The 72,089-nt window shown below is 42.4% G+C and overlaps 2 protein-coding genes across 4 annotated transcripts in view; one reads left to right on the forward strand and one right to left on the reverse strand.

The window, feature by feature from the left end:
• Positions 1-16,596, reverse strand: part of arvcfb (ARVCF delta catenin family member b) — a 242,226-nt gene extending 225,630 nt beyond the window's left edge. Inside the window, exon 1 of the mRNA XM_080766507.1 lies at positions 16,438-16,596. The gene's annotated coding sequence lies outside the window, so the exon portion shown is untranslated. The remainder of the gene's footprint in view (positions 1-16,437) is intronic.
• Positions 16,597-30,699: 14,103 nt separating this feature from the next.
• Positions 30,700-59,071, forward strand: tango2 (transport and golgi organization 2 homolog; the record flags this gene model as incomplete). 3 transcript variants are annotated; one of them, XM_080766472.1, is made up of 9 exons in its annotated part: positions 30,700-30,819; positions 31,418-31,543; positions 39,796-39,884; positions 43,435-43,554; positions 44,838-44,955; positions 53,177-53,244; positions 53,648-53,801; positions 57,361-57,468; positions 57,685-59,069. In XM_080766472.1, the coding sequence occupies 8 exons, from the start codon at positions 31,488-31,490 to the stop codon at positions 57,803-57,805; spliced, it is 834 nt and encodes a 277-aa protein (XP_080622598.1). In that variant the 3' UTR covers positions 57,806-59,069. The 3 variants fall into 3 exon arrangements, with proteins under 3 accessions (XP_080622598.1, XP_080622599.1, XP_080622600.1); XM_080766473.1 differs by having other exon boundaries at positions 53,651-53,801; XM_080766474.1 differs by lacking the exon at positions 30,700-30,819 and having other exon boundaries at positions 31,488-31,543; positions 57,685-59,071.
• Positions 59,072-72,089: the final 13,018 nt, after the last annotated feature.

Raw genomic sequence — 72,089 nt, forward strand, 5'->3', positions numbered from 1 at the left:
TGTTTCAGAATGATCAACCATTCATTTTAGATTAATTATGTGATTCCAGGTGCTGACTGAGCTCCAGTCAACCAGTATCTAGGCTATATTATATATATATTTGCTGTATTTACAAATGTGTGTTCATTAATATATCCCTAGCCCCCATTTAAGATGTTCCCTGTGTTGTGCATAATATATGTCTTATATGTGCATCTCCATGCCTGTATGTGTGTTGGTGCAGCATATCTGGTTTCATGGTTTAAGCATTCTTCTAGACACTGCAGCACTGCCCTCTGTGCTGCATAGCTCTGCAGCAGCCCAGTTGATTTCATCACAACACTAACACTTGGACAGCACACACAGACCCTGATTTCCACCGGGTTGCCCGGATACCACATACACAGAGCCTTGTCACATGACAAAGGTACACTTCATATACAGAATAGGCAGAGGGAGCTACAATATTAGAAGACGTAAATGTAATTGTAATTGAATAATAAGCAACTCCCTCCCCCCAAAATGAGAGAGCTTCCCCATTAAGCTGTTAAATTGAATCACTGGTGACAATCGACAGACCCGTCTCCAGACGACATAATATGCCACGCTTCAGTACTTTTCTTCTCCAAACCATGGATGCGTATTCTGGTATATGCAGGAGGGCAGGCAGGCAGGAAGACAACTTGCATCCACAATTATTCAGGCACAGCTGGTCAAAGCCTCTCGCTTTCACTCTCCACAGCGGACCTTTGCAGCCCAAGAACCCCTATTCCCCACCCCCACCCAAAGACACATCAAAAACTCTACCACACATAAAGCTGAGCATTGATGAATACGCTGGCAACTCCTCTGCCACATTCACGTTCTGACAGTGTCCCTTTATATTTGCTGCCAACCGCTTAAGTAAGGGAGAAAAACATTTTCCTGCTTTTATTTGACAAGCTTCTTCATGAGGCCATCTCGCATGACCCCACATAAATCAGCTGTCACTTGGCTTGGCCACTATACTAAACACTGTGTTGGACCCCAGGATATATGTGCAGGAGTTAAAGTAATACTTATCACACAGGACTACGTCCATTTATCAAAAGAATGGGTACAATGCTTTTTGTTTTTGTGAAAACATGTATAGGCTATGTGCTGGTTTGAGCATTGGCAGTGAACTGTTATTCTAAGGACGAGTAAAGATTATTCACCGATAATAATAATATTGATTGGTACTTGAACCTCTTCTAGAGAAGATCTTCTTGTAGAGGTCAACAAATTGCAATCTCTTTTCTAATGTTCCACCACTGTGCAAGTGCTCAAGTGTTTCTTAAAACATACTCAATACTTTTACTGAAATGTATTAAAAAACACAGTAGGCCTATTCTAATCCCCGTTAATCCAATTGTGACAGTGGAGGCCTCTCCGATGAGCACAGAGGGAACGCAATGCGGCCCCACAAATGTAGCCTTGGGCTTCCTGTGTATGCTAATAATGCCTTTCAGAACCATTTTGGAAATAACATCCACACACTGAGGGAATAAAGGCAATTTTAGAATAATGAAAGGTGAACTTGTGGCTCAGCCAGTTCTATGTTTACTAAACCAAACAGAACAACTATCTCATAAATCTGTAATACAATAGGACAGCGACCCATTAATATGAGTCGCTCGCTGTCCAACGATGAGTCTATCTGTGATTTTGACCTTCAACCAGATACTACTAAAATACCTGATGGAAAACATGGCAAACACCAGATTACATCACATGAATTAAAGGTTTGTATCATATTACATGACAAAAAAGCAACATAAGTCATTATTATAATTATTATTATAATTATTATTCAAAACGAGGTCAATTTTTCACAGCAAATAAAAGCATGAACCTGTATGAAGGAGGCATCACCAACGTAATAGTTTGATGTGAAACTTTGGCGGACACATTCTTTTTCTTTGGGTCGTTCAAGGACCTTTGGCTTTGATACACTTTTTAATCACAAACCACAATGGTTATAAATATTAAAATGTTTGCTTCCACTCTCTGTTTGAATAATACTTCAAGGTAAAAATTTGGAATTCCCATGAGAAAACAGTTGCTATGTGGTTGCTAACCTGTCATTCAACCATCTGATTGGTCGGAAACTGAGTGGCCAAATGTTGCCGTTTCTATATTTGTCGTTCCTCCAGCATTTCCTCCAGCATTTCAGACACTTTGTCTAATACATAGAAAATGGTTGAGGATAACAATATTTTAACAAATGAACTGCTCGTGATGGAACGTTCCGTCAATTAGAATCAAACCGGCAACTGCTATTGGCGGAACATTACGTCAGATACGCTTTATTATTGATATCAAACCGGATTTTCTTTTGGTGTCCTTCTTTAGTGATCCTAGTGCTGCAAGTGCACGGGTTCGTGCATCCGCAGTGCCGTTCACTTCTTGTATACAGCCGGACTAAAAAGATGAATAACTCTAAATCTACGGAGCTCTCCATGGTTTTGATAAAACGCGCGATGTTCGGAGGTCTTTGCTGATTTTCTGGTGATACCGATTGGAACATTGGCGCGTTCTAGTGCAAGGGCATTCACGCAAATTATTTAGCATCTAAGATGGCCGCCCAAGCCGGACCTGTATCAGTGTGCAACACACTAAAACGAAGTAGTTCCGGGTCGGCAGTCTAGCGTTTGCTCGTTGGCACCAGGTGGCAGTCAATTTGTTAACATTTAATAACATAATATTTTCCATTCCTGTACAGCCATATACTGTGCAAGATTTTGACCTAGGCTTTTTTTCTCATCATGAATATGTCCTTTTCAGTGGATCAGCAATCAAGCTGTTCGCCACAGGAATGGGCTGCCACTCAGCAGTAAAGTTCAATAGGACGGGCATTTCCCATCGACCATCTCACACTCCTACAGAGTGCAGGGATACAACAAGGTGAGGCAAGTAAAAGGAAAACATCCCTAAGCTCCCTCTGACCTTTCTCCATCAAAAAACAAACAAATTACAGTTACTGTTAGGGTGCCTTATTTCTCCTTGAACCATCTAATGATGTGCCAAACCTCATTTCACACTCTCAAGCACCACTGCTGCTGACAAATAGGAGAAATGCCATGATGTACAGATGAGAATGGCTGCTGTATTATGTATCAACTTTCTCACAGAAACCTAATCATAGTTGAGTAGAATTCTTAATTTACCATTATCGAGGCAATAGAGCGTCTCAGTCCCGCCCCCTCGAGATACCCGGAAAATAAATCCCTGTTCATTTTCCTCAGACTTTTCAGAAAGTACTTATTTATTTATTTACGCCGTGGACAAAGCCAACTCTTGTCGTGACAAATCATGACAACAAACAAAAAATTTCGGGCCAAACGAAGAATTAGAAAGTAGAAAAAACGGCAGGTTTTAACACTTTTTTTGTTGTTTTTCTTCTTTGTAATTATTTGTTGGTATGTGTGTTGTCATGATTTGTCACGACAAGAGTTGGCTTCGTACGACGCTTAAAAGGTCTTTAAATAAATACTTTTTGAAAGACCTATGGGGAAAATACATTGAGATTAATTTCCTGCAGGACTGCGATGCTCTATAGCATGGAACAGAATCAATAGTGACCTAATGCTAATGTCATTACATTGCCATTATGTTACTGAACTAAATTAATATTGCCCCAAACTAATAGCTTATAACTTGATTGTTACTTTCTTTTCATCTCTTTGGATTGCCTTTGGTTTAGCAAATAAAGACTGGACAATAACTGTGCAAATAAAAACAAACCAATGAAAAAGGCACAAAGCTCTATTTAGTGCATGAGGAAAAACTCCTATAGCCCTGTGAAATAAGAGACATATAGATGTCAATATACTGTATGTAGATGTACTCCTATAGCCCTGTGAAATAATAGAGACGTATAGATGTCAATATACTGTATGTAGATGTACTCCTATAGCCCTGTGAAATAAGAGAGACATATAGATGTCAATATACTGTATGTAGATGTACTCCTATAGCCCTGTGAAATAATAGAGACGTATAGATGTCAATATACTGTATGTAGATGTACTCCTATAGCCCTGTGAAATAATAGAGACATATAGATGTCAATATACTGTATGTAGATGTACTCCTATAGCCCTGTGAAATAAGAGACATACAGATGTCAATATACTGTATGTAGATGTACTCCTATAGCCCTGTGAAATAAGAGACATAGAGATGTCAATATACTGTATGTAGATGTACTCCTATAGCCCTGTGAAATAAGAGACATAGAGATGTCAATATACTGTATGTAGATGTACTCCTATAGCCCTGTGAAATAATAGAGACGTATAGATGTCAATATACTGTATGTAGATGTACTCCTATAGCCCTGTGAAATAATAGAGACATATAGATGTCAATATACTGTATGTAGATGTACTCCTATAGCCCTGTGAAATAAGAGACATATAGATGTCAATATACTGTATGTAGATGTACTCCTATAGCCCTGTGAAATAAGAGACATAGAGATGTCAATATACTGTATGTAGATGTACTCCTATAGCCCTGTGAAATAATAGAGACGTATAGATGTCAATATACTGTATGTAGATGTACTCCTATAGCCCTGTGAAATAATAGAGACGTATAGATGTCAATATACTGTATGTAGATGTACTCCTATAGCCCTGTGAAATAATAGAGACGTATAGATGTCAATATACTGTATGTAGATGTACTCCTATAGCCCTGTGAAATAATAGAGACGTATAGATGTCAATATACTGTATGTAGATGTACTCCTATAGCCCTGTGAAATAAGAGACATATAGATGTCAATATACTGTATGTAGATGTACTCCTATAGCCCTGTGAAATAATAGAGACATATAGATGTCAATATACTGTATGTAGATGTACTCCTATAGCCCTGTGAAATAAGAGACATAGAGATGTCAATATACTGTATGTAGATGTACTCCTATAGCCCTGTGAAATAATAGAGACGTATAGATGTCAATATACTGTATGTAGATGTACTCCTATAGCCCTGTGAAATAATAGAGACGTATAGATGTCAATATACTGTATGTAGATGTACTCCTATAGCCCTGTGAAATAATAGAGACGTATAGAGATGTCAATATACTGTATGTAGATGCTGGTTTGGTTCCATCCCCCAAGAGCAATACAAATATAGTTCATAAAATGCAGGTTATAGGTAATTGAAAGGTAGGAATGGTCTAGGGGCAATATAGTTTTGTTTTAGTGTACATAATTTGCCACAATGAAGAGACTACAAGGGATTACTTCCACTGTAGATAGGACTTCTGGCAGCCTGGAGATATCAATGTGGTATAATTAATTACTTGAGCAAGCAGAGCGCGCAAGTAATATTTTCGCCCGGTCCGTATGCACCGTCCCAGCCAACCCACCACTTTTGATGCGTATGCAAATAAAACAGAAAATTTGTGCCTGATTTGCTGGGACCAGATTACATACATGACCATATTTCTTACGTCATCATTGAGAGCTAGTCATACATATACTATATATATAATCTGTAAAATAAAATAGCAAATTGTGCCTGATTTGCTGGGACCAGAGTACATGGTCTGTATATGTATGACTAGCTCTCAATGATGAAGTAAGAAATATGCTCAAGTATGTAATCTGGTCCCAGCAAATCAGGCACAAATTTGCCGTTTTATTTGCATACGCATCAAATGTGGCGGGTTGGCTGGGACGTTTTTTGGCGCAAAGTAACCACAGTATACCGCTAATCAACTTACAAATTATATATATAGTATATGTATGACTAGCTCTCAATGATGACGTAAGAAATATGGTCATGTATGTAATCTGGTCCCAGCAAATCAGGCACAAATTTGCTGTTTTATTTGCATATACGCATCAAAAGTGGCGGGTTGGCTGGGACGGTTTTTGGCGCAAAGTAACCACAGTATACCGCTAATCAACTTACAAATTACATATACATAGTATGTATAACTAGCTCTCAATGATGCCATAAGAAATATGTGGATTAAAGGACCCAATGTCAGAATGTATTTGGTTTTCGATGGTGACGTAATGACGATATGTTTTAGTGTTGGGAGGATTAAAGGTAATGCTCCTGTGTATACATGTATGTAATCTGGCACCACTGCCGTATCAGGCACAATTTGCAGGGACGGTGCAAACGCATCAAAAGTGACAGTTTATAACGGTCTAAAGTACTTGCGCGCTCTGCTTGCGCACTAGTTGGCCATTTATGGCCTACTAGTGTGCAAGTGTACTAGTGTGCAAGTATGCACTCGACAGAGGGCAGTTCTAGTTATACATGCTTTTAGTGTCTGAGCTTTGTGTGTTGACCATACAGTATATACATGGCAGACATTTTGTTCTAATGTCATACTCAGGAAAGAGAGTTGTATTCATGTCCCACACGTATTCAAATCCCTGTATTTACATTATCCGCCAGGACAGTAGTAAGCAGCTCTTATCAGACATGGTCTAGGGATAGGTCACAGGTTAGCGGCCAGCACTAATCTGCATGTGACACAGTGACCCATACTGGGGTGAGGCTATAGAACAGACAGACAGTCAGATGCACAGTCTGACCGTGTGGGTAACACTTTATATTAAGGTTGGGTTATAAGGCACTATTATAACACTAGAAATGTTTAAATGTATGCATAACAACTTATTGCGAACGCAGTGAGACCTAGCAGATCATGTCTGTCTGTGTGTGTGTCTGTCTGTCTGTCTGTCTGTCTGTCTGTCTGTCTGTCTGTCCCGCTATACGTCCAAATATGGAGTGTGTTGCATCATCAGCTCCATATATGGGCACAAAAGGGGCCAGGTCCACATATACAGTAACAGCGGGACAGACATACAGACAGACAGACAGACAGACATGATCTGCAGGGTCTCAGCTGCGTTCGCTTCCCGCGTTTGCGCGTCTTACTGGTAACAAGGTTTATGATGTATTCTATTAATATAATTTATAAGTGCTCGTCATAATGCATTATAAACTCTGTGGGACAGCACATACAGTAAATACCGGTAACACTTTGCTTTAAGGTCAGGTCTATAATGCATGCGTGTCATTGTATAGGCATGGGGACCAGCACATCCATACTCTGTTGACAATACAATGAACTGTTTAATACCTAAAGGTTTGTTCATATATGTATGAATGTACACAGGTTATTATTATGAGGAAAAACATGCTAAAAAAAAGAAACAAAGAAAATATATTTTATATATTTTTTAAATAAAAAGTCTGTGGGTGTTTTCAAGCTATTTTCTTCCAGATATAAGCACGGACAAATGGAATAAATGAAGAACTGATGGCACTGCTATGCTTTGGGGAGTATCTTACAGACAGGGATTCAATAAAAGCACTGCATATTAATGCAGAACCTTGCTCTTTGGAAACGAAACGAAGATGGTAGCGGTGGAAAAAGAGAGATGATGATTATGAGTTAGTCAGCACATTTAATATTCTAATATTATGTACCCGCCACCAGGTTCCATATAAGAGCATGGGTTATCATCAAAGTAGTGAGCTTAAGTGCAGCAGAAGTGCTGCAAGTGCACCAAGCATTCATTAAAGTAAAACAAGAACGTTTCTAGTTTCTACAAATGGCTTCATCTGTACAGATCAAATCTTTCTAAGAACAATACGCCCAGGTCTCCCAACAACTGGCTGGAGAATGAATGCTGCCAAAATCTGATTAGAAACTAATTTGGACCCTGAAGACATTTTATGTCTGTATGGCATTGGATACAGAAGATGTGCCTGAGGAATGATTTAAGTGAGAATCAGAGAGTAACTAATTCAGGGTGGAAACTGGCAGTGGTTCAGTGGTCTCAGCAAGGCAGATGGCTTCTTGGTTAGAATGGGTGACAATATTATCACACGAAAAGATGAAATTACCTACCTAGGTTCCATCCTGGATGCCAATCTTTCCGGTGATAAAATGGCCACCAACGTAATCAAAAAATTCAATCAAAGAACAAGATTCCTTTACAGGATCTCCTCACTGGTCAACAAAAACACCTTGAAGACCTTAACAGGAGCCCTCGTACAAGGTTTCTTTGACTATGCATGCACCTCTTGGTACCACAGCACCTCAAAGGCCCTTAAAACAAGGCTCCAGACCTCCCAAAACAAACTGGTCAGGCTCCTACTTGGCCTCACCCCCCGAACCCACCTCACCCCTGCCCACTTTGACAGGCTGGGATGGCTTAGGGTCGACGACAGAGTACAGCATCTTGCAATGGGTCTGGTCGACAAGATTCGATACACCACCAAGATACCCATGTACCTGTCTAGATACTTAATGTAAATAAAGTCCACACCCACAACACCAGAGGGAGTGCAACAAACCATGTACAACCCAGATTCGGCACAAACAAGGGACTAAATTATTTTCGCTCCTATGCCACCAAAATGTGGAACGCCCTACCAACAGTCATTAAGACAAATGAATCCCTTGACTCCTTCAAAACCGCTCTCAAAGGGCACCTACGGACGGCTGCAATTCGAAACTGGCTCCTGTAAAATCTGAATCCCCCCCCACCGCCCTTTTCCCCTCACTGTATACGTTTCTTCTCCCTTTATGATGAATTCCTGTTCTGTTCTTTAACTATATAGAAGTGTCTATTTGTACGTCTCTAAATGTTTTGATGAATTGAACAAGGTGGACCCTGTTGTAAACAAGTGTAATGCTTAATTGGGTCGTCCACTCACAGTTAACAGTCTTTGTATTGAGTTTGTGTTTGAAATGTACTGTAATTCTGCAAACTGTTAATAAATATTTCAATCAATCAAAGTCAGCATTGTGGCACACAGTATTAATGTTCAGGGTTCAGTCTCAGTCTAGCCCTGTCAATGTAGAGTTCACATGATCTCCACCAACATTTAAGGCTGCAAATAGATTATTTCCTTAGTGAGTAGCCTATTATATCAATTACTTGTATCAAAAATAAGTTTCTTTGTCTCCACCAGCCGAAGGCATGGGGAGAGTATGTTTTGCGCTCTGTCCATGTGTGTGTGTGTGTGTGTGTGTGTGCCCGTCAGACTCTGTCTGTGTACAACTAATCTCCGTCACAGTTGGACCGGTAGATGCCAAACTGCACACATACTCCGTGGATGCCAACAACAAAACTCTGTCCCAATTTTTTCCACAGCGGCCTGTTATAGCACCACCATGAGGTCGATTTTGGCATAACACATTTCTATAGATTACTAGATTACACATTTTAACCATACATCACTCAATTCGGTATACACTATCTCCATAGTAATGTGATCAACACGGATCCGCCCGCTTTCCTATATTCCATCCCCATTGGCTTCCAAAGTTTGCAGGATGGGATCCATTTTGAACAAAATACCTCAAATCATGAACACAGCGTGCGATTTCCATGCAATTATGCATGCACATTCCCACTAGGCAGAGGAAGAAATGCCACTTAAAATAATTCACATCAGCCTCATGGTGGTGCTATAACAGGTCAATTCATGTTCTTACCTATAACTGCACCGATCTAACTTTGTAGGTGCACTCCCTAAAGGCCAATATAAATCCTTTGCCCTGCATTTTTCCCATTTGTCGGTTATTGCGCCACGATGAGGCAGATTTAGGCAAAACACATTTCTGTACACTGTCTCTATAGTCAACACAGATCTGTTAGATTTTTCATATACCATCCTGATTGGCTACGATTGACATCTAAAGTTTGTACGACTGGCCCACTTAGAACAAAATGCCGCAAATCATGAATGAAGCATCCGATTGCAGTGAAACTATGTATGTACACACATTCCCACTAGTTTTATATTACTTCTTCACATTTTAGCCAAATTAAATCACACGCAAATCGGTACACATGATCTCTATAGTCATGTGATCAAGACGGGTCCGTTTGATTTCTCATATTCCATCCTGATTTGCTAAGATTGCCTTCCAAAGTTTCCAGGAGTAGCCCGTTTTGTACAAAATGCCGCAAATCACAACGTCCGATTGAGGTGAAACTAACGGTGCACGCATATTCCCACTAGGCTGAGGAAGAAATGCCACTTGACATTTTTCCAAAGATGCTCCTATACTGGTGGAGACCTGTGCTTTTTATTTCATGTCAAATGCAACGTTTCGGTCTTTCGACCTTCCTCAGGCATGAGTGCTCCTGCCACTAAAATGTGGAATGCCCCACCAACAGCCATTAAGACATGTGAATCCCTTGACTCTTTCAAAACTGCTCTCAAAGAGCACCTATATGGACGGCTTCAATTTGAAACTGGCCCCTGTAAATTAACTCCCCTCCACCCCTTTCTCACCATACTGTACATGTTTTCTCCCTTTGTTACTTTCTTTATATGATTATTTCCTGTAGGTCTCTAAATGTTCAGATGAATTGAAAATGGTGGACGCTGTTGTAAATAAGTGTAATCAATGCTTTATCATGGATAGTCCACAAAGTAACTAAGAAGTAAAAACTCCAATCAATCAAAAACCAGTGACGACTAGGTCGTTACTTTGATGACGCTTATATTTCATGAGCCTTCATGACAAAAAAAAGCCAGTGACACCCCTGAACCACTGTGCCAAATCTATTCCAATATTGTTCAAGGATATGCTCATTATGCCGAGGTTATCTATTATTACATTTCTTAAGTTGGTCACGTGGGCAAAGATGTGCGCAAAAGATGTGCGGCCCAGCCATTGAAAACCTGTGCGGAAAGATGGCTGCCCCCGGCTCACACGTCAATCAGTCACCAGCTCTCAGCCCAACACAGCCATCTTGCTTTTTATTTATATGGGCGAGTGGAAATGTAATGCACATCAATTAACTATAGGTCCAGCAAGCAAATCATGATGGTCTGTTTGTGCTCAATAGGTCACAATAACATTCCGATTTTAGGTGTTGTGTTTTTTATGACATTTTGGCCAGTAGTTCTCACACGTCAATAGCTCCCAATCTGCAGCGTTCTCTCTGTCCTCGCAGGACAAGACACAAACAAGGAAGGGGACGAATTGGATTTAGCTTATTCCTTCTAAATGTCTGTATATAAACTATATCTCTCTCAGCGATCGTGTTACTTACATCAACATTGTTGTTTGTCAATAGTTGTTTTTTGCCGAAGTGAAAGAATTACACTGTTTGCTACTTGACATTGGCTTCTCATTGCATGCACACACACACACACACGCATGCCTGTAACTCCACCACGGCTGTTCGCATTGCATGCACACACACACACACACACACACACACACACACACACACACACACACACACACACACACACACACACACACACACACACACACACACACACACACACACACACACACACACACACACACACACACACACACACACACACACACACACACACACACACACACACACACACACACACACACACACACACACACACACACACACACACACACACACAGTCCCGGCTCCCGAAGAAACACCACACACGATTAGAACTTATAGATGCGCGATTATAACAGCTGTGCGTCATTATAGCCACACACATTTATAACTTGCGGTCACAGTCGTGATACTTTTCAGTTGTGTGGTACTTTTATATTGATTTAACTGTAACAGAAAGTTCTATCCAGACTAGACAGTCCCATCTCCCAGTCACGGAGCTGGGACTGACAGTACAGAGACGAGTCGAGGAGCAGAGCAGGCGCAGCAGCACATATCCAGCTAGCGAGCTAGAAGCCAGAGGTGTTGCCACTATAACTCTATGGTAGAAACAAGCCACCTAGGTCTATACAAAATAAGACAAAAAAAAGCAACACTGGTCGTTTCTGGCCAGTGTTGCCAAATAAGCGATTAGTAAGTAATGTAATTTAATTTATAAGCGATTTTGGGATTATTTTTGTAGATTGACAAAATATTGGGGGTCCTTTCTCTTGGCATGACAATGTTTGAGAACCACTGCTCTAAAACAATATTAGACAAAGTTTGAGCCACAAACACATTGCTCTCTCTCTCTCTCTTCTCCTTTTGTATAAATTAAATAGGCCTATTCATGATTCTGCTTATAGAGAAGTAGCCTATGTTAGTTTGTTTTATGGACTTGAGAGCTACTTTCAAAACGACCAGCTCAACATACCCACCAAATAAAACTATCATCCCATTGCTGAAAATAGTTACAAAATGTAATTGAGGGGCCTTTCATATAGGCTACATATAAGACAAACGTACATGGAATGGGAAATAGAGGGGGAAAAATGCAAATCGTAGGCTTTTATTTTTGTTGGTATTTGACTTTGCTACTGATGATTGTAAGCAACAACAAGTATTGCATTGTGTGTTTGAGCTGACAGGCCCTTTTTGATGTCAATCAATCAAGTCATCTCAGGTCATCTAAAGCGACAGATGCAAAAATCGTTTTTTATATTAAAATTATATATTTTTTTAGTGCCATGTCATGTGATCTACCTGCAAAGCCTTTGTAGATCGTGATCTACCATTTGGCCACCACTTAACGTCAGATCAGGGGTTTTTGTCGGCGAGCGCCAAAAATGCTCCCCGAAAGCATAATCGCAGCAAATACCGGGCAGTGTGTACGAGCCTTAACATGTTGACTACACTACACTACACATAATAACTAATAACCCATCCGTTACTACATGTGGAGTCAACTCCCGCAATTTCCTTCTTCCCATAGTGCATGGCGAAGTAACTCTGGGATTGAGTTCCCGCGAAGCGGGCACAAAATTCTAGTCATATACAACTGAGAACTCACAGAACACTCATTGCTCCTCCTTTGATCGTCCACACTATATGCTCTCACAATAACACTAATGCCTTGGGGCTAATTTACACTTTGTTGCTTCACAAAAATAACTCACTAAAAAATTATATATATATGTTTTTCAGTTACATATGAGTGACGCAAGTATAAATTAGCTCCTTAGTCTACTTGTCTTACAATTAAGTGGTTGGAAGGAAACGGGTATGCTCAAGCCTAATTTATAGTTGCATCATTGCGCGTCAGTGCTGTGCACCGAAAACAACAGATCTATAGATCTTTAATATTCGGTGCGCAGCACTGACAAGCAAAGTATGTAAGGCAGGTTATTTCTGCAAGCGACAGTGGTATAAATCAGGCTTGACCTTATGAGTGGGGCTCTTATTGATGATGTGCTGATTGCCATTTTGTACTGTAACAACCTGATTAAGAGGACCAATGGTGCACACCTGACAGTCCTTAATTTGCATTTTTCTCATTACTGTGGTGGACTTATGCGATGAATAATAATTAATATTAAGGTTGTCCCGATCGGAACGGGTGATCGGTCATTTATACATTATCGTTATCAGATCGGGAGCCAAGAAACGTGATCGGGACATCCCTATAGTATCAATATTATATCCATATCATTATAATATGGTCTGTGGTTTGGGATATTGCACTATTTTGGCATGAACATGTGATATGGCATAAGCATGTTCTACGTTTTTTTGCTCCGATCCCGATCATTTGTTTTTGAGTATCTGCCGATAACGATTGTTACAGATCCGATATAATTATCGGATCTGTAACAATCTTTATCGGCAGATACTCAAAAACAAATGATCGGAGCAAAACAACGTGATCGGGACATTCCTAAATAATATTGATCATCAATAGCCTTTTCTTAACATACTCAAGGCATATTTTAATGACGAGGCTCATCCTAATTAGCCCAATTAAGGCATAAGGTTTGGTCCTTGGAATTCAAGGTCTGACAGTCGAGTTTAGCCTATAGTCTCATATGGGACCAATAGGCCTATTTCACAGCCATTCCCCGCCCCCTTTCCAGACCTAGTGGTGTTGACATGACGTGTCTGGTCCATAGCCTTACTCATGGACCAGAGCTACATCCCTACCTGCTTTCTCTGCACCATTTAAGGCCATTTCCAAATGTTAAAATGTAAAAGACAAATATTATTATGAAGAAAACAAGATGGTAATTGGTAAGAAAGCTAAAACAAATAGAATAAAGTTTACCTTCAGAAAAAGCATTGTTTATGGCTTCTGAATGTAGGTATTTTAAGATGTAGGGCTGTATTTTGCGTACCAGGTCTTATTACTTAACTTGCTCTTTGGCCACTCAGAATAGCCAAATGGCATTGATCACGCCTCCAGGTCTTAAGTTAAGTAATAAGACCTGGTACTTAAGACACGCAAAATACAGCCCTATGGAGTGACATCACGTCAACACCATTAGCTCAGAAAAGGGGGCGGGGAAAGGGCTGTGAGATAGGCCTATTGACTAGAACTGGACAATGGGAAAAAGTTATTTCTAATACTAAACTAGCAGCAGTCTGTGTCCCTGAGAACCAATATCTCATATCCTGAAATGACAGAGAAAAACTAATAACCAGATTTAATCAGTTATAATTTGTTGCTCGGCGATGATGAGCAACAAATACATTCTTGGATGGCCTTCCTCTGTGACAGTCAACACGCCTTTATGGCAGTGTCTAATTATCATTATGATGAGATTACAATTTAACCACTTCTCAACAAACAGGACACCAATCAGAAAGTCCAGACACCAACCAACAACTCCCAAACAGCAAATTCAGCCTGGTACACTATAACATCTTGTGTTAGTTAATGGAACCAAATGCACTATATTTTTATTTATGTCAATTTGTTTTTACTGTGCAAATTCTACACAGTCACTTCTGTGCTGCAATGGGTTGTATAGAGGAATCCACAGAGTCACTGAATCACTGTTAATGGCAAAAAAAGAAGAAAAAAAAGAAATTCCATGCACTTATTTTCCACATCATCTCTAGAACAAATGGAAACAAAAAATAATAAATATTTCGCGATTGAAGAACAGATCTAGCGAAAGGCCCGCACGGAGGGTAAATCCAAGAAATCGGTATGGAACGCTCTGAATGGACTTTTATAGGGCCTTAGTCCTCCTCCTCCCAGCCCAAATCACACCTTGGAAAGCATGAGTGCATGTCTATTTCAAACAAAGTGTTTTTTGACTGGGGGTGGGGGGTCATATTTTGACAGCACGAATTGCCTGTCATAATTTAAGCCTAAATTGAAAAAAACTAGCCTTGACCACAGAACTAACTAAATTTGAGGTTATCGTCAAAGGTGACACCAAGGCTCTTAACTTGTCACTTAACTGTCATCTGGGAATATCATGTGGGTCCCAAAGGTTGCGAGCCATGGTATAGGCATGTAGACAAACTGCTCTCTCACTGCAGGACTCAGGTTCATGTTCCCTGCTGCTGTCTGTGCTGCTGAAATGTCTTTTAATAAGAGCTCAGCTATATGAATCAAGAAGCTCCAAGGGGTGTCTTCGTTCTGTGACTGAACCTGCACTCTAACCCCTGCATAGAGAATGATGAGTGAGGAGGGAATTTGCCTTTAGGGATCAATAGTAAACTGAAAAGGTGAGCTGGCTAATGAGTGTATTCTTTTACAGCTATATGCCAAGTCTTGAGTTGCAGTGGGTTCGATGAGAAAGACCAATGCCTTTTTGATCACAAGGTATATTTGATCTGGAGGCCAGATCACAAAACATTTACCTATATAGTAAAATAATCATTGATAATTTAAATCAAATGGGCCAAATGAGAGAGAGAGAGAGAGAGAGAGAGAGAGAGAGAGAGAGAGAGAATGAATGAAAGAGAATGAAAGAAAGAAAGGGGGGGGGGGGGTCTGCAGAAGTGCAGAGTAAGAATTAATGTGTTCTGACTGAACACACTAAATAAATGAAAATTCTAACATTGTAACATTTGAATTGTGCTGTAGCAGCTTGTCAATTAAGGCATGACCTTTTAACGGACTTACTAGGCCTACTGTTTATTCTAATCTACCGTACATGCATCTTTTCTTTCTCGTACAGGCGCACAGTTGGAGCTGTATACGCACAGCATTGCATCAACTCCATATTCACTCACTGAGACAATCTGTGCTGATGATTAAAACAAAGGCAACAAGGGAATGAAAGTCAGGTAGCCTATGGCAATACGCAATATGTGAGAGTATAGACAGTTTACCCACCACGGCACCACCAGTGCCAGGCCCACAAATCATTCTAGCAACTCGCAACTGCCCCCTGCTCCATTCCAGGTAATTGCATTTAGGTCTGTCTGTGCGCACTGACGGTAACAAACATTTCGCAGAATGTTTATTTTGTTATAGCCTAATTAAAGCCGACGTTTACAATGAAGTCGCTAGGCTATTATTCCCCCTGTTGCACAGACGCACACACATTAACACTAACAGCATCTGTTGAAACGACTGTTTTTGTTTAGCAAAAACCACGAATAAATAATAGCCTATACAACACGCTAAAACACAGGGCCGTCGTAAATCAAAATGCCCACATTATCTCAATATCAATTCAACATTAAATAAGCTATAACTCATCATCAGTTTCTTCATGGGATTATTCATCAAGGAAACAAAATATTATGGTACCTTACCTGCTTATCTTGACTTATAGCGTAGTCGTGCAGCACGCGCTCCTCGCACGCAGTGCAGCCTAAACTTGGCGATGTCGGACTCGGAAGTCTCGGATAATCACCCGATGGATTTGTACAACATGTATTCTCGTCCGTGGTCCGTATGATAATGCAACGAACGACCCACGTCACCCACCTATTCCGATATGTAGGCTACGTTAATTCATCATCATCCTAATTCCAAATGTCAAACGATGCGACTTCATACGTTAGTCCAAACACCGGTTCTAGCGGTAGTGCACGCACGCACGCAGTGGCCAAGTTACTGACTGTAGCCGTACAGTTACAGCTGTAGCCTACCCAGCTAACATGTCCATGTGGGCACCATATGGGGTGTATGTGTGTTTATGGGTACCAAGTGGGCATGGGCTAGAACTGGGCAATTATACTGGGTTCCAGGTAGGTTCTATGTGGGCTAAGTGGGCATGGGCTTGAACTGGGCAAATATTGTGGGTTCGATATGGGTTACAAATGGGCCAAGTGGGCATGGGTTAGAACTGGTCAACATGTATGGGTCCCTTGTGGGATATATATGGGCTAAGCGGGCATGGGTTAGAACTGGGCACGCATGTCTGTGTCCCATATGGGTTACGTATGGGCTAAGTGGGCATGGGTTAGAACTGGTCACCCATGTCTGGGTCCTATATAGGTTATGTATGGGCTAAGTGGGCATGGGTTAGAACTGGTCACCCATGTCTGGGTCCTATATATGTTATGTATGGGCTAAGTGGGCATGGGTTAGAACTGGTCACCCATGTCTGGGTCCTATATAGGTTATGTATGGGCTAAGTGTGCATGGGTAAGAACTGGGCATCCACACCTGGGTCCCTTGTGGGTTATTCATGGGCTCAGTGGGCATGGGTTAGAACTGGTCACCAACACCTGGGCCCCTTATGGGTTTATATGGGCTAAGTGGGCATGGGTTAGCACTGGTCACCCATGTATGGGTCCTATATAGGTTATGTATGGGCTAAGTGGGCATGGGTTAGAACTGGTCACCCATGTCTGGGTCCTATATATGTTATGTATGGGCTAAGTGGGCATGGGTTAGAACTGGTCACCCATGTCTGGGTCCTATATAGGTTATGTATGGGCTAAGTGTGCATGGGTAAGAACTGGGCATCCACACCTGGGTCCCTTGTGGGTTATTCATGGGCTAAGTGGGCATGGGTTAGAACAGGTCACCAACACCTGGGTCCCTTATGGGTGTATATGGGCTAAGTGGGCATGGGTTAGCACTGGTCACCCATGTATGGGTCCTATATAGGTTATTTATGGGCTTAGTGGGCAAGGGTTAGAACTGGTCACCCATGTATGGGTCCCTTGTGGGATATATATGGGCTAAGTGGGCATGGGTTAGAACTGGTCATCCATATATGGGCCTCTTGTGGGATATATATGGGCTAAGTGTGCATGGGTTAGAACTGGTCACCCATTTCTGGGTCCTATATATGTTATTTATGGGGTTAGTGGGCATGGGTTAGAACTGGTCACCCATGTCTGGGTCCTATATAGGTTATGTATGGGCTAAGTGTGCATGGGTAAGAACTGGGCATCCACACCTGGGTCCCTTGTGGGTTATTCATGGGCTCAGTGGGCATGGGTTAGAACTGGTCACCAACACCTGGGCCCCTTATGGGTTTATATGGGCTAAGTGGGCATGGGTTAGCACTGGTCACCCATGTATGGGTCCTATATAGGTTATGTATGGGCTAAGTGGGCATGGGTTAGAACTGGTCACCCATGTCTGGGTCCTATATATGTTATGTATGGGCTAAGTGGGCATGGGTTAGAACTGGTCACCCATGTCTGGGTCCTATATAGGTTATGTATGGGCTAAGTGTGCATGGGTAAGAACTGGGCATCCACACCTGGGTCCCTTGTGGGTTATTCATGGGCTAAGTGGGCATGGGTTAGAACAGGTCACCAACACCTGGGTCCCTTATGGGTGTATATGGGCTAAGTGGGCATGGGTTAGCACTGGTCACCCATGTATGGGTCCTATATAGGTTATTTATGGGCTTAGTGGGCAAGGGTTAGAACTGGTCACCCATGTATGGGTCCCTTGTGGGATATATATGGGCTAAGTGGGCATGGGTTAGAACTGGTCATCCATATATGGGCCTCTTGTGGGATATATATGGGCTAAGTGTGCATGGGTTAGAACTGGTCACCCATTTCTGGGTCCTATATATGTTATTTATGGGGTTAGTGGGCATGGGTTAGAACTGGTCACCCATGTCTGGGTCCTATATAGGTTATGTATGGGCTAAGTGTGCATGGGTAAGAACTGGGCATCCACACCTGGGTCCCTTGTGGGTTATTCATTGGCTAAGTGGGCATGGGTTAGAACAGGTCACCAACACCTGGGTCCCTTATGGGTGTATATGGGCTAAGTGGGCATGGGTTAGCACTGGTCACCCATGTATGGGTCCTATATAGGTTATTTATGGGCTTAGTGGGCAAGGGTTAGAACTGGTCACCCATGTATGGGTCCCTTGTGGGATATATATGGGCTAAGTGGGCATGGGTTAGAACTGGTCATCCATATATGGGCCTCTTGTGGGATATATATGGGCTAAGTGTGCATGGGTTAGAACTGGTCACCCATTTCTGGGTCCTATATATGTTATTTATGGGGTTAGTGGGCATGGGTTAGAACTGGTCACCCATGTCTGGGTCCTATATAGGTTATGTATGGGCTAAGTGTGCATGGGTAAGAACTGGGCATCCACACCTGGGTCCCTTGTGGGATATATATGGGCTAAGTGTGCGTGGGTTAGAACTGGTCACCCATGTCTGGGTCCTATATAGGTTATTTATGGGCTTAGTGGGCAAGGGTTAGAACTGGTCACCCATTTCTGGGTCCTATATATGTTATTTATGGGCTTAGTGGACATGGGTTAGAACTGGTCACCCATGTATGGGTCCCTTGTGGGATATATATGGGCTAAGTGGGCGTGGGTTGGAACTGGTCATCCATATATGGGCGTCTTGTGGGATATATATGGGCTAAGTGTGCGTGGGTTAGAACTGGTCACCCATGTCTGGGTCCTATATAGGTTATGTATGGGCTAAGTGTGCATGGGTAAGAACTGGGCATCCACACCTGGGTCCCTTGTGGGGAAAGTGGTGAAAAAGGGCGCCAAAGTTTGTAAAAATGTCACCTTTGCATCCAAAAACAACATATTTCCTGTGATTTTTTCTAATGAAGGGGCATGTATTCCCACTTACTTTTTTGCCCCGATTCCAACTGTGGTGGTCTTATCTCTCTACGACGTCAGGAAGTGGGTGTAAACGCCAACTTCCTGTCCCCAGCCCCCCGAAATGTTGTGAAAAAAACCGAGACCATTTTCGGACTCAGCACGACGAGCTGAAGTCGCTGATATCTGTTTCCCAGCACAGGGACTTACGGTTCTCTTAATTGGCTAACCCTAGGGTTAGTTTTCAACGCGCGATAGCTCGAGAACGATACGTCCGTCAGCCAAGTAATTGACATGGGCGTGTTCAGTTTTCCGAGATCTACGCTCCGATATGTCCGCCATTGTCGTGCGACCCCCGTAGCCCGTAACCCTAACCCTAGGTAACCCTAGTGTTACCTGTCTGGAAGCCTTATAGACATAATGAACCAAAGAGTGTGTTTATGGTTGAAATGCTAAATTTCAACAACATTTCAACACATTTCAAACACATATCAGGGCGTTCGTCTTATCGATAGCTACGCGTGGATGCAACTAACTTTTATTTACGACCTTTGTGGGAGGAGCTATCGCGCTTCAAAGTGTAACCCTAAGCTCCTAAAGCACACGACCATGTGTGGCGAACCACATATCAGATTGTTCGTCCCGACAAGCTATATAACATACTAAAAGATGGGCCCGTAATATCGAACGGTTTTTGACTTATAAGCGTTAAAGAGGTTAGACAAATAACGAAACATTTACGAAACCTGGGTCCCTTATGGGTTTAAATGGGCTAAGTGGGCATGGGTTAGCACTGGTCACCCATGTATTATTAGCCCATACATAACCTATATAGGACCCAGACATGAGTGACCAGTTCTAACCCATGCCCACTTAGCCCATACATAACCTATATAGGACCCAGACATGAGTGACCAGTTCTAACCCATGCCCACTTAGCCCATACATAACCTATATAGGACCCAGACATGAGTGACCAGTTCTAACCCATGCCCATTTAGCCCATACATAACCTATATAGGACCCAGACATGAGTGACCAGTTCTAACCCATGCCCACTTAGCCCATACATAACCTATATAGGACCCAGACATGAGTGACCAGTTCTAACCCAGGCCCACTTAGCCCATACAGAACCCATACAGGACCCAGACAAGGGTGGCCAGTTTTGCCTTGCCAAAAATAACAGAACGTATAAAAGTTTAAGCATGGGATAAGTCGGCCACACACACACACACACACACACACACACACACACACACACACACACACACACACACACACACACACACACACACACACACACACACACACACACAATTCTCTCTAATTAATTAGGAAAATCTGCTGCAGGCAAACGTTGAACAAAATAACACATTCTTCTACATTCTCTAATTGTGTAAATATTTTGTTTAAATGCAATGTTAATTTATAATGGTACTCCTGAGAGTGTAACATGAAAGAGTTAAAGCTCTAGTATGGCCTAAATGTATATAGCCACAGTTTAATATTCAAACTTGTCATTATCATGTGCAAGTTAAAACCACATATGGTTAGGCTACCAGGTTTGAATAAATAAAAAAATCTCCCCCCCCATTAAGCCTATGTACTAAAATACTTTGAAATGGCAGGTGGTTTGGCAACCCAGTAAAACACCCAGAGTGCATTGCAAGTCCCGCTTGGATGTGATTGGCTGTGTGGTCATACTATGACTGACTGTGTGACGTTGGTTGCAGTGATTGGCTCCTGAGTCAACAGGCAACTATCTCGAAGTTAGCCCGCTCTTTCTTTCTTTCACTGCCCGGCTGTCACTGACATGGAAGAAGCGCGGCTTTGTTGATCAACCGGCGCGGCTATATATAATATAGGCTACTATACACTATACTGTATATACCAGCGTTATGGACGAGGAAAGGGGCCGTGCCCGCAAAAAGACAAAGAAGACGTCGACCAGGGCTCAGGTCAGGTCTCGCAGCAGAAGCAGCAGCAGAGAAGGGATCAATGGCCGACAAAACCAGGAGACGCTGGTGCGTGTCCATGCAATGTAGCCTACAGGCAGCTACTGCTACAGGACATGTAGGTAAGAGCTAGCATGCCTATTCATTTGACTATCATTATTTTTGCGATGAGTACATCTACATTTAACTTCTGTTATCTGCTGTGCATTTTGATTCAATAACTAAAATGAGTTAGCTGCTGGCATTTGGAAGTGGCTATACAGTGCTTGGGTAAGCTTAGCTAACAACAGTAGTAATGTGTCCATGCATGCATGTGTGTCGGTCCCGAAACACAAATGATTGATAGTACCACCAAATTATAATAATAATACGGGTAGTAAAACGTTTTTAAAACAGTGTGGTCGTTAAGCAGCTCAACCCTGAAACACAGCACATAAGATGAACTGATATATTTACATATCAGTTAATCTATATCTATATATTTACAGGTCTGTTTCCAGTGCCCAGCCAGCACGCCAACATGGGTCCCATGTGGTTTAGAGGTGGGCTCACCTGGCTCCTATGTGGGAGCCAGGTGGGATAACCATATGGTTCTCAAAGTGGGGTCCTACTGTATTGAGGGAGTTCCAGGGGGTCCCCAGCTAAATGATTGATAGTACAGGAACCAAATAGACCCTTATAAGGTCTGTAACTGTCTGAGAGTGTAACACATGGAACCAAATGGACCCTGACAGGTCTTTAACTCTGAGTGTACAAATCTGTACACTCAGAGGGGTGGTACAGTGTAGGGCTGACCTTCGATCACGGTTTTGGAGATCGACGCTTCGACAAAAAAATTGATTTGATTGATCATAAAGTTAATGTGACTGTGAGTGTGCGTATACGCAGGCATGGGAAAAAGCAATGCGATTTCATATAGTTAAGTTACCTCATAGTTATGCTGCATGCGCTGTTGGTCGATGAAGAATTATAATCCAAGGTTTGTCAATCATATTATGGTTTGTGGTTGAAAGTAAACCATAATAAGTCAACTTTAAGAAGAGATCTGCAGTTATTGTGCTGCAGACAGTGCAGAGTGAGAGCAGCGCCGCTCTGCTAATTGATCTGACTGGCATTACAGTAATTAGTTATTTGCCAGCACCTGCTCCAATATAGGCCTAAATCAAATCAAACTTTATTTATATAGCACATTTAAAACAATAGAAGCTGACCAAAGTGCTGTAGGCCTACAGCATTTTGCATTTATCGAACGAACGTCGATTAATCAATGTTTTTGTTTTTATGTGTTTGGTTCATTCTTCTCTTCTCTTTGTCTATTTGTTTAAGTAAATTGGAAATGAAGATGTCCAGTGATCCAGTCCACAAATTACTAGCTGTGTTCTGTGTCCATGTCTGGACATAACAAGAAGTTCCAAAACCTGTTTCTTTTTCATGGTGCATAAGGTAAAATTTAGTTTTTAAAATGTACATTTCTACATGAGACCACATTCTACAAAATGTCTTAAGTCCTGCCAGTTTTTTGAAAACCCTATCAGTGGTGCTTGAATGTTTTCATGTCCCTCTGGACCCTAAGCTGAAAATATTTTGTTTCAGCGACCGACCAGAAGCAAATATTTGAGTTAAAATCGTTTGCTGTGAAAGAATATATATTCAAAGACTTACATTTTCTTCCAAAAATAGCAAATCTATAAGCTTGCATATCTGCTATTTTTCATTAGCTAAAGTATGTAGAGAAAAGTCCTTGCGCACACCTACAAGGACAGAGCTGGCAAAAAAAATTCAAATAATGAGAGGAAAGATGTCCCGCACACTGTATTCATTTATAGAGCCGCAGTTTATTTCAGCTTTAGACTGAAACGTTGTCACTCAGCTTTCCTCTCATTAGCTAAAGTATAAAATAATTGTTAATGTGGTTAAACACTAAAGTGACGGATCTTAATGGATTAACCCATTTTGGTCTGAGGCCGATTAAAAAAAATCCTTGTAAATCCTGACCCAGGATTTTAATACTGTACATAGTGTAGAGAAACACAAAAGGGGTTCCTGACCAGAAGGGTAGCGTTACAAAAAGGGGTTCCCGCCTAGAATGAGTTAATGATGTAATTTTGCAAAACATTTGATGTACACTAGTAAAAGCATGCCACAGCATACAGCTGCTATGTAACTGGTGGAATAGGGTGTGCGACAGATCTGTAAATAGGCCACCGTTAGCGTTTCACATAGTTTTTTAATATTGTCATCATAAACCCAACTTGTTACTTTTGACAAGTTTCCCACCAGTAGCTTTTAAGCTTTTACAAGGTGTAATACAACACGTGTGTAAGTAAGTAGGCAATGAGAGGCTATATGATAGGCGTATGATAGCCCTATGCTATTCAAAGGTTCGGCATAATATTGCTTTAACTTTAATGTCTCTTTCCCCTGTTTTTGTGATCTTTCTTTTTAAGACACATGCGTCAGAAGCAGAGACTCCATCTGATGTACAGACTGATGTTGAAACGACTGAGGAGGTAACAATGGCTGTTTTAGGGCAGTGGTTCTAATAATATTTTGTGGCAATATAGGGCCGTGGGGGTCATCGCACCCCACTTTGAGAACCCCTGCATTAGAATATGGACCACCATAATTATCTGAGAGTGTACAGTTATGGTGGTCAAACAAAATGGATTTGGTTCTCGGAGTTGCAGCAACATTAGGGTCCATTCGGATCGCAACTATCCATAATTTATGTAGAGACCCCTGGAATCCCCTCAAGGACCCCTGGGGATCCCCAGACCCCACTTTAAAAACCACTGTGTTGGGGTGCTTGCCAAGTACATTGGCACACAACCTGGAATTTCCCTTCTATTATTAGACGCATAAGTCCCACCTCGATCTGAGCAAGGAAGTGAGGATTAAATGTGAGTCCGCATGAATCAAGTAGGTTGGACTGACAGGCTGCCACATTCCAATTCCGCACACTCCTGCTCGCTCACTCCTCCACATGTCATGTGATGTGATGCTGTATTTCTCCTGAGCTGTTTGACATTGTGGCCCACACCATGCTACTGCTTAAAGTTAGTTTTTTATGTTTGCTAAAATGTACGTTTTCTTTATTGAATGTACTGTAGGCCATCGCAAAGACATGTGACCTACACCTCCCTGTGGAATGAACAGCGTTGGACTGACTACTGTGTCCCAGAGAGACTACTGTGTCCGCCACTTTAGTATGACCAGCAGCCCCAGTGTGTGTCCTGGAGGTTCTCATGCAAGTATGTAAACTATGGAATTAGATTTATTTCATTTAAAAAAAACATAAACATACTGAGAATTTGACATCTTGAATGTAGGAACCCTGGGTTACAGTGGAATTGCTGCCCAACTGAAACCCTGATCAGCTGCTGGAACCCTGCATGTGAGCACCTGAATGTGGGACACAGAGCCGCCCTACTGGAACCAGTTGTAAGTTGAAATATATTAACTTCAAAATGTAGTTTCGAATCACAATCACATGCATAGTCGATAGAATCTGGCCCTTTGATTGCATGCACATAATGGTTGCTCCACTGTAAATTTATCTTGAACTTTCCTCTTGTCATTCTAACTTGAAATGGTGTTTGGCAAAACATTTGATGTTTGATGTACACAAGTAGAAGCATGCCACAGTATTACAGCTGTAGCTGCTGAAAAGGGATCACAATTCTGAACAGAGGCCACCGAAAACAAATTTGCCACCATGTATTTCACATAGAAAACAAATTTGCCACCATAGCTCAAGACATTTAAAATTACAGTTTTTTGGTTTGTTTTTAATCTTCTGTTCAGAAAATAATCCTCAATATGCAGCAAAAATATCTTTACAGACCATAGCTATTATTGATGTATAATTAATCATGTAATTTATTGTAGCACTTGCCGTGTGATTAGATTGTAGTACAACTTTCATGATAAATTCTTAAGCGTTATTCAGTCTGATTTATTGGTGGTGAGGTGACCCCGCACCTACAACATGACGTCACAGAGCCGCAGTGAAGAGCCCTTCTTGCTGTTTTTACTCACCACCGTTCTGCGTTATTACAGCTCTGGTGGTCACCTCACCACTGAAAATCCAGACTATGAATAGGCCTTTAATAAGATGGTTGTGGTGGCCAATCCATTAGTCCCTAATCACACTCTATTATATATATTTTTTTTAAATATACACATGTCTTATGATGTTTCATAATGTAAGAATCAAGCCAGCATTACTAAGTCAGCTTCTTGTTATTTATTTTTAGGGACACTAAAGAAGAACACAGTGGCAGTCACACAGGACATTCAGCAGAAGGAGGGAGAGGGAGCACTTGAGAACACATAGGACAATGGGGCACAGCCCCAATAGAAAAAACACCATCTGACAGTCTTGGTAACACACACACACACACACACACACACACACACACACACACACACACACACGCACGCAAACAACTACCTCCTCATAAGAACCCTCTTATTTTAGTTCAAGTTGAGAGTTCAAGTTTAATCTTTCTCTTTCTCCAGTTGGCTTTTTTGTGTTCAATTTTAAATGATTGTCAAGTCGTGATTGTGTCAGGTTCCTCTTACTTTTTGTGTTCAGAATATTTATGTTCCTCATGTAGTTTGCCAATTTATACACTATTCTAAAATTATTGTTTACAATAGTTATGGGGAGTTTCATTTCAAACATGTTTGGGCTCAATTTAACGCCTACACAGGCTTCTGTGAACGCCCCATACAGTTTAAATTGCTTTCACTCACTCATCCCATGGCCTAGGGGGTTGTACAGGTGTCATGGTGGATGCTTGGGCACTCTCCAGTGCTTTTCGATCTTCTGTTGTGCATATCAGGGTTTTAAAGCTGCAGCCAGTCCACTCCTTGATGTTGTCCACTCGGGACTTAATCTGCCTGTCTGCCTCTTCTCCACTTTCCCTCTACTGTCCCCTGTACTATTGTCTTTGACAGGGAGGGTATGTCTTGTGACATGACCATGAGAGTAGAGGCTCCTGTTCTCCAGCATGGGTGGTAGCTAAACTGTCTTAACATAATCATTTGACTGGTCTTCTTATACGATATATGTAGCATTCTTCTGTCACACTTGCTTTAAAATGACTGTAGGCTATCCTGTGCTCGGTGTCCGCTGTAAGTGTCCAGCTTTCAGAGCCAATGGAATAGGGTGGAGATTACAAGTGACTTGTAATCTCAGCTTCACTGAGAAGCTGATTTATTATTTGTTATGTTTCCAAATACTGTATAGTCTAGTCATAGCTGATGTTGCTATCCCAATTATTGCTTTTATCTTTTGTGGAGCTGCCATCTTCACTCACAAAGGACCCAAGCCCTTTACTTCCTTCAGGCAAGTGGCCTGTTCCTTGGTGATATATGTACTGTATGGCTGTGGCTGGTGACCAGGTTATTACTTTTCTCTTCATCTCCATGCCATAAGTTTGATGTCATTGGAGATGGTAGGGTCTTCCTCTGATGGATATGGTGGTGTGATATTCTATGAGTGCTTCCGCCATGATGTTGTTTATAAGAACTGCACTGCTTGGGTATAGTGCTTGGATTACCTGTTGTGGTACAGGTTGTGCTGGTGCTAAAGGTGCTTCTCAATCAGTATTCTGACTTTGAATATCTCCTTTTTCAAGATCCTTCTCGGTTAGTAGAGTCATGCTTGTCTTCTATTATTGTGGCTGTATGTTGTTGTGTCCTCCTCAGTTTATTTTGTGTTTTCTAGGCTGCTTTATTGTTGCCCTGTCTTCTCCCTGCATCTATGCTTCCACACATGGATTATGTGATCCACTTTACTGCCTCCCGGTAGATCTAGGATGTTATCAGTGGCCCATGGTTTGTTTTTCTTCCAGTCCTGCCCTAGTACTTCAGTTGGGGTTTCTATAAGTGCTTCCTCCATATTGTCTGTCAATGTATCTATGTCTTGCAGTAGGTTAAGTGTTGTTTTCAATTAATCTAACATGATTAAAATGGATTTTAACGTTACCATAGGTTTACATAGGAAGGAGGCGTGTCTGATAATATGAATATCAAATATTTAAATACTGAATCAAGCAACTTAACTGGGTGCTCACAAGTTAGTGAACGCCCCTGGTTGTCCCTGGAACGATGCTAGGCCAGCGATGTGTCAAAGTGTGTCCCTGAGAAAAATTCGTAACCCCTAATTGCTGCCTGAGCGCCAGCTCCCAGAGATAATGGCTGCTCCTTACTCCTAGTTGTTAAAGGATGGGTACAGTGACAAAAAACACCACAATGTTAGAATGACCCCAAACATGTTTGAGAGTTAAATATCCTTTAATTTAACCCGATCTTCACTTGATGGTTCAAGTTCTTGAAAATGATCAACATTGCCCAATAAGCTTGCAATAGTGTTTTATTTATTTATTTTGAGGGGTGCTAGCCCGTCCTATGCCCAGGTTTGTGTGTTCCACATAACTATTATTTGATTGGCGTAACAATGTGTGTACCCCATTGCGACAATTTGATTGGCTGAACAATGTGTACGATGATTTGATTGGCTGAGCACGGAATGTGATGTATGATATGATCGCCCATCACTTCACACAAGTGTTATTTACACAATTTGTGAATAATTTGTTTTTCATATGTTTCATTTATGACAGTTATGTTAAAACATTAACAGAAAATTGGTCTGAAAGAACAAAGCTTGTTTTTATATTGCAACCAATAGATTCCATGTGACCATGTTTTCAATAAACTTTGTCAAAAGATATATTCTCTGATATAGCTTTTTCACTCTGGTAAAATTTAAATTGGCTAAACCTTAGGCACTTTTTACATCTTGTGTCAATGTGTTTGCAGTTGTTAAACAGGGTTCATGTCAATATACTGCTAAATTCTTCCATTTAAATCCCTTCAGGACCAACTTGAAACCCATTTTGGCAAAGTTCCCGGGTGTTACCCACTTGTGCTGCTGGAAGTGGGATCTACATCGGTCTCAAAGTGCCCAGTTGGACTCCACTAAAGGCCCATTCAGATCCCACTTCAAGCCTATATAGGTAAACACAGGTGAGGCCTACATGGGTTTGAGATACAATTGCCAATTTGGACCCCACCTAAAACCCACAGCTGGGCCCTGAGTGTATACTGGGTGAAAACCCACTTGGAGCCCTTAATGGGCAGATACAAGTCTGGCCTACATGGGTCGCATTTAATTCGCCCAGCTGGAACCCACATTCAGATCCCGGTTCAAACCCATATAGGCAAACACAGGTGACGCACACATGGTTCTGACATCAAATGGCCCATTTGGACACCACCTAAGACCCAGCTAGAAACCCACGTAAGCCCATATGGGCTAACACAGGTGGGTGCTTTGTGAAAAGTGGGTGCACGGCCCACTTGGAGCCCTTAATGGGAGGACACAAGTCTGGCCTACATGGGTCGCATATAATTTGCCCAGCTGGAACCCACTTAAGGCCCATTCAGTTCCCGGTTCAAACCCATATAGGCAAACACAGGTGGCGCACACATGGTTCTGACATCAAATGGCCCATTTGGATACCACCTAAGACCCAGTTAGAAACCCACGTAAGCCCATATGGGCTAACACAGGTGGGTGCTTTGTGAAAAGTGGGTGCACGGCCCACTTGGAGCCCTTAATGGGCGGACACAAGTCTGGCCTACATGGGTCGCATATAATTTGCCCAGCTGGAACCCACTTAAGGCCCATTCAGTTCCCGGTTCAAACCCATATAGGCAAACACAGGTGGCGCATACATGGTTCTGACATCAAATAGCCCATTTGGATACCACCTAAGACCCAGTTAGAAACCCACGTAAGCCCATATGGGCTAACACAGGTGGGTGCTTTGTGAAAAGTGGGTGCACGGCCCACTTGGAGCCCTTAATGGGCGGACACAAGTGTGGCCTACATGGGTCAAATATAATTCACCCAGCTGGTACCCACTTAAGGCCCAGTCAGATCCCAGTTCAAACCCATAAAGGCAAACACAGGTGGCGCACACATGGTTCTGACATCAAATGGCCCATTTGGATACCACCTAAGACCCAGTTAGAAACCCACGTAAGCCCATATGGGCTAACACAGGTGGGTGCTGTGCAAAAAGTGGGTGCACGGCCCAGGTAAAACCCATAGCCCATAGCCCATATCAAAACCCAAGTGGGGCCCATATGGACATGTTAGCTGGGTACAGTGTATAGGCTATACATCCTCGACAACGCTATTTGTTGTTTGTCCCCCTCCACAAAACAAAACAAGAATAGTAGGCTAGTATTTAAACAAGCAGTTTAAATAAGCAGTGGTAATTTATTATTTTCTTTTATTTTCTTTCTCTTTAAATTAGTGAGTAGGCCTAGTGCTGCTGCTGTGCTGATTGTGACAAAAAGGACAAAGTCGGTGGCGCTGTAGACTAAACTCAACTGTCAGACCTTGATGTCTCCGCCCTTCATCACTTGCGCAGCTGTCAAGGTTGAACCGTTAATTGCTTCAGTTGTAGTATTACAGATTATATCGTTTTAGTTGACCGAATGATTCTTCTCGTCATTGGTTGGTCACCACCACAAAAACAGAAAAACAAACAACAAAAACATTGCACCATTATCTATTTCCACGAATAAATAAATAAACACATGAATCAATCAATCAATTGAGTGAGTCATAAGTCATTACTAGTTTGGTGTAAATTAGCCATGGTTCATTCACATGACGCTCGTACTTCACGAGTCATGATTCTGACAGTCATGTTTCAGGTCTAGGTGTAAATATCCTTATTACTCGTCTCTATCATGGACCATGGTAAATATGAGTTGTCTTGTTTTCACTGAAGGGTGTCGCTTGCCAAAAAAGAACAGATCTACAAGTTATCGACGCGTAGCTATGAGTGCGACGCGACGTGTTGTTATCTTGTAGATCAGTCGAGGGAGACTTCTTCCGGCAGCGTACCACATGCTAGCCAATCAACGTGAGCGTTGGAACACTGTGGGGAGGTGCATTCGACATTAACTTTTACAGTGTCCGAATGGGCGGAAAACATACCGGACTCGACCGAACTGGCTTCAACCATTGAGGGCAACAAACGGGTGCGGACGACCGAAGTTTCAAATCGAGCCAACCCAATTCCGAGGGGACTGAGTGATCTAAAGTCTACAACACATTTAGTCGCGATTTTGATAACAGCAAGTGGGAGACAGTGAGTACTCTTTGACAGTCGGTTGACATAAATGTGCAAGACCACCCGCAAACTGAAATGACTAAAGACAACTTACCAAAAGTGATTTGCGACATAAAGTGTTGCAAAAGCTAAGCAAGCTAGTATTATTTGCCAGAGCCAGTGGTGTTGTGGCATTGGTTAGCTGAGGTTAGATATTGCTTGCTAGCTAGCTCTGTTCTTAATACATACAGCCAAATGTGTGCCAGTGTGATGGATAGCATATCGGATTCAGATGGCATGGTTTTGTTATTGAACTATAACGTTATGTCATCTGCAGTGATATAACTAACGCAGTTCTATTTCAGTTGCATAGTAACGTTAGCATTGAAACCAGCTTATTGTAATTGTCTATCTAGCTTGGCTTGGATCAATACTGATACTATTGTATTTTATCGAGTCTGACATTTACTTTCATATACGTATTTAAGTAAGTAGCTGTCTTCCCTGCGTGGGTCTGAATGATAACGCTGGATAGGATGGGATAATAATAGCAACTGCAGACAACCTTGATGAGTATTAAGGTAACAACTGTATATGATATGAAACGAACTGATATGTTATATTCATTTTCCTTCAGACATTTTCAGAATGACCATCCTTTGAAAGTGGACTGAGTGAGACCCTGTCTTCAATCCCTCAAAACCCCCATGTGTATCATCTTCTTCAAGTTTGACCCTCGGCCGGCATCCAAAAATGCCTACAGGTAACATGATCAACCCCTTTATCCTAACCTCAGGTGTGTTATGTTGGAAAGCAATTTTGCTGGAGTTCCAGCCAAAAATCGAATACCAACAAACTCCTCAAAACAATGTCGCCCCACTCGCCCTGGGCATAGAAATAAGTTAGTCATATACGCCGTATATGACTAACTCTAAACTTACTTCTAACCGTATTCTCAGTAAAACGGATACAAAAATACAAGAACAGCTCCACTGAGAGGTCTAAAACGAGGGCGAGTGTGTTTTAAGACTAGCATTCCGGATACCCAACAATCTAGTACATTACTCAGTCAGAGTTCAGGCCATGGGACCTGGGAAAATCAACAAAACCTTGAATAACATTGGCAGAGTACATCTTTTGAATATCTGTACTTTAGTATTAGTTTCACTTTCATATGACGTTCACTCCACAAATAATGTGCTTTTGACTCCACTACAAGGTCTAGGAAGGGACCCGGCAATATAATGTTCCATTACTACCTCGCGCTAATAAGTCTGATCTCTCTTTATAAGTTTGCAAATACATCGGAGATGCAAATATAATCAATTTTGAATGGATGAAGCCTTGGCCTGGAAGAGAGGTCATCAGTTGGTCTCCAACCTTCTTAGATTGTTTCAACCCTCAACCACTACACTCCAGTTGGCGGGTCAGCAGTGCCAAGTCATTGCCCCTCTCCTCCAGGCTTCCAGCTACAGATGAATCCACGGAGGTGCGCCCTGGCGCAGCCACCACTGAGGTGCAACCAGCACCGTGGGGAGGGCCACACCTGGCCAGCAGGGAAGGAAGTGACCTGCCGGCCAGGTGCAGCAAACCAGTGCTGACCACACCCCAACGACCACCGCGCCCAGGGCACCCCCCTGCTGACCAGCCCATTGTCCTTTCTCTCATGCCAGAACTAACAGGAGGCTCTCTCTGCCTTGTGTATTCTTGGGGGATAGCAGGCACTGAGAGGTCTCTCATTAATATTCCAAACGAGATGCTTAGTTAAGTCAGAAATCAGGACAGGCCTGGTCCGGCCGAGCGGTCCAGGCACCTAGGCTGGTAATCCAGCCTGACAGCGTGTCGTGGGTTCGAGTCCCGATCCCGACGTCCTTTGCTGCACGTCCCCCCAATCTCTCCCCCCTTACTGTCAAACTACTGTTAATCTGACGAAGGCAAAAAGCCCCAAAAATATCTATATATATAAAAAATAAAAAGGACAAAACATCGGCGTTATGATCAAAACCATGGAGAGCGGCGTAGATTCAGAGATAATAGCAAGTTTTGTCGGCCCATAAACAAGGAAGTGAATGGCTGCGTGCATGTGCAAAACATGTCTGGGAGCTCTGAGCAAGGCGTTGCCTAGCAACGCTGCTGTCAAGAAATGGATTTTAGCGATCCGGTTTTATACCATTAAAAAGGACCTCAGGGGGACTGCATGTAATTCAGACAGGGCATTAGTCCGACATGCGTCTGCTCCCGTGCTTGAGGTTATGGTTACGTTAGGAGATGAGGTGGGTTGTCATTTGTCAGACCAATGACTAGTAGTCTGACCAACGTCTTGGGCCTTCTATGGGTGAAGACGTGTGGGGACGTCCTGTGCACAATAGGTGTTAAAAAGAAAATGTACTTTTTTGTCATTTTGTATTTTTAACAGCAAGTACTCCAGTACTTTAACTCAAATACAAATTTGACTGAGCAACTTGACTCGCAAATAGTCGAGTAATATTTGACCAGGAATATCTTTACTTTTACTCTTTTACTACTGGAGTTGAGTACTTGTCTTGAGTACCACTGGTCATTGGTCATTATTTTTAAGCACTTTTGTTTAAGTATTTATGAAAATAGCTATTTCCATCGAGGGGTAGACTGTCACCACACTAGGTGATATTCACACAACACAAGAAGGATCCAGCTTGTGCTTCATCAACACTCATTATGAGGATTAATTGTTTGGAAATACATAGTGTATGGAGCTATTGCTTGCCCAATTACACATTCTTGTTCTTGTTCTGGCACTAAATGATTGAATATATGAGTGTTCTTCATTTACATGATCTGCCATTGTCCTAAAATAATTGGTCAGACAGAGGGAACGGAGATGATGCAACCCTTTCTATCTCAATGGCTATGGTATGCACACTTTGGGCTGTATTTTGCATGTCTTAAGTACCAGGTCTTATTCCCTAACTTGAGTAAACTAAAGAACTGGAGGCGTGATCAATGCCATTTGGCTGTTCTGAGTGGCCAAAGAGCATTGATCACGCCTCCAGGTCTTTAGTTTACTCAAGTTAGGGAATAAGACCTGGTACTTAAGACACGAAAAATGCAGCCCTTTGTATCCATAGCTAAAGATTGGACAGGAAGGTCACGCTGTTATTAAACTATTGTTGCATTTAATCATTCAGCGGGTTCCAGGTATTGCTCAAGAACACGTTAACAGGAAACAGGCTTGTTTCCTGTCAAACAGGCATTACAGGATAATTCACATCACACATACTAATTCTGTTATTAGACCGGTGATTGTTTTCCTGCTATAGTTACCTTACATTAGGCCTGTTCAGGATTCAGGAGTTATAGATAATTTGATATTGTGGTACTGAGCTTTAGCTTTGGTCAAGGGCAGATCATTTGATTGCCATCAGACTGGGTGAATATCCCCAAAGACTTCTATTGTTACTGTATTCACTCATTCACCACATCAATGCTGAACAAACTATAGTGGAAAGAATTCTCCACCCATTTTTAAAGCATTTCATGGACATTGCATGTGACCTTCCTCGCAGTGAATGCCACTTTCTTTCAGTGGGCAGGCAGCAGTGCAGACCTGTGGCCTAAGAGATGTCAATGTGACTTAGGGTGTGATGTCAACCTCGGCTTATTATAATCCCCCCTGGGCTTGGGAATGAGTGTTCTACCTGGCCTTAGTCCATCTACGAATATGTTGTTCCATTTTGCTAGCCTGGGCCAGCAAAAGGAGATCACAGGAGTATTTTGCACACTGACTCAGTCGGACCTAGAGGTGAACACAACTGCTGTACCCTTACACTGTTGCAAAGATGTTAAATCTGACCTCTGTCCCTCACAGAACAGTTCCCTTGTGCTGCAATAAATGTTAACATCCAAAAGGATAGACTAAACGGGTTGAAGATGGGACAAGAGACTTGTGAAAAGGGGGATCTAGTCAAATCTACAGTCCTTTGGGTGTGACTCAGTCACATTTGGAATTAACTTTGAATTCATTTCTAGACATCAGCCAAATGTTGGTCTATTTTAGTAGTAGCCAGTTGGATTTTCAACTATACTGGACAATGTAATAGCCTATAACTGCAGTGTATTAAATATATTGACACAAATTTGACTGGTGTAAACCATAGGTTCCCAATCTCAACCACTACTTGAGCCCCCCTCTAGTGGTACACAGAGGAGTCGACAAAAGTGGAATGAAATATTTATATTACTACAGTCGGGTAGTTCTTCTGACTAAGCAATTGGTTGAAATAGGCTCCAGCCGTGCTGAAATGGGCATGACCGCACACCTAGCTGTTAATAGAAGATTAACGGATTAATCACATTAGCTGTTGTGCTGATTAGTGATTTGATTGAGTTTTGTCAGAGCAATTTCTTAGGTGGTACCTTATACAGTATAAAAAGGTTGGGAACCAATAGTGTAAACCACTGAGATTCATTGAAAAATAATTGGATTATGTTAGAGTTCTAAGTGACAGCATCGTGAATAACAGCGATAGCTCAGCATCGCATTTAGAATGACAATGGCTTTACTCAAATCTCTTGCAGGACATCCTTATGTTATATAATGTTCTATCAGTCACCAAACATTCTGTACATTGTTGGATGCTGTAACCTAAAGTGTTGTAGTGCATGAAGGTACTAGCGTGACATACGGTACTATAGTCCAGGAAAGTAGAAAGACATACGGTACATAGTAGTCTGAACCACATACTCAACTGACCAGGCTAAAGTGGGTAAGAAATACACAAAATAATTATATGTATACCGTTTAGACTATACGAGTAGTCACATGTTACGGGTAACTAAAAATAAATGTTTGGTTCTTCCCAACCTATTATACAATACAATCCTCATAAGTACTGTAACAAATGTTTCCAGCTTTGATTTGTGCACATTAATGAAATGGAGAAAATGCAAAACCTCACATTCAAGTATTGTTTTCTCCGAAACTGTAAAGGCTAAAAACCAGAAGAGAATAACAAGCTATTCAAAAGTGTAACCAAGTTAGATATTGTAAATCAGATAATGTAGTTCGGAATAATCAAGACATGGCAAAGAAATTACATACAGAAGCAAGGTGTACATTTGTCAATAACGCATGGCAGGCTGGAGCTGTTGACTACTGTAAGTGAGGGCTGTGGAGTGTGAGGGTTGTGAACTGGGTGAGGGTTTATATAGGGACACACCTGGACTGTCATTGGTTAATGTGTCAAGGGGTGATGGCAAGCAACTGTCTGTCATTGACAATAAGTTGTGAGCTGTCCATCAGCCCTGCCAATGAGACAGCATGGTGAAAATTCACATGTGGATGTGAGGGTGCCTGCACTAACAATGATGGCCAGATGATCATATTTGTGAGGTAGTGGCCTAGGGAAACTCCTGTTATAGCGCCACCATGAGGCCAGCTGATGTAATTATTTTTTATTTATTTTAATATTATCCCACGATTTTGTAACCCAGTTTTCTTTTCACCCAGTGCCAATTATCTAATGTAATCCTGGGCGCTACACTTCCTCTGCCAACCTGGGGTGGCAGCGGACTGACCGCATGCCTCCTTCTATGCATGAGGAGTTCAAGCTGCTTCTTTTCACCTGACAGAGGGGAATTTCCCCGGCCGGACGTAGCGCGTGCCGCGTGGAAGGGACACGTTATTCCGACCAGTTCCTTTCCCCTCCATCAGGCGCCCCGGCTGGCCAGGGGGAGGTAGTTTTAGAGACCAGGATTACTGCATGTTTTTGTGAGGGTATCTACCCTAGGGGACACGGGGAGAACATGCAAACTCCACACAGAAAGGCCCTTTCGCCAACCCCCGCCTCGGGTATGGGCACAGCTGATGTAATTCTATTGTAATTAAGTTTTGTAATTATTATGAACCTCCCCTCCAAGTGTTGTAACTTTAGCCCTTACAGTTTCCGAGAAAAAAATACTTTAATGTGAGTTTTAGCATTTTCCCATTATAAGTAAATGGAAAATGTACCTGCTTAAAATGAAAATTTGGATTGCTCTTTCATTAATGTGCACAAATCAAAGCTGGAAACATTTGTTACGGTACTTAAAAAATAAGATAAAGCAGTTCCCAAGTAGGGACCTATGAAAGTCACGATAATGGCCTATGGCCCACCGTCTATCTCTTTGAGATTATTAAGTGGGGACATCATAGCTAAGCTTAGGGGAAATAAAATAATCTTTTCCAACCTGCACCCCACCACATGCCCTGGCCTGAATAAAGACATTGGTGGATCATTTTAATCCATAACATCACAACCTTTGACCTTGAGTGTGGTAAACAACATATTTGGGAAATTTTGTTATGGAAATGTTCTGTGTGGCTAATTGTGTGTATATGTGTGGCTAATGCAAATGGCTAGGCTGATAATAGGGGTACCATTTGAATTCCTGATTAAAGAAAATAAGATCTGGAATAATCCTTGACTGCTTGGGAATTTGCACAATTGTACAGCAGTTGAGTTGACTACAAAGGTTGTGAATTTCTTTTGATTGTAATTGTCTTATTTTTAGGCTCCTGCAGCCTTTGAAAGATTAATTTGGCTTGCTTGGGTAACCGGTGGTCTCTGTATTCGCTCTATTGAGATTAAAAATATCTGCTCACTGCTTGAAACAGATGGAGTGGTGGAACTTGTACTTGACCAGCATCGACCTCATCACTATTCTGTTGTTCTGTTCCCTCCGTATTAAGTTGTGAAAGTAAAAAAGAAAGTTGGATGACAAGGTCGTTCATAGGGTTACAATCATCGATTATCTTCTTTGCGATTATTCTATTGATTGCTTTTTGGATGATAAAATATAATTGAGAAGCTCTAAAATATTGTGAGATTGCATGAGATTAACATTTCACATAAACATAAGGCTATGTGGCATAAAGATACCAAAACAGTATCTCTCTGGCACTAGCACAGCATTACATAATGCATACATTGGCCAAGTTTATTTTCACACTTGACATTTTCATTTGTAGTTTTCAGAAAGGGAAGAAGAGAAAATAGATCAAGCAAAATATACATACCTGTATCATATACATTGTTTTTGGAATTGGAAGTAATACTTTTTCTTCTTCACTGGCTCATTCAGTCTCTCTCTATACGTATATAGTGTCACTAGTGATGAAACACGCCAAACAGTTCTTCAAATTAACTGTTGGCAGCTGGATACACATGAATTCCTTCTAGAAGTGTTTGGTTCTAATATGGGAGGCACACTTCTATTTCTTCCACGGCGAATGGTACGGTACAGAATGGTATGGTACAGAATGGTTCTGCCGATATGCTCCATGGGCTTCGGGTCTCAGATGGGTATGTTGAGCCATCCTATTCGGCCCATAATTTTACAGTCCACGCACACATGTGCACGCACAACTGAATAGAGCAGAACCGGGCTAAAATGTGTGACACTACTAGTTTTAACAGTGTAATTCATATACACAGTGACAGAGGTAATGGGGAAAGCACTAATAATGAATATTGCACGGCACTGTTGCTTCATGAAATAACTGACAGTAGTGCCAAGCTAGTAAAAGCCTCTGGAGATTAACATCAAACACCGTATTAGGGACAGCCCCACAACGGGAGGGCGCCCGGTGTGTGGCACTGTGTAATGACTGGATCCTGTGATGCTCATGGTTTTAACACAGTGTTTGGTGGGTCAGACTGAAAGATCCTTATGTAAGGTGATTAACGTGTAAATCAGATCACACTGGTGGCATCCCAGATAATTTAGCTGTGGTTGTAATTGGCTATAGTAAATATTCAGGGGAAGAGTATTGTTTCTATTGATCTGCAGTGTCACACAACTATTTCTATTGCAGTCAATTTGTTAACCCATTAAAACCAGGAAAGCATCCGTGTCATTTTTGAGTGGTGCAACCACTCCTATTGACAGCTATGTGTGTCCCTGGGTCTGGCCCTGGCTGGGTCCTTGGGTCTGTCTGAACACAAAAATAGCGTTATAGCGTTTGTTCACCACCAAGTGCCACTGTTGCACAGCCTAACACACACAGACACACACACACACACACACACACACACACACACACACACACACACACACACACACACAGGCCAGGGATGAGGGCTTGTACCGTACGTACAGTACAGCACCACTCACTTCAGATGGGTTTGATGTTTGCTTTGGCTATTCAAAAATTATACAAGCTCTGTACATCTGCTTTTTTATTATTATTATTTACATTTGTGAGAAATGCTGAAGTGTGAGAACTACTAATTTAGAAGGCAATTGTAGAATCGACCTCAGCTCGTAATGGGTAAAGAGAGTGGACAGACAGACAGACAGAGGGAAAAACTGAGAGGGTGACAGCATATGTCGGGAGTTAATGCTGGGGTTGTAGAAAGTTGCTCTATACTTTTTTTTCACAAATTCCCTGTTCCGTCACCACGTCTCCACTCTGAACCACTTCTCTTCGGCCATCTTCAAAGAGTGCTCCCTCCTTATTATATTGAAAAACACTCTGCTTGATGCTGCCTGGCAGCATCCAAGTACCCTATGAAACTTGGAAGGAATCAAGACGTGCAACACAAAGCAGCAACAGCAGAGCCCCAAAACACCACCATTGGTGTCAACAATCTATCAATCTTGGGCCGACTGCCAAACTCATTACCACCATGTCGACCACGATCAGCTGTCCAGATCCTATAGGGAGGATACTGGCCCAACAGGGAGGATGTGGGATCAAGTGCACCTGCTCCCCCTTGTGTTTTATTGCGGTACTAGCATAGTTTGGGATTGACTTGTAAATGAGTGTGGGAGAGGTGGAATAAGGATGATTGATTAGCTCAATTCAGATGTGAAATTTGTTGTATGAATGTATGTTATATGTATCCTGACTTTATAGATGCAGTAAGAAAACTATTTTCCTAGGATCTCCTAGCATAGAAGAAACATTGACTGCCCTCTCCAAATACCAGCATTGATCATGTCGAGGGAATTACCTCCACCCACCCACACACCTTTCTGTTGTCTCTTTATCAGGCTTATATTGGCTGCGAACAGAGATGAGTTCTACAACAGGCCATCCAAAGCTGCAGACTTCTGGGCCAATAACACGGAGATCCTCAGCGGTGAGTAGTTGTTTGCGTTATCTTGACCTATTTTGTTTAAATAAACCACACACTGAAAGCATATTGAAGTTTATTTGCACAGACGAGTAAGAAAAAAGTAAAGTGATACTGAGTGGCTAAGAGAGTGAGTATGTTGACGATGTATCATTCACAATGGGTTCCATCAACTAGCGCTAGGCAGAGTATCAGCATTTCAATCACACAAAGGTGTGTACACTAAACCTGATTTTGAGAAGATTATCATGCGAGACTGAATATTGTTTGGACAGTTTGACCCTTGTATTTAATGAGTTTATTGTTGTTTATTTGGATCCCCATTAACTACTACCTTAGTAGCAGCTAATCTTCCTGGGGTTCACACATAAAATACATTACATAATATGAAAACATTTGACAAGAAAAACAGTTCAAAACTTAAAATACAACCACATTTTAAAACAATTGATGATATGGTATTGTACATCATTGCATAAATATAACATCTTAACTCCCAAGCTTTCACCGCTCTTCCAAGTCTGCTTGACCAGGGAATATATTTCTTTTATGAGCTTCAGATAGGCAGTATTAAGGGCCTTTCAAATGTGAAGTGATATAACACGCCTATAGTTCATTTTTATGAGACCTGCGTTGTTGTGCAGAGAAGTCGCGGATGGGACAACGCAAGTGTATTTACGTGAGCGCGGTCCCATGAATTTGTTGGACGTGTGCTCGTTTCATGCACACTCCCACGACTCACCAGACCTGAATTCAGTTTAGCTTTTTTTTACGCTTGCCCCTCTTGAGCACAGCAGACCTCGTTGATCCAGGCAACAACATGTGCGTTTCTCGCTTCCCGTTTGAAAGGCCCTTTACTTGTAAAACCGACTACCCGGCACCAGGGTCTGCATTTCTATTGGATAGATATGTAGAAGATGTTACACTATATTGAATTACCGTACTCTAGAATAATAAATCACACACGTGTGAACTGAGTGGTGCAATTCTCCCCCCCCCCCCCCCCCCCCCCTCTCTCTCTCTCTCTCTCTCTCTCTCTCATTAGAGACACAGCACTACCCCTCTCTCTGTTTCTGGCGACCTCTACTGGTATAAATAAGTAACATACTCGTGCTCAAACAGGTACACAGGTACACAGGTACATGGACATTGCTGGTTGTAGGAGTGGTTGCACCACTCAAAAAAAGTGAGGGGGCGCTCTTACCATCATACGTCATCATACATCAAATTCCGTGCTCAGCCAATAAAATCATCGCTATGGGGTACACACATTGCTTAGCCAATCAAATCATCGCCATGGGTTACACGGACTGCAGCTTTACACTTGTTGCTTTTTACTGGTTTTGATGTTCCGTAAATTATCTGCTCCATTTGCTTTCAGACTGTCCATTCTCCTTTTCCCCACCGCACAGTAAACTACCCTAGTTTAATTGACTGATGCACAGCAGTCCGATACGTAACATGGCTACACCTTAGAAATCAATCACCCCCTTTTCCTGCTGAAGGAGGAAACACAAGAGATGGCCTCGGCTTGCTCACCCGTCTCCTCTGCCAGGGGTCAAGACCACAGCCTTTAATTGATGGCTGCTTTTATGTGGTGTGACAGAAATAAATAGCCATGGCTTATCTCAGAGACGAGGGCAGCAGTGCTAGTGATGATGTGAGGTCTTAAGGATACCGCATAAGGAGAGGGGAAGTATAGCTATAGCTCACAGAGTGACTCGGAGTTGCCCCATTGCTAATAGACTACTACAATTTACAAACTGTAAGTTGGCTGAAGTAAGGAGTTCTGTCAGGTGGAAGGTGTGACAAACCTGCTGAATACAGCTCTCTATACACTGCACAGACAGTTGGCTTGTGTGGTGCTAAAATTAGAGCTTGATATTCACTTATAACAACAACAACAGTATGAGCATGGCCACATGCTTAAATAACAATTTATGAAACAGCCCCTCTCTGCCCTCATCCCTGCCACCCCGCTGCTATCAACGGGCAACAACAGACTGAGCTGGCTCAGCCTGCAAGCTCAGTCACTACAACTGATGACCTGTCATAACCATGTACACACTGACTGCACACACTGCAACTGATTTTCGTTGCTTTCCAACATTTATCAACGGCACGGTGATGTCGCCCTGGTGTGTGGAGGCTGTAAGACCGGTAGACCGCCCTTGTTCAAAGTTGATGAAGTTTGACATGGACCCTTCTCTATGATTCAACAAAAAAAGCTTATCCTAAAATATTAGTGTAGTTTATTTTCAAACCAGATTTTAGCTAAATTATACATGCATACATTATACACAATCTACTAAATTAAATCATATTAAATCGTATCGATTACTGAGATGGTTAAATCCTGTCTCAGCTTAATCACTATGTGCTTCGCTCTTCAAGTCCGTAACGTATACAGTATAAGCCGTATTTAACCCATTTAGACTGTACGACGTGTGGGAACATCATAACTAGTGCATTTTCATTGATGGGGGCAGCGGTGGCCGAACGGTTTGCGGAGCGGTCTTGATATCGGAAGGTCGCTAGTTCGTATCCCCGGACCGGCACGTTAAAATTACCATCGCTGAAGTGCCCTTGGACAAGGTGTGTTTACCGTTCACAAAGGCTCGGCGTGCGTAATCTAAGGAGCCCTTAGATTCCGAACCCCCGAACCCACCTCACCCCTGCCCACTTTGACAGGCTGGAATGGCTTAGGGTCGACGACAGAGTACAGAATCTTGCAATGGGTCTGGACCACAAGATTCGATACACCACCAAGATACCTGTCTAAATACTTCCTTTATGTAAACGAAGTCCACACCCACAACACCAGAGGGAGTGCAACAAACCATGTACAGTACAACCCAGATTCGGCACAAACAAGGGACTAAATTATTTTCGCTCCTATGCCACCAAAATGTGGGACGCCCTACCAACAGTCATTAAGACATGTGAATCCCTTGACTCCTTCAAAACCGCTCTCAAAAGGCCACCTACGGACGGCTGCAATTCGAAACTGGCCCCCGTAAAATCTGAATCCCCCCTACCACCCCCCCTTTTCCCCCTCACTGTATATGTTTATTTTCCCTTTTTGCTTCCTTTATGATGAATTCCTGTTCTTTAACTATATAGAAGTGTCTATTTGTACGTTTCTAAATGTTTTGATGAATTGAACAAGTGTAATGCTTAATTGGGTCGTCCACTCACAGTTAACATTCTTTGTATTGAGATTTGTGCTTGAAATGTATTGTAATTCTGCAAACTGTTAATAAATATTTCAATCAATCAATCACACTCTCCGTGGTTTTGACCAGATGAATATACTAAGCTCTTCATTTCTGACTTCAACATGCCTCTCGTTCAAAATATGAAGCGAGCGATCATCAGCGATTTATATCGTAATCTTAGCGAGGTAAGCAAGCAAAATTATGTCTCCCGGTTTTTTCCCGGAACGGAAGGGGGGTGGGGCCTTACAGAGTAAAAGCGGCCATATCTTCCCGGCACCCCGAGCTCTATTTTGAAAGAAATCCTGGCGCTGATTTTGTTAATAATTCTGCATTTCTAGGACTTGACCAGGAATACGGCAAAGAAGGAGGCTCATGGCTAGGAATCACCAAGAGGGGCAAGTTGGCCGCTATCACCAACTACCTAGAAGGACGGGCCAACCCTGAGGCACAAGGGCGAGGTGAGGGGACAAGTTACCCCAAGAATCATCACTACTGTATGTCTGAAAGAGCTTAATGTTAAACTATGCATCACTGTTTTTACATTATGTATGGGCTCCATCTTGCGCCACCCTTATCCCTGAAAGTATTTGCCATTTTTTATTATTTTGAAAAACATTTTAAAATTGTTCAACTAGCCGATCTACATCGAGACATTGTGATATTGTAGATCGGCTATTTGAACTAATTTTTAAAGGTTTTTTTTTAATGGTAAAAAATTGCTAATTAGTTTAGGGATAAGGGTTAAGGGATGGTGCATGATATAACCCTTTGTATTTACTATTTACCTGTCACCTTAATCCTGAATTAATCAATACAGTGGCCACTTACTGAACAGTGCCCAGGGGGCAGTTGGGGCTTCTATTGGTTGCCCATGGCCATTTCAACACAATGCTGGGAAGGACCAAACCTGAACCTTCCAATATCCAGTCGACCGCCTCTTCTTGAGGCACTGCCACCTCTACAGTGTAGAGCAGTGGTTCTCAACCTTTTCAGACCGTGACCTCCCAAAAGAATCATATTTGAACTGGGGACCCCCACCCTGATAAGCAATTGTAATTGTAGGGCATTACATTTAGTTTTACTCTGTTCCACAGACAAACACGCAAGGCATTGTGAGCTTGTAGATAATCTATTTTCACAATTTCTATATTATTTGACAATTTGGCCAATAGTTTCTTGATTACGTTTGAGGCAGTAATTTAAATAAAAAAATGTGGGTCACTTTAGGCCACTTTAATGTCATCTGCGCCGTTCTGCGGATCTCCAAAAATCATGTGGGGACCCCCCCTCCTGGGGGTCCCGACCCACAGATTGTGAACTGGTGTAGAGGAGGACAATACAGTAAAAAACGAATTAAATGTAGAAAATCAAGTGTTATGATCAATTGGTGTAAATGGGCTGCCTTGATAATCTTTACGAGTGAAGGTGTGTGGCCTCATTTTGGCACATCCTCTCAGTAGCTCCCCAGATGTCCACCGCAGATGTTTCCTTACCTTTGGGACTCGCGTCTTTGTGTTAGAGCAGCTTTCTAATTGTTTGCTTTCCCTCATGGTTTCAAGGCCACATCTTTCAATGTCTCGTTGTTGTTTTAAGCCTGGGTAGTTTTCTCTCCTTGCTATTTTCTAAATCGAGACTGATTAGGCGGCAGATTGAAAGCAGAGAAGGTAGTAGTAGGATTTGACGTGAGCCCCGAAACAGAGGCCATGGATAATACAATATTGCAATTTTTTTTGTCTTTTAGGATTTCTGGTGTCCAACTACTTAGCGGACAGGGACGTGGACAGCCACTCCTACCTGAGAAAGGTCTCAGCAGAAGGCCACCTGTACAATGGCTTCAACCTCATCACGGCAGAGTTCAAGTAAGTTAAAGGTGTGGTGAAGTCCTTGAGACGGGGATTAATAGCTTCAGTCTCTTCCTCCACTATTCATGACTGGAATAGGGATCCGATGGTATTTCCGACGGAGCATTAGGAACAACAGTCGGACTACCACTCAAACATGTGCTGCTCCCATGCTTGCGGTTATAGTTAGGTTAGGGTTTGAGGTAGGTTGTCAGTCTAATGACTGTCGGACCAATAATGGTGTCGGAACTGTCGGACAAATAATAGTGTCGGAACTTTTGCACGAGCATGCTCGTATAACACAGCTTTGACCTAAGCAAATACAGTATAGTAGGCTATATCATACCTTTGACATGCAGGGTGCTTTGTCAGCAGATACAATCATCAGATACAACAAATAATAATTTAGCAGAACTGCAAGCATATGACAATTGCAATTATTATTATTTTTTTATATAGGGCTTGCAATTAGCTTTTTTACCTAAAATGTAGGAGCACCAGAATTGTTTTAGGAGCACCCACCAAAATGTAAGATGAACCAATATGTTTCTTTTGAGTCCACCTATTTCCACTAAGGACGCAAATTGTGATTGGCCAGAATGAGATGATGTATGATGACGTATGTTAAGAGTGCCCCTCACTTCACACAGGTGTGAAGTGATTTTTTTAAATTAATAAAAACAACAATATCACATGAAATGGTTGAGTCTGTGTTGAGTCAGTTGGCCTCAAACTTTTTCATGTCAAGGAGCAAGGACCCCAAATTGTTATTAGCCCACAGACCACAGATTTGAAAATATAGTGCTCCAGCAGTGATTCTCATAATTTAAATTTCAAGGACACCCAGTTTGACATGCATTAGGCTACTGACCCCCATTTAATGCCATTTATACAAGGGACCTAAATTTATAAAAAAAAAAATATATCGTAAAATTCAATGTCAACTTAACTCTGAGAGAGTACAAATGGAACCAAATGGACCTGTTAGGGTCCATTTCGTTCAATTTGTAAACTCTGATTCCCCGGATCCCACTTTGAGAACCACTATTGTCTGTGTGTGCGTGTGTAAACACAAGTACAACACTATCCAAGTTCCAGTGATAGACGTTGTTGTTGTTAGCATATAAGTCAGTAGCATGGTCTGTAGCATCAAGAGCCTATTGCCAAACAGCTACTACTTCTACATTTCTCAACCAAAACGGTCACGTTTCACAATGCTACACAACTGGAGCAAATGAGAATAAACTACAACCGGTAACGAGTGACACGCATTCAACAGCGCGATGAACGAGCGCCGATACGTGCTCGTCAGCTGCTACACCACCAAGATACCCATGTACCTGTTTAAATACTTCCTTAATGTTAACGAAGTCCACACCCATGATTAGTCACCTTTACAATGAGGTATAGATTGTAAAGATTGGACGTACGTGGAATGAGTAGCTAAACGTGTGGGTAGCGCCTCCAAACTTTGAGTTGCTTAGTGGATTGGATGATTGCACTCTCCCACAGTAAATGGTAAATGGTAAATGGTGCATTTATATAGCGCCTTTATCCAAGGCGCTTTACATAGATTGTGCATTACATTCACCCATTCACACACCGATGGCAGCGGAAACCATGCAAGGCACCAACTAGCACATCGGGAGCAATTAGGGGTTCAGTGTCTTGCTCAAGGACACTTCGACAGTAACTCTGGGGGAGCCCGGGTTCGAACTGGCAACCTTGCGGTTGCCATCCAGGCACTCTACCCCTGAGCCACCGCCGCCCCCCACAGCCACCGCCCCCCTGAGCCACCGCCCCCCCCCCCCCACAGTAATAAGGGGGGGGGGATATATTGGCCATTTTTACACTTTATAAATTTTTACACTCAGTGTGGGGAACTCTGTAGCGGGTGGAAGATCCAAAAGCAGCTGCAACAGCTTGGCACCATGCTGGTCACCAAACCTAGCCAACACGTGTTCAAATTGGTTGGAGGTATGGACTTGGCAGCCATTCCATCCTCGCCACTCCAAATGCTGGAGGTAGGCTATATTACTCTGTGATGATCCTGGCTTTGGGGGGGCGAGCGTAGTCATCCTGGAGATTGGTGTCAGATTCTGAAGATATGGGATCGCCACTGACTCCAGAATCTCATCCCGATATCTCACTGCATTGATATTGTAGTGATGCACCAATATTCGGCCGCAGAAAATATTCGTCCGAAAATGGCTAAAAATGCATTTTCAGCCTATTCGGATTCAGCCCGAATAGGCTAAAGATATATCACCGAATCATGTATGCAATTAATGCATTCAAAGGGGCTGAATAAATGTTTTATGGACCCATAATAGTGTTTTGCCATAATCGGGTAGCTTTAAGGTGCGGCCATGACAGAAATGGTATGAAAACATAGTATTAATCATATTCAGCTATTCAGTTCTCGGCCAACTGTTTCCTATATTCGGTATTCGTTTTCTGCCAAGAATTTCCCTTTGGGTGCATCCCTAGTTTAATGTGTACAGTCTACTTCATTCTACTAGTTTAATGTGTACAGTCTACTTCATTCTACTAGTTTAATGTGTACAGTCTACTTCATTCTACTAGTTTAATGTGTACAGTCTACTTCATTCTACTAGTTTAATGTGTACAGTCTACTTCATTCTACTAGTTTAATGTGTACAGTCTACTTCATTGGAATGCAGAGAATGGAAAGCCATAAGAGTCTGCTCTGCTGTAATTTATGCAATGCTCTGTCTGAATGTTGCTGCTTATTAGAGTAATATTGCCTTGATTAATAATGTATAAGCATGTTTGAGTCTTTACATACAGTATGAGCAATGCAGTCATTTGCTTTATTCATATAGCCTTGCCTTGGTGCAGCTAAAGCCATTTGAACTTTATCTCAGATATTATCAGCTTGATCTATTCAAGATTGCATTTATGCATGAATGCCCATTTCAGTAAAAAAAATATGTTATATAGTTAAACACATAATGACTGTAGATGTACACGCCTGGAAGCTCCTAGTAAAACTACTTATCTCTAGGGGTGCAACAGTTAATCAAACTAACTGATTTAATCTATATACTGTATCATCAGAAATCTAAAATGAAAATAGCCAATACACAATACAATTATTTATTCGACATGTTGTAAATAAGCTATTTTTGTGTGACAAAATTGTACGACAAAGTATACAATGCTACTGTAATACAGTGGTTAATCAGACTAACATATTTAGTCAATTATGAAAAACATTTTTGTGTTGATTTTTTTTCAATCGAAAAGGTAATGATAGAATAATTGCAAAGAAAAAGTCCTACTTACTATTACTACTATTAATCAGAAGCTCCAATCAAGTGTTTCTCTTTTGGTTTATACATACTAGTTTCCTAGGCCGGTAGGAACGTAAGAACAGCATGATCATAAAAGAAAAAGAACTGCTCAGTGTGTATCGTTAGTGAACGGCTCATCTGATGTATTTGGCTGACAAAAGTCCCATGCAGCACTTTTCTTTGAGTCAAGCAGTATGTACATTTGTTTTCTAAAAACAATTTCAAATGGTTTGTGGCCCGTAACTGTGAATTGGAGCTCATGGCAGAAGCTTGTTTTTTGTAGGAAATGGGGAAAATAGTGGTGGCTCAGATTTGCACATTCCAGGGCTGGTATCATGACTGAATGATCTCTTAAGGGTTTCATGAGGAATGGCTTTGAATATGTGTTGTTTCCTAATGTCTGTGTTACTCTGGCTGTAATCAAATGATGATTTATGTGTTGATAAAGTTCTGTAAATTGGACTCCTGCTACAGTCAACTAGTACATACAATAACATTTCAGTGTGCCTGTGAGTAAATCCAGATGTCTTAAAATACAGTATGTACCTATTGATTTTGGCTTCACAATCATTGCTGTGGGACTATATTTAAGGGACCAAGCCTGAAGGGACTTCCTATTGTATTTGTCTTTTTTTTCTTTTTTCTTTTTTTTTTAGAAGTTATGGCTGAACCGTGCAGTTGGTTTTCACAAAACTTATAATATGTTAGAGGACTATGCCAAACGGTGAGGACGCGACAATTGGCTAAAGGGTGGCGCTATAGCACTCAATTGAAAATGCAAACTTTGAACACGCATAGCTCATGAACCGTTTGACCTTCGGCAATAAAACTTTGATGCACATATGCGTCTCCTACTCTCCTCATGCCGAACAACTTTCGTGACCTGCTCTGACCTTTAGTTCTCCTACCATTTAGAATTATATGAAAAACGGTTCAAATCGATCTCCTCCCGCGATCTTTGATCCAAATGCACGACATGTGAACTTTAGACCAATATCTAAAATCACACCTGTGTGAAGTGAGTGGTGCAACTCCGTGTGGGGGTCCCCAGGAGGGGTGCGTTCCAGACCCACAGGAACACACCCAGAGTGCTGGGCAGGTTCTGGTGAGCCGCCCTGCGTCTGAAATTGTAGAGAAATGACAGTTACCATGTGGGGGTACCCTGTACTGTACTGTACTGTACTGTACTGTTAGGTTGCACACAGGTGGTGAAAAACAACCATGCACTGTGCTCAGACCCAGCCAGCCACACACATAGCTCCGTAAGGGAGTGGTTGCACCACTCCAAAACTGTTGTCTCGTTTTTGTTTTTAAGTGAAAACGTTAAGCTTTTATGAGACAATAAATTCTTCTTCTGCCGCTAATGCATTCATGCCAAATAGCGCTGAAACCAGTCTTACGCCAAAAGCCATGACAATTGTTTCCACATGGGGAGCACATCTGTCACTTTGACCAGTAAGCTCTACCCTCAGATTTAATATAGCTGCATGCAGCGATAACAGCGTTTGTGGTACGAACAGCTGCAATACCACTGGGTGACTTGCTTGGTCCCATTTTATCGCTGCTTACCGATCACTTACACAGGTTTTTTTTGTACCACATTATGGAATTTAAATGCTCTGCTACATTGCATACGTATGTATGGACACATCATGCAAATGCAAAACAGCAAGCAGCGCTTGGATAATGCATAATTAAACATGGAGCGTGTGTGATAAGATGGAGACATGTAATACTGAGACTATTATGTGAGAGGCAATTAGGAAGCATGTCTTTATGTTTGTCACAGAGAATACTTTTAATAAACATTTTATTGATCTGTAGGCAAATGAAAGCAACGGGGACATCAAAATCAGGAGAGACGAACTATAAGGACGGAGTCCTTATAGTGGAAAAGCAGCTCATCCCATTCCAAAATCATGGCTCCACATCGAATATTCAAATTAAACTTGGCTTTAAACATGTTCTCCCCGTGTCCCCTAGGGTAGGTAGTAGGTACCCTCACAAAAAACATGCAGTAATCCTGGTCACTAAACTGCCTCCCCCTGGCCAGCCGGGGCGCCTGATGGAGGGGAAAGGAACTGATTGGAATAACGTGTTCCTTCCACGCGCTACGTCCAACCAGGGAAACTCCCCCCTGTCAGGTGTAAAGGAGCAACATGGACACTCAAGCATGAAGGAAGCATGAGTTAAAGTCCGTTGCTCTCCCCTTGTCCCCCATGTATGGGGACTAGGTTGGTGGAGGGTGTGTAGAGCCCAGGGTCACATTAGATGATTGACACAGGGGTGAAAAATGGGTTACAAAATCGTGGGATAAAATATATATATAAAAAAAAAAGCTTGGCTTAATTTCTACCGTTGATAGCCTTTCCCCAGTGTTATAGAGCGTCGCAGTCCCGCCCCCTACCAGGGCCCAGGAAATGAAACCCGTTCATTTCAAAAAGTACTTTTAAGACTCGTACAAAGCCAACTGGAGTTGTGAGAAATCATGACAACAAACACAATTTTTCGGGCCGAACAAATAATTAGAAAGAATAAGAAAACGGCAGGTTAACTCTTATTTTCTTGTTTTTGAGTGGTGCAACCACTCCCTTACGGGGCTATGTGTGTGGGTGGGTGGCTGGCTGGGTGGCTGGCTGGGTGGGTGCGTCTGAGCACGAAAACAGCATGGTTTTTTTCACCACCTGTGCGCAACACACAAACACACACGCACATATTAGCTGTATATATGATGATTTCTGTCATTTCTCAACCGTTTCAGAAGCGGGGTGGCTCGCCGGAACCGGCCCGTCCCCCTGGGCGTGTTCCTGTGCGTCCCGTCCCGTCCCGTCCCGCCCCCCCCCCCCCCCCCCCCCCAAATGTCTATGGGAAAAATGCATTGGGAATTATTTCCTGGGCCTGGCGTCGTCATGAAAGGGGGCGGGACTGCGACACACTATAACGGCTCACTCCTTGTGAGTGACATCCTCCAGGAGGCTCCCACCTCCTTTTATGTTAATATCATGAATATCTACTGTAGTCTATATTTATATTTTTGTGTAGTTTCTGTTGTTTTGTCCAGATGTTTGATTGTTGTATGTTTAATTGACCACAATGGAAGCGTTGGCACAACTGATGTCCATGAAACTAGATTATTGCAGCTTCAGCACAGACCACAGTTCAGTACGACATATTCCAGACAGTTTACTGACGTGCTACAGAAACATACCCTGTTCCAACTCCTCCTTCCTCAGTCTCCTTCTGCCCAGTGGGCTCTCTGCCTCCCACTGTTATATCATCTCGGCATCCAAATTAACCTGTAGAACACCTGTGTAGAAATAAGATGTCCTTGCTGGGCCTGTCCCTCTGTAAATGCGGCTCGGATGGTTTGGGGAGTTGAGGTTGTGCGTTCTGAGATCTAAATCGTATTTTCATAACTTTTTTTGGCAGCAATGGCATAATCCACCGCCCAGATAAAGAGTCTTGACAAACTATTTGGCTTTAGTTAAGTTCCATCTGGTTTCCATGCAGCATGTGCGCACTGGGGGGTGAAGTGGTGTTGGCTGTGTTCACGCTTATAAGAATAGAAGAAAATATTAGTTTGGCTAAGAGTCTGGAAAAACACGAGGGTCACTAGGGTTTGTTGTATGAAAGAATTAAGAATGCTCCTATGTCAACATGGGAACATTCTTTTGGCTGCAGGAAACACATTTTCACTAGATAAGCCGAACAATCATGCAAATGACCCAGACATCACCATAAAACTAAGGGCAGCGACCTGTGTCCGAGTACACTTCAATCGGTCCCGAGATTACCTCCATGTTGTCCCGGGAACGGTTGGGTGATCCGGTCCCGGGAACGGTACGCACTACGCAGCATTCACACTACCACAACATCTGCCAAGTGGTACACCCGGGACCATAGAATCTGCCCTAATAAGAACTTGGCTTTGGAAAAGGTCTTTTTTGGTAGCTCATCCATTTTCGGCTATTCTACTGTGTTTGTACTGTGTCTGACGACGGACATGATGCAAGTGGTCTTATGCAGTGAAGTGAATAGTTGTCGTGTATTGTTATAGTACACACCAGTCTACTGACAACTGGGCAGCAGAGCAACAGAACAGATAATACTCAGATCAGGGATGGCAACAAATGCACAAACATTGTGTAGGGCAGGCAACACACAATGGGGTGCCCAGGCTAAACCGGTGTTTGTTGGGGTGAGGGGGGGTGGGGGATTGCTTCACTTCTATTTCAATGCACTGGTACCTGAACCCACAAAAATCTGCACACGAAAGGCATGAGCTAATGTATAAATGTGGAAGCCCGGACAGGCAAATGTCTCTGATTTACGGTAATCCCGACAATACTGGATTGACTGTTGTGAAATTAATTATCAAATTTAATTCGAGACCCAGTACAAAGATTTATCTTAGGATGTAGTATTATTCAGTCCACAACAGCAGTGGTTGCCCTTGATGTCAGAGAGCCTACATTTCCTCTGCACTCTGAGACTCAACAAAGCAAGTATATGATCTCAGGCATTGCAAGGTGTTTGTAATACTCTTCCTTTGTAAATTGAACTCTGCATTGTGAGATTCACAACATGCTGTAATTGGTCATTACACTTTTTGACAGTAACAGTTTTATTCATGACTGCTTACTGGAGTCTTCCAGTAGAATTGATCAGTTGTTAAAGAAAGAAAGTACAGATGTGCTGGGCTTTTGAAATTAAATGTTACTGCTAATGACAATGGCCCCTATTTGGCATAATGCCTGGAAGAAAAACTGCCCTTGAAGATTTGTTGCTGCTGTAATTTGGGTAATTTATTTTCCTTTTAACATTATAAAAACTTGATGAGCCTTAGAAGGGTCTTGGTGATTAGACATGTGCCGTTTAATTGGTCTCTAAAATAGTATTCCATCTCACTGTCTCTCATGCAGAGCCAAAGAAGACATTATGTGTTACTATGGCAACAGAGGCAGCCCCAAACCCCTTCATCTAAAACCAGGTCTGTATTTTATAATATGGTTACCGTAGAAACTGATCAATTCACGCTGTGTCTCTCCTGCTAGGTCTACTGATGTTATCTGATTGTTACCGTGCTGTTGTAGCCTTTAGTTTAGCAGATACAGTGTATACAATTTCTGACTCACCGTACGCAACGCCCCCACGGACGCCCCTTTGATACCGTTTTTTAAAATCTCTGGGACCCCAGTCTATTATACACTGTAAAATCCTCAGTGCTTATTTAACTGAATGTACACTCTGAGTTACAGACTCGTAAGTGTCCATTTGGACTACTCAACCTCCATGTTGAGAAATGGTGTATTAAATCTCACACATGAATGTGTATCGTGTGTGTGTGTGTGTGTGTGTGTGTGCTATCATTGTTTTGATTGTGTCCTTTCCAGCAGGAATCTATGGTTTAAGCAACTCTCTGCTCGAGACGCCATGGAGGAAGCTCCAGCGTGGCAAGCGTCTGTTTACCAGCGTGGTGGGTAACCAGTCACTGTCCTGCGACGGCCTTGTACATGAGCTGCTCTCCGTTCTCAACGACGAGGAGCAGTGAGTGACACAGCAATGACTTATTTTCAGCCTCGTGTCCTGCTAGTTGTAATATCAGTGATTGTCAAATGTTCCCATTCCAAGGACACCCAGTTTGATATGCACTAGACAAGAGGTTCTCAAAGTTTTGCAAGTTGTACACGGTGCGTCTTGGTTCATTGTACCAAACACAGTTGACTGTACCTTCCTTGAACTGTACCCAAGCGTTTTTTTTTCCAATCAATCTGTATGTATGTTTAAATTAATTTGTATGTTTCACTTTCAATCAATCTGTATGTATGTTTAAATCAATCTGTATGTATGTTTAAATCAATTTGTATGCATCTGTAATGTCTGTATTTAAGTGCAGGGCTGCAGCCTGCAGGCTTTCAGAAATGACTTTGGACAGATGGAAAAAACTTTAGTTAAACTTGCAGAGTGACTTACTTTACCTGGGTTACTTCTTCTGATAGTTGTACTTGAATGTTGACACGGATGACATAATAATCCCATCTAGTGTTTCATTAGCGCGACAGAACGTGACAAAATAGGCTACAGCTGATCTATGTTGTGCTGCTGACAGGCAGATGCATGAACACTCATTGAAACAAGCCTGTGGTAGAGATACCAACAGTGTCACTGTTATGCAACACGGAAGCTACATGTAGAATGAATAAGAAGGATAGTGCACGGAGGCGCGGCCTAGGCTCCTGCAGGAGGTTTGCACATGCTCAGTGTAAACAGGAACTGCGATGATGGAGTGTTCCAACAGAGTAGAGTTCTCATCGGGCCCGCAATTTGAAGCCCGGCACGGCCCGGCCCTAACTGGGTCAGCCCGAAGCCCGGCCCGGCCCTAAAAAATACCATAATGTTAGGCCCGAAGCCCTATAAAGCCCGACAAAGAAAAAAAAGAACGCCACTTTTATTGCATGGCCAGCGCAGCAGCATGCGCCCTCAGTGAACAACTGACGGCGCATGCTGCTGCGCTGGCCATGCAATAAAGTCTTTTTTTTCTTTCAGTGTGTGTCTGTGTGAGAGTGAGAACGGAGTTCAATGGACTTATCGCCGAAATAAAGGATTTATGTAGCTCATTTATGTACCATTTCCATATCATTCTAATGGATTCCATTTCCAGTGGTGGTGAGTACTGTAGCTCCCCGTTTCCTCTGAAGTGAAGCTATGTCCAAGACCCCAAGTATCGTCCCCGTTCGGTGTCCAAAAGAACAAACATAGCCTACAAAGTTTACAAACCATCCATGCACCCGCTCATGGCGTGTCTCGACAGCTTAGAGATCTGTTATTTTAAATCGGGCACATATAACGAGGAGCGCCGCTGCCGCACTGAGGGACGGCGGTTATAATACTAATCATTTTGTAAATCAAATAGCCATTAGCCTGTAGCCTGCAGTGGACTGTAACATTGCGTGGTCAGATCATACACTACAGAATATGGATCGTTGGTGACTATATGACGTTGATTAGGCCTAATGATTAGGTTATTCATCGCAGCCAGCTGGGTTTAACGAGATGGCTCAGTGCAACTGTTTTTGTTATGTTGCAGTCTATCGTGTGATAATCCGATTGATTTATAAAACATTTAGCATTATGAACTGAAGCTCATTTGGTGCGCCGCAAACCAGAGGCCAGCCAGCGGTATAAACATTAAACAACCACCCCACCGTTCACTTCTCTCTGCCTGCGCAGTCAGTAATCCATTCCAAGCCCCCCACCTCCACTCCTCCGTCTTCCTCCTGTCACAAGTTAATCGCCATAGCGCAGCCCTCTTCATAATAAATACATACTTGTAGGCTATATAGCCTACATACACATTACACAAATAACAGAATTGCTATTTTTATTATAATAACATTTTTGAAAAAAGAAAATAAGAAAATCACGGAAAATCACAGAGCCCGAGGCCCGGCCCGGCCCGGCTAATTAGCATATTTTTTGGGCCCGGCCCGGCCCTAAAATGTCGGGCCGGGCCGGGCCGGGCCGGTTCGGGCAGAAAATGAGAACTCTACAACAGAGGTGCTAGAGGTGCATGAGAGTTGCTGACACTGAACTGAAATAATAAAAAGGATATCACAAAAAGAGAATAGTACAAAGTTGATTTTGTTTTTATTTTAAAAAGTATATCAATTTCATAACTGTGGAAAAAATGTTGTGTATAACAGACTGAAAGATAAAGGACAAGTACATTCACTAAATGTTAATGTTTTTGTATATTTTCTTTTGTGGATTTTCCATGTTCTTTAGTACATGTGTCAAACTTTTATTTTTGTGAAATGACAAAGCAACATGGATACTGTTCATTCAAGTGCTGTGGATGATACAAAACATTTGAAAAGGGAAGGGTGACTGCTGTTTAATTCTCAACTGTTCTGGATCTCATTATTTACATCACAAATTGAGCTTTCTATCTAGCACCTCTGCTGGAACACTCCATCATCGCAGTTCCTGTTTACACTGAGCATGTGCAAACCTCCTGCAGGAGCCTAGGCCGCGCCTCCGTGCACTATCCTTCTTATTCATTCTAGCACGGAAGTGCAGATTTGAAGCCGTTTATAGACCAGTCAGTCAGTGACATCAGTGACGAATCCTTGGTGTTATTCTGCCTGCGACCGAGCCTTTCTTTTCACCGTCGTCTTGACTTTTCTCTTCTTCTTTTTTCTTCATGGGCCCCTTGGGGGGTTGGGCCGTCGATATTTTCGACGATATTTTAGCCTGTGACCCAAAAGAGAAATGTGTTGTCTCTCCGGGACCCAAACTAGTGGAAATAGCAGATCTACAAGCTCACAGCGCATCGCGCTGCATTGTGAGCTTGTAGATCGATTGAATAGATAATTAAAGGACCACTTCACCACTTTTCAACCTATCTTCATATAATTGGTCCTCACTAATGTTCATGATAAAATACCACCATTTTGTTCTACTCAGTCCGTGTCGTCTCATAGGAGGGCTGTGGGCAGTTCAGAAACCCGTCCACCAGTGACATCAGGTAGATTTTTTCAACAAGGTAGAAAACAACTATATATATATATATATATTCGTTGTTTTTTTTTATATCGTGAGAACGATGGCTTCCATTTTTACATTTCAACTTTTCAGGAATAGAAAGCCTGCCACTTTTCAGAAATAGAAAGCCTGCTGTTTCTATTAGCTTGGATTCCCCATCGATGATGTCACTGAGGACCAATTGGTGAGGACCAATTATATGAACATCGGTTCAGTGGTGAAGTGGTCCTTTAAGTTTAAATGACCAATAAAAATGTGTCTGCGACCCACAAATGGGTCCAGACCCAGTGTTTGGGAACCAGTGCACTAGAGTTGACTAGACCACGGACTAGTCCCTCAAGGATCCCTGGATATCTTTGGACCCCATGTTGAGGACCAGTGACTTATAGCTTATTATTGGCAACTGTGCAGGTTGGTGCCCTGCATACTCTTGGGGTTCTGTGTCTTGTTTAAGGACACATGATTATGATGCCAGGCAGGCAGGGATTGAACCGGCTTGTTCAGGGCAAACCTTTTTTGTGTGTGTGTGTGTGTGTGTGTGTGTGTGTGTGTGTGTAAACAGGAACACCCCAGACCCTGTTCAGGAAAGCCAGGGTCAAGGAGGCTATAGCAAGTCCATGCTCCAGGCCCTTTCAGCTGTGTGTGTTCGTTCTCCTCATTATGGCACAAGGTCAGTGTCCTCCACCTATACAAGCACGTTTCTACAAGCTCACATTATGAGTGTTCGCTAGTTTGGGGAGAATTATTTTATTTTATTCCCTTTGGAAAACAAATAGCCCAAAATAGGGATGCTAGGGTTTATGTTGTAATCTGATTACTGCAATCCGGGTATTCACCAATCCCATAAATATTTATTCATTTTTTGTGTCTCCCTGCCTTCTTGAAGGACCAACACCATCATCTTGATTGATGCGGCAGGGAATGTGACCTTCACAGAGCGTACCATGCTTAACTGTGACACCACCCAGTGGAGTTCCAACTCCTTCCAGTTCCAACTACAGGAGTGACAACGATACGCCCCCCTTTCCTTCTCCTGCTGCTCCTTTGGGAGCATGTGTCTTATTGAGGAGAACACCCATTCTCTCCACGTGCCTTTTTGCGATCGCTCCTGGCCTCACATTCCTCAATCTGATCCCTCAAATGAGCACACTGCATCATAGCCACATAAATAAAAGAGACTCATCCCACATTGGAACCGTGGGAGGCATGAGACCATGAAATTAAGAGAAGGGAATGGATTAATTGCACTTTTTCTAGTGACTGGCTGTTTGTGGTGGTTGGGGGAGGGGTACATAGACATATAGCGGGTACGTATACGTATGGCCATTTTTTGACATGATCAAATTATTTATCTTGATTTATTTTAGCTAAGCTAATAAGACGTGAGTGAATAGATTGACTATTCTTGATTTGGAAGGAGGAAACTTTGTATTGTGCTAATTAAAAAGATTGCCAAAGAACAACTGATCTAACAGAGAAAAGACAGAAAATGTGGCATGAAATCAGGTACAGATTACATTTTGAAAGTAATCTTCCTCAAGAAGATTACTTTCAAAATGTAATCCAATGCAAATATTAACACTGTTATGTAATGTAAGCTAGTTTTTGATTGCTCAATCATTTGCAGTTACATTATTTCTTTGCTATTATAATAAACGACCATTATCTTCTGGTTTTCCTAGATTTGTCTACAATCTCAAAGTACTATTTTACGTTTGAACTTTTTTGGAAGTAATCCAATAACTAATGATTGTATTTGATCTAAGAAAAAAAGAAGAAAATAAATTGCAATATGACTACTGTGTTAACATCAGCTGTAATGTTTTACAGTTCCTTTTTATATTTAATTCTCTTGGATTGCAATCAATCACTCCCTAGCCCTACACACTGCACAGTAGTAATCATCTCTCAGCGCTGGTTTGCTGAAGAAGACAACAGAGCACTCGGTGTTGGACTCAAGTTGTTTCTGGCACTATATCTCTGACCTCTTCTCAAGATAGAATTTTCATCACTGTTCACTTATGAAAAGATTGTATCACTGCACTGGGATTTGGTTGGGTGGCAGCTAATGTCTTGCATCAAATCTCTTTATTAGAGTAAATCACCTGGAGAGAAATGTCCATGACCGCCAACTTCCTGTTGAAGGGTTTTGCTTAGCCTCTATGCCGTTTTATTAATAAATAAATAAAGTATTAAATAAGCCTAACTGAATAAATTGATTTTACCACTACGTTGTTTCTCTTCTTAAAGCTGCTATAAGCAATAATGTCACATTTTGAATTACTTTCTTCCTTTTTTTGGTATTCAAACTGCCAGCAATGGGTATACCTCCCGCAATCTGCATTCAAAGATGTTCCTAGAAGCTGTCTATATCGAGGCATATTGATTGTAAAAATAATTATATAGTGCTCAGCTAGAACATTGATGGTTAATAAATACATGTACGTTCTTTGTCAGTTGGTAGACTTGAATCATATCTATCTGTAAAGCAGCAAGCCAGCCATCACATCTTGAGTTCTTGACTTTATTTATTCTGTGAACAAAATATTTTGCCAGTGCGATATCCTTTCCTAGTATGGCGAGGGTGGGTCTTAGAGTATATATGAGGGGTGGATTAGGTTTAGCCGTGGAAGGATTCCCACATGCTGTTGAAGATTTTGCGTTATGAGATTGTGTGCGTGCGTGTGCACGCGTGATTTATGTGTGGTGGGGATTCAGTTCCGGGGTTGACCAGAAGCGGAAAGTAGCGTAACGTTGCGTTGTTGTTAGCGTGTATACCTTTATAATAACTCTATGGTGTATACCAGTAATAACTCTATGACTTCACCCTATTGGTCACGTGACTTGTCTCCTGTCAGGTGGGACGTGAAGAGAACAAGGGTTATTTATTTATATATATATATATATATATATATATATATATATATATATATATATATATATATATATATATTGTTATGCAGCATATCAGACAAGAGGTGGGTTTGTCTAACATTTGGCATCCATTAGTTTATATTTTGTATTCTATTAAAGTTTTTTGTTACGTGAGGTCAGAGTAAATCTAGTAAAAGAGTGGAGACACTAGCGTTGACTCCCGTAGTGCCACACATTGGAACTATCAACTCTATGGAACTATCCCATTGAGATAGAATGAGCACTTCCGCATTGCATTGTTACCATAGGGCGAGATCAAAGCGTGTCGCTACTCTCCTATTAGATGAATCTGGTTGAGGTTTGTCAGAGGAAATTAGCCGCAGCTGTTGTGTTTATTTGCCGTGTAGCTTTCAGTCGCTGCTTTTCACAAACAAGGACATTATATTTAATATTCCTTCAAAATTAATTCTTAGTTAATTAATTAAGTTATTAGTTATTAGGCTCGTCATTGCTGGGTCGTTTAGGTGACCAACGTGTATTCATTCACATTCAGAAAGTGAATTGTATTTAACCTGCTACGGTAAGAGCGCCATAAGTTTGAAGATGATGGACGGACAGCCTATCCTGTGGCTCTACGGTAAGGAATTTATTATGCTTTTGTGCTTTATATGCTTTTTCGTATTTTTACTGTGGACACTTGAGGAGTGAGGAGTCTATATTAATATATATATAATACCGGTAGTTCAGTGAAGTGTGGGTGTGGGTGTGTGTGGGTGAGGTTTGTCTGGCGGCGTAATTAGAGCAAAGTAGCAGCAGCTGTTGTTAATTTGGCGTGTAGCTTACGCCAGGGCTCCACTGGGCGCGTCTGCGTCGCGTCAGCGTCACCGTCACCGTCACAGAATGTTCCCTTTTTATTCAATGAAGGGTGGCTCCACTGCCCGCGACGCCCCGCGTTGCGTCGCGTCTCCGTCACCATTAAAATTGAACCGGTTCGTTTTTTGACGCACGCGTCGGAGACGCAACGCGACGCAGACGCGCCCAGTGGAGCCCTGGCGTTATAGTTCAGTCGCTGCTAAACTAAAAAAAGAGCGCCAATAAGTTTGTTTGAAGATGATGGACGGACCGACAGCCTATCCTGTGGCTCTACGGTAAGGAATTGTATGCTTTTGTGCTTCATTAAACGGCAATGTATAGTCGTATTTTTACAGCGGACACTTGAGGAGTCTATATTAATATATATAATTCAGTGAAATTAAATGTCATGGTTTGTTTACGAGCGGGAGACGGACTCTTCTCTGAATTCCTCCACCGACGGCGACAAGCCGACAACAAACACAACTCTGGTCACCAGATGATAATACATACTGGAAGACAGTCCAGTCCATATAATTAAAAGCAAAACCTATAAAACTTTAATAATAATTACCGCAATGATAATATATATATATATAAATGCACATATACACATTTATTTACCGTGTGTATTTATAGTCCATGACGGAGGGTCATTATTTGTGAATTCATGCTGTGTCACAGATTTGTCCATTCACTGTTTATACCAGCTAAGGTGTGTGTATATGTGTGTGTGTGTGTGTGTGTGTGTGTGTGTGTGTATGTGTGTCTGGAACTTTTTACTTTGAAATGTTTTGTAGTTTCTGAGTTATGTAAGAGTTATTAAACGCCCAATGCATTCTCTATGGCAATAGCACAAACTTTGGCATGCTACTAGTCCTACATACTTAAACCTTCCAACCCCATTCTAGCCTACTTAAGTTCATCTTACGGTGGACATGTTTGCCTGAAAAGGAATCTTTGAAAGGTGTCATAGTTTTAGAAATATAGTGCTTTCAAATTTGAGACTTTTATAATGGGGCTCAATGGCAGATTTTGGCGTGTGTCTCTAGTCTAAGGTGTGTGTGTGTGTCTTTCAGGAAATAGAAAAGATAAGCTGTGTGTTAAATAGAAGACCTATAATGTAGCTATTTAGTCACAAGCTTCTTTCTTTCTTTCTTTCTTTCTTTCTTTCTTTCTTTCTTTCTTTCTTTCTTTTCTTTCAGATATCCTGCTGATGAGTCCAGAGGACAACATTGCAGAGTTTGAGGATGTAATGATGAGATCCTGAGACGACAAAGACTGCTCAAAGTAGGAACCGTGTTTTGATTCTCTGTTGTTTGGCTTTGCTTTTTGTCATGCCAGCTATTCTTAGGCCACTCATGGTCAGTTTATGCACATGGCCCAGGCTTCCGAATATCAGTATGGCAAATCTACAGCGATACCCCAGGTTTGTTATACTTCCAAGTAATGGTTGATACTTGGAATGTTTATCTTGGAATGCCTGGTCCATGTACAAATCAAAGACACAGCCCACCTCCAGAATCAGGACCTCCTTGTGACTGGTGTCAACAAAGACAACATCAGGTGTATTCGGGATGTTAGCAAAGACATCGCATGCAGCTAAACCAATCTGGTAACACTCTTGAATGTTTATACATTGCTGCACTAGATGGCACATACTTTCGAACTGCATCAGACACTAGGAGGTCAACAATCCGGTCGTGGCGAGTTTTTGTATGCACTACATCCATTTGTTATGTGCGATGGATTCTAGGTGTTGTTCAGAATCATGATGTTTTATACAGAGTGGAGTGTGGGTGTCGGGATACCAGATTGACAGATTGTACTTGGTTGGTAATACTTACAGTCTTGCTTTGATGGTGAACACATTTCCGTTGTTTTTTGCCCATTTTAGCAGTTTAACAGTTCTATTTGTCATGTCTCTCAGTGCATGTTGTGCGATGTGTACATTGGCAAATAGGTGTTGTATCTTCGCCAGGGCCACTTCTCTCACAGCCTCGAGCTTCATGACTATAGGGAGGGGGGACAGATCGATCAGGTCGAGTCGACGGTGAAATTCTCTAGTGAGCTCCTTGACTTGCTCCCCCCACTCGCCAGCGATGTTGAACTTATGGCCCAGGTATGGGTACGTCTCATTACGGGCGTACACCCTGATGGGTTGTCCCATAATTAGGAAGGAGGGAGGCCAAAACATGTCAGAACCCTACTGCATTAGCGATGGCAGTTACAACGGGTGTGTGCGTGGTTATATGTTTAAAACAGTAAGCTGGCTCGTCTCACTGCTCTCTGCATGCAGCCGGCGTGCACACACACACACACACACACACAGTGAGTGTGAGTGTAAGGTGTGTGTGTGTGTGTCCAAATTGAACTTTTCAGGAAATAGAAAAGATAAGCTGTGTTAAATAGAGGACCTATATTGTAGTTATTTAGTCACAAGCTTCTTTCTTTCTTTCTTTCTTTCTTTCTTTCAGATATCCTGCTGATGACCCCAGAGTCCAAACGACAACATTGCAGAGTTTGAGGATGTGATGATGAGATCCTGCAGCATCTTACACTGATGACGACATCGATTAGAAGACTGCTCAAAGTAGGAACCATGTTTTGATTCATATACCAAAGACTGTAAAAATGGGACCCAATGCCTCCCTGCTTGGCACTCAGGATCAAAGGGTTGGTTTGGGGGGGTCAAATCTACTAATCAAATGATTCCCGAGCGCGGCACGGCTGCAGCTCACCGCTCCTAGGCTGCGGCTCACCGCTCCAAGAGATGGGTCAACAAATTTCACTGCGGTAACGTGTGTGACAAATCGTATGACTTTGATATGCTGATCATTATTATAGGCCTATATGATCCACCTTTCATGTTGATGCACTCCTCCATAGTTCTTATACATCTGTTGATTTAGCAAACTATTGCAAGGGAATAATGCTGTCTTTGGGTAAACCTGATAATCTGCATAGAATTCTGTAGTGTGTGTGTGATGCCTTTAACCAATTTAGACGCGGCTTCTAAAAAATATATCTTCTAAATCCTGACAGTTTTCTGAAAATATGTTTCTATATCAGTGGTTCTAGAACTATTTCATGTCAAGGACTCTCAAAAATCATCTGTAATTGGCCTCCGACTCCCATCTGAAAATATGTTGTTCCAGGGACGCCCCCCAAAGTCAAGATTTGAGTTAAAAACGTTCGCTCTGAAAGAATTATATATTCAAAGATTTGCACCAAATTTTCACGATAAAAAAAAAATAGCAGATCAACATTTTCACGGTTTAAAAAAAATAGCAGATCTACAAGGATGCAGCGTGGCACTCAGTGCCGCGCCACAAGCTTGTACATCTGCTATTTTTCAATACCTAAAGTATAACATAATGCTTCAAACACCAAAAGGGGTTCCTGTGCTGAGCGGGTTAAGATTATCTGCTAAATCAATTTGATAAGATTATCCTGTGTAGTGTGTGACACTATCGGATTTAAAAATAGTCTAAGATTGAAAGAAAAACTAATGTAACAGAGGCCCTAAATCAAGGGCCTGAGAATTACTGCCGAGAGATCCCAACCTTAGCTCAGTAGTAAGGTATTTATTTTTTATCCCACGATTTTGTAACTCATTTTTCACCCCTGTGATCTAATGTGATCCTGGGCTCTACACACCCTCCTCCAACCTAGTCCCCATATATGGGGGACAAGGGGAGAGCAACGGACTTGAACTCATGCTTCCTTCATGCATGAGTGTCCAAGTTGCTCCTTTACACCTGACAGGGGGGAGTTTCCCTGGTTGGCTCGTGGAAGGAACACGTTATTCCAACCAGTTCCTTTCCCCTCCATCAGGCCCCCCGGCTGGCCAGGGGGAGGCAGTTTTAGTGACCAGGATTACTGCATGTTTTTTGTGAGGGTACCTACCCTAGGCGGACACGGGGAGAACATGCAAACTCCACACAGAAAGGCCTGTGAGGCGAGCTTGTAGGTCTGCTATTTTTGAAAAATCGTTAAAATGTGGCACAAATCATTGAATATATATTTCAGAGCGAACATTTTTAACTAAAATATTTGCTTCTGGGGGGGTCCCTGGTCTGGAACTACATATTTTGAGATGGGGGTCCGTGGCCCAATAGAGAATTCTGGGGGTCCTTGACATGAAAAAGGTTGAGCACCACTGACATAGAAACATACGTTTTTCAGAAAAAAATAGGATTTAGAACCCTTTTTTTTTATCGACCTCAGTCCAAAATGGGTTAAAGGAGCACTTTGCAGTGATGTAAACTAAAACTAAAATCTTCTGCCCAAACAACACTGCTCCTTGCAACCGTTTGGACCCCAAGGGTCATCATGGTGACCCTTTGGTGTGGTTAAGGAAGCAGGATGCATCACTGCTGTTCGACCCACAGGGGGCAGAGTAGAGCAGCCCACTCCCACAGCTAGCTACAGTGTTGGGCATTCAAACAAGTTACTTTGATTATAATATTATTCAGAATCAATCTCTATTGTTATCTTTATTCTACCCAGGGACGAGAGGTATTACTGACCAAAAACTGTAATATTATTACATATTAATATGTAAAAGAAAAAAATTGTAGGTTAGAGATTGCTGTTTTATTTTATATAGATATCTACAGTACATTTTGCAGCAGAAAAATAGTTTGGCTGATATTGGTGACTGATTATTCAGCTTGGCTGATATTGGTGACTGGTTATTCAGCTTGGCTGATATTGGTGACTGATTATTCTAATGAATTGGATTCAGTTTTTTTTTTGCGGGTGGGGGTAGCAAAATTACGTATGTAGTATTATATTTCTTTTGAATCCAAGTAATATAATATTATTGTGTTTTGTAAGGAGTACTAGATCTGAGTAATATTAGCTATCAGCTATACTGCAGGTCAGGAACTAAGGATATGTCGATATGATCTCATTCTGTATTGAAAAAATATATAATAATTTTGTCTATTCTGAAAATTCCATATAACAGCGTATCTGCACTGCAGGCTTAGGCAAGTCAGATTTAACTTTAATACCTTTTTTATATTTAATATTGTGAGCTTGTAGATCTGTTCAAGCTGTTACTTTGGGCTTGTTTATCAGTAAAGACAGCAGGAACTCCTATACGGTATAGTTGTGTGCATTGGTCCTTTAGTGCTGTAACTCTGTGATTTACCCCATTTGAACCCATTTTGACCTGAGATCAGATTAAAAAAATGTCTTCTATACATCCTGACAGTTTTCTGAAAAAGCTATGTTTCTATGTCTTCGATCTTTTTCAAAAATACACAGATCTATAAGCGCATAGCGCGCGAACCATGAGCTTGTAGATCTGCTATTTTTCAATAGCTAAATTATATCATAATGTTTAAAACACCAAAAGGGGTTAATTCCCACCCAAAATGGATTAATACAGTTCAGTGATTTCTATAGCGGTTTACCCCCATCTGATACAACTCTTCTTATTCTCTGACTGACTGGGACCCCAAAGTTCACTGTAAAATCCTATAAGTGTTGATTTAAGTCTTGAGCTCTGTGTACACGTTGTACTGTACAGGGACTCCCATCCCAGGTTGAGAACATTAAATATGATATATATATATATAGGCTTACGTTAAAATTAAACAAAACCTTTAGCCTTGTATATAGCATAGATCAGGGCTGGGCAACTTTGATGATGCATATAGGGCCAATATATTTCCACACTCATTCCAGAGGGGCCACAGTGCATATTACTGTCGTAGAAAAAATTTGCCGATCTACAAGCTCAAAACGCGCCTCAATGCGACGCGTTTTGAGCTTGTAGATCGGCTATTTTTTGCAATATTTGAATTGAAAACCTGAATATTTCTTTGCTATTTTTGAATTGGAATCCTGAAAAGTAACCTTTTTTATTGAATTTCAAATGCATTTAGTTATAGTTATGTTAACTTTCTCTCAAAGACAATAATGAAGTAATTAAAGTGGGTTTGGAATTGTAACAGCTGAAATCAATATGTATTCTGATATTAACATGAGGGCCGCATTGAGTGAAGGTGGGGGCTGCATGTGGCCCCCGGGCCACCAGTTGCCCACCCCTGGCATAGATAGTGTGTGTGTGTGTGTGTGTGTGTGTGGTTAAATAAATGCTAATTATTCTGGGTGTGACAGGCACCCCCCCCCCTTCCAGTGTGTGCCTCTTACAAATGTGCGCCACGGAACCCTTCTGGTTTAACCCATTCAGCACGGGAACCCCTTTTGGTGTTTTTAAGCATCATGCTATATATTTTAGCTATTGAAAAATAGCAGATCTATACCGAGTGATATGATATGATATAGTACTTTATTGTCAGTTCACACTGTAATTTGTCTTGCGACACAGCAGCCAAGTATGCAGAACACATATACGTCACACATTTGACATAACACAAAGAACAAGGCAATTACATAAAGACATGAAGACTTAAGCAATAAGCCACGAGAGGTCTCAGGTTACCGGGTATTTTACACTGGCTGGGGGCGTAGGAAGTCTTCTACCCCGCAGCCATCAGAATGAAGTATTGGGACTACCCGTTTTAGAAAAGAGCAATATCCACCGCTTAGATTATCCTGTGGCTACTACAACTCCTGATTAAGCCTCAAGGTCGACTGGTGGACAATGGACCTGTGTGCCGCGCCATGAGCTTGTAGATCTGCTGTTTTTGAATATTGTTAACAGAGTCAAAGTTTAAGTCAAATCTTTGCTTTTGGTTGGGTCCCTGAAGAAACAACATATTTTCAGATGGGGGTCGATCGGCGGCCAACTACTTTTTGGGGATCCTTGACATGAAATATTGAGCACCACTGATCTAAAAACATCATGATTTAGAAGACAGTTGTCAGGCCTAAATGGTTTAATATTCAGTGCCGCGGCGGGCCGCGCATGCCAATGATCGCCCACTGTCTGTCCAGACCCCTCCGGCAGAGTTTCAATGGGGAACAATGGGGAGCCTCTCTGGTTCTGTGTGATAGGCAGTTTAGCAGTGAGCTGGGACGCCCCAGGGGACGCCCCCGGGGAACCGCAGACCCCCAGAGGGGAACACCGCACACGGCAGCATGCGTGCGTGGGCTTTGAATGCGGAAGAGGGAGAAGTTGACCTTGTTCAAAACGTGTGTCGAACTTGATTCCTTTGGTATACAGATAATACAGTATAGGTGGCGCTATAGAGGACCTATATTGTAGTTATTTAGTCACAAGCTTCTTTCTTTCTTTCTTTCAGATATCCTGCTGATGACCCCAGAGTCCAAATGACAACATTGCAGAGTTTGAGGATGAGATGATGAGATCCTGCAGCATCTTACACTGATGACGACATCGGTTAGAAGACTGCTCAAAGTAGGAACCATGTTTTGATTCTCTGTATGCTGCGTGTGTATACTAATGACACACACACACACACACACACACGCACACAATTTTAGTTTTTGATTTGAATCCACAAATGACAGTTAATTTTACAAGGAGACAAATATAACAGTTGACAGTTCATGGACACCTATAAAGAGCCCAAACAGATCAATATTTGGCAAGTTGCTTTTTTAGTGTGTTGAGCGCTCGAGCCGCTGTGCCGAGAGAGAGAATGTGTGTGTGTTTGTGTTGAGTGCTCGAGCCGCTGTGCCGAGAGAATGTGTGTGTTTGTGTTTGTGTTTCAGATGCGGGAGGCAAACGAGTGTCCTTGAAACACTGTTTTCAGATGCGGGAGGCAAACGGGTGTCCTTGAAACACTGTTGTCAGATGCGGGAGGCAAACGGGTGTCCTTGAAACACTGTTTTCAGATGCGGGAGGCAAACGGGTGTCCTTGAAACACTGTTTTCAGATGCGGGAGGCAAACGGGTGTCCTTGAAACACTGTTTTCAGATGCGGGAGGCAAACGGGTGTCCTTGAAACACTGTTTTCAGATGCGGGAGGCAAACGGGTGTCCTTGAAACACTGTTTTCAGATGCGGGAGGCAAACGGGTGTCCTTGAAACACTGTTTTCAGATGCGTGAGGCAAACGGGTGTCCTTGAAACACTGTTTTCAGATGCGGGAGGCAAACGGGTGTCCTTGAAACACTGTTTTCAGATGCGTGAGGCAAACGGGTGTCCTTGAAACACTGTTTTCAGATGCGTGAGGAAAACTGGTGTCCTTGAAACACTGTTTTCAGATGCGGGAGGCAAACGGGTGTCCTTGAAACAGTGTTTTCAGATGCGGGAGGCAAACGGGTGTCCTTGAAACAGTGTTTTCAGATGCGGGAGGCAAACGAATATCCCCGAAACAGTGTTTTCAGATGCGGGAGGCAAACGAATATCCCCGAAACACTGTTTTCAGATGTGGGAGGCAAACGAATATCCCCGAAACAGTGTTTTCAGATGCGGGAGGCAAACGAATATCCCCGAAACAGTGTTTTCAGATGTGGGAGGCAAACGAATATCCCCGAAACAGTGTTTTCAGATGTGGGAGGCAAACGAATATCCCCGAAACACTGTTTTCAGATGCGGGAGGCAAACGAATATCCCCGAAACAGTGTTTTTAGATGCGGGAGGCAAACGAATATCCCCGAAACACTGTTGTCAGATGAGGGAGGCAAACGAATATCCCCGAAACACTGTTGTCAGATGCGGGAGGCAAACGAATATCCCCGAAACAGTGTTTTCAGATGCGGGAGGCAAACGAATATCCCCGAAACAGTGTTTTCAGATGCGGGAGGCAAACGAATATCCCCGAAACAGTGTTTTCAGATGCGGGAGGCAAACGAATATCCCCGAAACAGTGTTTTCAGATGCGGGAGGCAATCGAATATCCCCGAAACAGTGTTTTCAGATGCGGGAGGCAAACGAATATCCCCGAAACAGTGTTTTCAGATGCGGGAGGCAAACGAATATCCCCGAAACAGTGTTTTCAGATGCGGGAGGCAAACGAATATCCCCGAAACAGTGTTTTCAGATGCGGGAGGCAAACGAATATCCCCGAAACACTGTTTTCAGATGCGGGAGGCAAACGAATATCCCCGAAACAGTGTTTTTAGATGCGGGAGGCAAACGAATATCCCCGAAACACTGTTGTCAGATGAGGGAGGCAAACGAATATCCCCGAAACACTGTTGTCAGATGCGGGAGGCAAACGAATATCCCCGAAACAGTGTTTTCAGATGCGGGAGGCAAACGAATATCCCCGAAACAGTGTTTTCAGATGCGGGAGGCAAACGAATATCCCCGAAACAGTGTTTTCAGATGCGGGAGGCAAACGAATATCCCCGAAACAGTGTTTTCAGATGCGGGAGGCAATCGAATATCCCCGAAACAGTGTTTTCAGATGCGGGAGGCAAACGAATATCCCCGAAACAGTGTTTTCAGATGCGGGAGGCAAACGAATATCCCCGAAACAGTGTTTTCAGATGCGGGAGGCAAACGAATATCCCCGAAACAGTGTTTTCAGATGCGGGAGGCAAACGAATATCCCCGAAACACTGTTTTCAGATGCGGGAGGCCAACGAATAACCCCGAAACACTGTTTTCAGATGCGGGAGGCCAACGAATATCCCCGAAACAGTGTTTTCAGATGCGGGAGGCAAACGAATATCCCCGAAACAGTGTTTTCAGATGCGGGAGGCAAACGAATATCCCCGAAACAGTGTTTTCAGATGCGGGAGGCAAACGAATATCCCCGAAACAGTGTTTTCAGATGCGGGAGGCAAACGAATATCCCCGAAACAGTGTTTTCAGATGCGGGAGGCAATCGAATATCCCCGAAACAGTGTTTTCAGATGCGGGAGGCAAACGAATATCCCCGAAACAGTGTTTTCAGATGCGGGAGGCAAACGAATATCCCCGAAACAGTGTTTTCAGATGCGGGAGGCAAACGAATATCCCCGAAACACTGTTGTCAGATGCGGGAGGCAAACGAATATCCCCGAAACACTGTTTTCAGATGCGTGAGGCAAACGGGTGTCCTTGAAACACTGTTTTCAGATGCGGGAGGCAAACGGGTGTCCTTGAAACACTGTTTTCAGATGCGGGAGGCAAACGGGTGTCCTTGAAACACTGTTTTCAGATGCGGGAGGCAAACGGGTGTCCTTGAAACACTGTTTTCAGATGCGGGAGGCAAACGGGTGTCCTTGAAACACTGTTTTTAGATGCGTGAGGCAAACGGGTGTCCTTGAAACACTGTTTTCAGATGCGGGAGGCAAACGGGTGTCCTTGAAACACTGTTTTCAGATGCGGGAGGCAAACGAATATCCCCGAAACACTGTTTTCAGATGCGGGAGGCCAACGAATATCCCCGAAACACTGTTTTCAGATGCGGGAGGCCAACGAATATCCCCGAAACAGTGTTTTCAGATGCGGGAGGCAAACGAATATCCCCGAAACAGTGTTTTCAGATGCGGGAGGCAATCGAATATCCCCGAAACAGTGTTTTCAGATGCGGGAGGCAAACGAATATCCCCGAAACAGTGTTTTCAGATGCGGGAGGCAAACGAATATCCCCGAAACAGTGTTCTCAGATGTGGGAGGCAAACTAATATCCCCGAAACAGTGTTTTCAGATGCGGGAGGCAAACGAATATCCCCGAAACAGTGTTTTCAGATGCGGGAGGCAAACGAATATCCCCGAAACACTGTTTTCAGATGCGGGAGGCAAACGAATATCCCCGAAACAGTGTTTTCAGATGCGGGAGGCAAACGAATATCCCCGAAACACTGTTGTCAGATGAGGGAGGCAAACGAATATCCCCGAAACACTGTTGTCAGATGCGGGAGGCAAACGAATATCCCCGAAACAGTGTTTTCAGATGCGGGAGGCAAACGAATATCCCCGAAACAGTGTTTTCAGATGCGGGAGGCAAACGAATATCCCCGAAACAGTGTTTTCAGATGCGGGAGGCAAACGAATATCCCCGAAACAGTGTTTTCAGATGCGGGAGGCAATCGAATATCCCCGAAACAGTGTTTTCAGATGCGGGAGGCAAACGAATATCCCCGAAACAGTGTTTTCAGATGCGGGAGGCAAACGAATATCCCCGAAACAGTGTTTTCAGATGCGGGAGGCAAACGAATATCCCCGAAACAGTGTTTTCAGATGCGGGAGGCAAACGAATATCCCCGAAACACTGTTTTCAGATGCGGGAGGCCAACGAATAACCCCGAAACACTGTTTTCAGATGCGGGAGGCCAACGAATATCCCCGAAACAGTGTTTTCAGATGCGGGAGGCAAACGAATATCCCCGAAACAGTGTTTTCAGATGCGGGAGGCAAACGAATATCCCCGAAACAGTGTTTTCAGATGCGGGAGGCAATCGAATATCCCCGAAACAGTGTTTTCAGATGCGGGAGGCAAACGAATATCCCCGAAACAGTGTTTTCAGATGCGTGAGGCAAACGGGTGTCCTTGAAACACTGTTTTCAGATGCGGGAGGCAAACGGGTGTCCTTGAAACACTGTTTTCAGATGCGGGAGGCAAACGAATATCCCCGAAACACTGTTTTCAGATGCGGGAGGCCAACGAATATCCCCGAAACACTGTTTTCAGATGCGGGAGGCCAACGAATATCCCCGAAACAGTGTTTTCAGATGCGGGAGGCAAA

This window comes from Protomyctophum bolini, assembly GCF_963924005.1.
Source record: "Protomyctophum bolini genome assembly, chromosome: 6".
NCBI classification, from domain to species: domain Eukaryota; kingdom Metazoa; phylum Chordata; class Actinopteri; order Myctophiformes; family Myctophidae; genus Protomyctophum; species Protomyctophum bolini.